General features: G+C 41.2%; 5 protein-coding genes across 6 annotated transcripts; 3 read left to right on the top strand and 2 right to left on the bottom strand.

Annotated features, from left to right (window-relative positions):
* The first annotated feature begins 1,944 nt into the window (after positions 1 to 1,944).
* Positions 1,945 to 12,793, top strand: LOC142369437 (low affinity immunoglobulin gamma Fc region receptor II-like). Its single transcript, XM_075451799.1, has 5 exons — positions 1,945 to 2,032; positions 3,248 to 3,511; positions 4,581 to 4,841; positions 6,241 to 6,357; positions 12,073 to 12,793. The coding sequence occupies exons 1-5, from the start codon at positions 2,002 to 2,004 to the stop codon at positions 12,123 to 12,125; spliced, it is 726 nt and encodes a 241-aa protein (XP_075307914.1). The 5' UTR covers positions 1,945 to 2,001; the 3' UTR covers positions 12,126 to 12,793.
* Positions 12,794 to 35,260: 22,467 nt separating this feature from the next.
* LOC142368569 (uncharacterized) lies at positions 35,261 to 42,709 on the bottom strand. Its single transcript, XM_075450774.1, has 7 exons — positions 42,548 to 42,709; positions 40,984 to 41,322; positions 40,865 to 40,888; positions 40,752 to 40,781; positions 40,135 to 40,200; positions 38,809 to 38,892; positions 35,261 to 36,927 (listed from the first exon to the last, which is right to left on the bottom strand). Exons 1-7 carry the CDS (start codon positions 42,609 to 42,611, stop codon positions 36,629 to 36,631), a joined length of 906 nt encoding a protein of 301 aa, XP_075306889.1. The 5' UTR covers positions 42,612 to 42,709; the 3' UTR covers positions 35,261 to 36,628.
* A 4,502-nt stretch (positions 42,710 to 47,211) lies between these two features.
* LOC142368599 (uncharacterized) lies at positions 47,212 to 53,413 on the top strand. Its single transcript, XM_075450807.1, has 5 exons — positions 47,212 to 47,399; positions 49,020 to 49,307; positions 50,024 to 50,287; positions 51,225 to 51,374; positions 53,144 to 53,413. The coding sequence occupies exons 1-5, from the start codon at positions 47,369 to 47,371 to the stop codon at positions 53,164 to 53,166; spliced, it is 756 nt and encodes a 251-aa protein (XP_075306922.1). The 5' UTR covers positions 47,212 to 47,368; the 3' UTR covers positions 53,167 to 53,413.
* Positions 53,414 to 54,544: 1,131 nt separating this feature from the next.
* On the bottom strand, positions 54,545 to 61,299 carry LOC142368997 (low affinity immunoglobulin gamma Fc region receptor II-like). Its single transcript, XM_075451216.1, has 5 exons — positions 61,248 to 61,299; positions 59,927 to 60,190; positions 57,131 to 57,391; positions 56,154 to 56,288; positions 54,545 to 55,515 (listed from the first exon to the last, which is right to left on the bottom strand). The coding sequence occupies exons 1-5, from the start codon at positions 61,276 to 61,278 to the stop codon at positions 55,463 to 55,465; spliced, it is 744 nt and encodes a 247-aa protein (XP_075307331.1). The 5' UTR covers positions 61,279 to 61,299; the 3' UTR covers positions 54,545 to 55,462.
* Positions 61,300 to 62,286: 987 nt separating this feature from the next.
* LOC142368871 (uncharacterized) lies at positions 62,287 to 69,602 on the top strand. Of its 2 annotated transcripts, none has more exons than XM_075451074.1 (7): positions 62,287 to 62,508; positions 63,270 to 63,320; positions 64,781 to 65,137; positions 66,965 to 66,994; positions 67,164 to 67,199; positions 67,458 to 67,565; positions 69,009 to 69,602. In XM_075451074.1, exons 1-7 carry the CDS (start codon positions 62,430 to 62,432, stop codon positions 69,119 to 69,121), a joined length of 774 nt encoding a protein of 257 aa, XP_075307189.1. In that variant the 5' UTR covers positions 62,287 to 62,429; the 3' UTR covers positions 69,122 to 69,602. The 2 variants fall into 2 exon arrangements, with proteins under 2 accessions (XP_075307189.1, XP_075307188.1); XM_075451073.1 differs by having other exon boundaries at positions 67,455 to 67,565.
* The last annotated feature ends 2,487 nt before the right edge of the window (positions 69,603 to 72,089 follow it).

The following is a 72,089-nucleotide window of genomic DNA, read 5'->3' as shown; positions in this document are numbered from 1 at the left end:
CTGACAGCTGGAACCTGGCAGCTGGAACCTGGAATCTGGCATCTGGCACCTGGAATCTGACAGCTGGCACCTGGAATCTGACAGCTGGAACCTGGTATCTGGCACCTGGCAGCTGGAACCTGGAATCTGGCATCTGGCACCTGGAATCTGACAGCTGGCACCTGGAATCTGACAGCTGGAACCTGGTATCTGGCACCTGGCAGCTGGAACCTGGCATCTGGCACCTGGCACCTGACATCTGGAACCTGACACCTGACACCTGGAATCTGACAGCTGGTATCTGGCATCTGGCACCTGGCATTTGACACCTGGCACCTGGCAGCTGATACCTGACACCTGGCACCTGGAATCTGACAGCTGGAATCTGGCAGCTGGCACCTGGAATCTGACAGCTGGAACCTGGTATCTGGCACCTGGCAGCTGGAACCTGGAACCTGGAACCTGGCATCTGACACCTGACACCTGGCATCTGAAATCTGGAACCTGACACCTGGCACCTGGAATCTGACAGCTGGAATCTGGCATCCGGCACCTGGAACCTGGCACCTGGCACCTGGCAGCTGGAACCTGGAATCTGGCACCTGGCAGCTGGAACCTAAAACCTGGCACCTGGAAACTGACAGCTGGAATCTGGCATCTGGCACCTGGAATCTGACAGCTGGCACCTGGAATGTGACAGCTGGAACCTGGAACCTGGCATCTGGCACCTGGCACCTGACATCTGGAACCTGACACCTGGCACCTGGAATCTCACAGCTGGAACCTGGCACCTGGCAGCTGGAACCTGGAATCTGGCACCTGGCAGCTGGAACCTGACACCTGGCACCTGGAATCTGACAGCTGTAATCTGGCATCTGGCACCTGGAACCTGGCACCTGGCAGCTGGAACCTGGCATCTGGCAGCTGGAACCTGGCAGCTGGAACCTGGAATCTGGCATCTGGCACCTGGAATCTGACAGCTGGCACCTGGAATCTGACAGCTGGAACCTGGTATCTGGCACCTGGCAGCTGGAACCTGGAATCTGGCATCTGGCACCTGGAATCTGACAGCTGGAACCTGGTATCTGGCACCTGGCAGCTGGAACCTGGCATCTGGCACCTGGCACCTGACATCTGGAACCTGACACCTGACACCTGGAATCTGACAGCTGGTATCTGGCATCTGGCACCTGGAATCTGGAACCTGGCACCTGGCATTTGGCACCTGGAACCTGGAATCTGACAGCTGGAATCTGGCATCTGGCACCTGGAATCTGACAGCTGGAATCTGACAGCTGACACCTGGAACCTGGTACCTGGCATCTGACACCTGACACTTACCCTGTACTTCCCTCTATACCTGACTCTATCTCTACCCTGTCACCTCTGACCAGTGGTTTCCTTCTATGTAGCTTATTGTTAGCTCTGATGCTAGCTGCATCGTTATTCCCTCGTTTGTAAGTTGCTTTGGATAAAAGCGTCTGCTAAATGCAGAAACATCAACCTGGTTCAAGCCGGTCAGAAAGATCTTTGTAAGACTAAACTATCTCACCAGGATTTATTGGATTATGCCGAGCGCTCTTTCCAGACACGTTCATACAAATGAACAACACACAGATGTTACAGGGAGAGAAGATAAGGCCAAACATATTCGGAAGCCAGGAAAAGAAAAAAGGTCTCCCTCAGTTCCTGGTATCATGCTTTTAGATGGCACCAAAAACCTGAGCCTCTCACCGCTGGCTACCAGGACATGTTGTGGTTTTTAGAACCCTTTGGTCAGAATGAACTCTACTATATGAATGGGATTCATAAATAAACGTTACTTCTCTTATTTACATTATTTTTATTGTTTATTTACATTAGTTTTATTTACATGCTTTCACTTTAAGTTTTGGACGTTTAGACCACCTGGCTGTGTGTGTTCTGTGTCTGTGGTATTGAGCTCTTACTTCCGGTGTCAGCCCAGGATGTGGGTAGACCTCTGGTTAAAACTCAGGTCGGTACAGAAAGCATCAACACAACATGGAGCCTGTGTCCGTCTGCCTATTCATTGGTAAGAAAAACACGTCTTTGTGCTTTTTCAGTTAATTCCCAAACAGATTGAATACTTTTCTCTTGTTTCTCTTGTATTTTTGCTCTGATAGAGTGGGTTATTTTGACCTTTTTAAGTACTGATTCTACCAATGTCTGCTTGCCAAATATCAACATATATGAGGTTTATTTTGTGGTATATTTGTGGTTTATGTGTTGTTTTGCGACTTGGCTGGTCATCCGTGTAAGACCGGATGAAAATCAAGCGATAATCAAGCGACAGAAACATGTTGTATGGCTATAGGAACTTATATCAGCGCGTCAGCATGCTGTGGTTGTGTGAAACATGCTGGTGTCAGGTTAGGATCAGCCGTTTTCTACATGTTGAAGCTAATTCACTTAAATCTAATTGAATTCTTGTTGGCATTTATCAGCTCGAGGAGACAAAGTTAGCTTCCCACCTTCACTAAAAGACAGAATCATCTGCTGAGTCTGTGACCAGAGACGTTACTGTGGCAAACATTCAGGGTTTCTTCCTGTTCGTTTGGCTACAGCGCTGAAGAAAACACTCGTATTCTGCACCAGACCACGTCTGCTGATGTCGGTCAGACTTGTGCCGGGTTATAAGTGATGATGTGAATGTTAGTCAGAATTTTAGCTTCGGTGCTCGTTCAGACATGACACCGACATTAGTTAGTGGAGAGCAGTGTGTTTCTGACTGGTACTTACTTCTCTTTGAGGCATGTCTTTGTGGTTTTACTCACGTTTACTTTAAAATTCTGTTGAATGGTCCACTTCCTGTTTAGCTCCACCTTAGCCGTACTCTTATCAACCCAAAGCCCTCTGATATGATGCAGAAGTCACAGCTGAATCAATGACAGCAAGCTGTCCAGCTCCTGAGGCAGCTGACCCATCCCATACCATGACATTCCCACCACCGTGCCTCACATATGTCTTTAAGGTCTCAGAAGCAGTTCAGCGATGTTCAGGTGTTTAAATTCTTCCCCCGCACTGCAGATGTTATGTTCTGTGCTTCTGACTGTTACAAATGCATTATGGGATGTATCTAAAAAGGAAGCAGACGTCACACAGAATGCATGTCAGCCTCACAGCAGCATCAGGTTTACACGAATCAGACCAGCCTAAAAGTTACTGAAGTAAAGGGCATGTTTCCGTCTTTGAGCGACCACAGATGCCCGCCTCATGGTTTCTCCTGGTCTCTCATTTCCTCTTTTAGGAGCAGCTTCGCTGACGATCCAGCCCGACAGATCTCAGTTCTTCCGCTATGAATCCTTCAATCTGACCTGCGCCCCGCCGGGCAGCTTCAGCGGCTGGACGGTGATAAGAAACACCTCTGAGCCGTTTGCTCCGTGTAAAGCCTGGGGGCGACAGAATGGGTCCTCCTGCATTAATCGCAGCGTCTATAAGTCAGATACCGGACTCTACTGGTGCCAGTCTGAGCAGGGACACTGCAGCAATGCCCTCCACATCACTGTGACCAGTACGTAAATGTTCTTTCAGGTTTTTCTTGCTTCTTGTCACACAATGAACTGCAGAGAAGAATATTATGAGGTGAGCTGATCACCGAACACCTTTAAAAGTAGAATATTTCTGTCAGAGAGCTGAGATGGAGCCCCGTAACCTTTCTTTGAATTGGTGTTTTTGCATTCAGTCACTGTTTCCTGGTGCCTTCACTTGCTGTTTAATGGCTGTTTCACTCATTAAAAAGTACAAGATTAAGGTTATAAAACATGGAGGCCGACATTAAAAGTAGGGCTGGGCGGGTTAACTCGTTATTATCGCGCTAACTTGTTAATTATTTAACGCCGATAAATATTTTATCGCGCATTAACGCAGGTTTTATTATTTATTTCATTATTGTAAAAGTCTGTTGCTCACAGGCTTTTATTTTGTAAAAGTCTGTTGCTCACAGGCTTTTGTTTTGTAAAAGTCTGTTGCTGTCTGCTGCGGAACCGGAAAAGAAAGTAATCGGCAGATCCACCAAACCTGGAGAAGGGTACGGAACTTTTACTCGGCCATTTTCATTTTAAAGTTCTTCCAGACGGCAGAGTCGACAGAACCAAAGTCATCTGTAAACACTGCCAAGTTGAATTGTCTTCTCAGCGTAGTAGTTCCAGTCTAAAATATCACTTAAAGGCAAAACACACAACTGATAGCAGCAAGTCATTCAAGGAAACAGACAGTGGAGCGAGGCTTCTACATAAAAACTACAGAAAGATGCTGATGTTAAAAGTGTGTTTGCACAACAAATGTTATGGCACTTTCATTCATATGGCAGCACATTTAAAATAAAACTAAATGCTAAAAGCTATACACTACTTTTGGATTCATTTTTGGATTTTGCATACAAATGCGATTAATCGTGATTAATCAGGGAAATCATGTGATTAATTAGATTAAACATTTTAATCGTTGCCCAGCCCTAATTAAAACACACCCTGCTCTAATGTGTCCTTTTCCTGGATCACCGGCTCCTGCCCAGAAGTCCAACTGAAGTCCTCCTGGATGGAAACATAACTTTGTTTTTTTTTTGTCTGTTTGAATTTCAGCCAACACTGTGATCCTGGAGAGTCCTTCACTTCCTGTGACGGAGGGAAAGAACGTGGAACTGACCTGCTCCTGCAGGGGAAGATACGAGCCCACGTCTTCATCAAACTTCACTGCTAAGTTCTTCAGAAACGACACATTCATCGGAGAGCAGCCCGGTGGAAAGATGCGTCTTTTAGAAGTGTCCCCGTCTCATGAAGGCTTCTATGAGTGTGAACACCCCACAAGAGGACGGTCCCCGCAGAGCTGGCTGGCTGTGAAAGGTGATCCTGTTCTGCTACGTGTAGCATCTGTGTGATTAGCACCATTATCGAGTGTAGAAGAAGAGATGATGAAGCAATGATGGAGGCAGCAATCACTGCTGGCTCACAAGTAAAAACAGCACAATTAGATGATAGTTTTAGGACACAAAGTCAGAATCTGTTCCCTAAAAAGAAGGATTTCAGAAACAGTCTGATGGCTGTGAAATACGCTTCAGCCTCATTACTGATGAGAATGTGAAGGAGCATCAGCTGGTGTTGCATGTAGGGACTGGAGAGCCGTCCCGCTGAGCTCCCTGCCACCATCACCTGAGCTGCCAGCCTGGTTATGATCAAAAGAGTCAAACTGATGCAGAGGTGAGAAGGGAGGGAGAGAAGGATCCTTAGTCCAGTGGTGAGGGCTTTAAAACAGGATCCTGGAGGTCAACATGCAGGGTCTGTGGATGCTAAACTACTGGTTTGGTATTGGTTTTTAATTTGGGTACAAGCAGCATCTCTAATCAGCTTTTTACTCAAACTCATTGTGTCCTGTTATCCTGCAGAGGTGGGCGAGTTACAGGGGTCTCAGGGTGCTTATGTTATGTAATGGCTATTCGTCCTTAGTGTCAATAATCAAAACTAAAAAATGTCAAAACCATAATAAACTAAATCAAATCACTGAGACACCTAGGGAGTGAATTTACGCAGGTAAAATGAGTCCATTGTCCAGGCAGAAAATTGCTCCAATGCTCCAAACCAAGCACACAAACAAAGAACAATGGCCTTTGCCGCCTCTCTTGCCCAGTAACAAACCATTAGCCCTCCCAGGTGCCTGCTCACCTGTGACTGCCTGCCCATCTAGAAACTCTCCCAGTGCCCCCAGCTAACCAGTGCTTTCAAAATAAAAGCATAATTAAATACCCAAATTAACTCAAACAACCAATAAAGATATATTCCTCAAACTAAACCCCCAAAAGATAACTAAATAATAAGTGAGGCAAATATTACAAAATAACAAATAGCTCCTACATGTTAGATCCACCCAAAGTGATTTAGAGTTAAAACAGGAATCAGACCTCCAATTTCTCTGTCTGTGAAAAAGACAAAAGCCAATGAAGACAACGTAGGAATCAATAGAGTTCCAGTCAACCATGGAGACCTGATCCACAGCAGCGAGTTACATCAGAAGCAGAGGTTTCTGTACCCATGCAGGGTTAAATCTGTCTTATCCAAGCGTCTCACACCAGGTACCGACAAGTCAACAGCACGGCCTGTAACCAAAACCCCGAAATACAACATGACATACTTTTCATTCTCTTCTGTTAACCACATGTGTGTCATTGCATGCCATGTAAGGACAAGCTCTGAGCTCTGAAAACCAGGTGGGTGGTGACACATTAACACTGGTGTTTCCTTTTTTCAGTGAAAGACGCGCCTCCCAACCCTCCTCAGACCAGACTGCTGCTCTCCATCCTGCTGTTAATCTTCTACAATGTTTTATTCCTTCTGGGTATCTGCGTATACAGACGTTGGGCTCGAGGTAAGGCCGTCCTTTTGTTTCTCTTTGGTCCTTCTGATAAAGACGTCAGAGATGATATTGTGGGTGATATTGTGAAAAAATGTGACTCTACTTTTGGTTTAATTTTAGAAATAAGTCCAAATTCAGCCATTAACTGGAGTTTTGGGCCGTTCAGTCATTCCAGTTTACTCTGTCTGATTATAGAGAAGAACTAAAACTGCACAAAACCACATCAGGGTATTTATACATCTTTAACAATGCCGTGTGACCACCGCACAGTGGTTTCCATGGAGACCAACCTCTGCTGCTCAACGTAAAACACGACTGGAGTCAGCAGACCACCTGTTGTCGCTCTGTGGTACGGCGCCTGGTTGTGGCTGCAGAGATGGAGGCAGTTATGTTTCCACTTCACCTTCGACCTGTGAAAACCGAGCAGCCGTTTCAGCCTGTGTCCAAGAGACCAAACTTATTCTCATGTTCAGGCAAAACAAGCGGGTCTGGGCATGAAAGTCAGGCGGCATCGACTGCGAGGGCCGAGCTCTTTTTAGGAGAAGTCAGCCGAAACACAGACTGCTGCCATGGCAACGGCAACACTGGTAGGCAAAACAGGAAGCGACCAAACGTGGGACAAAAAGTCAGGACAGAACAGAAAGAAGGTCCTTTTACTGAGATATCTGCAGATAAATGTTCCTTTTACTGAGATATCTGCAGATAAATGTTCCTTTTACTGAGATATCTGCAGATGAATGTTCCTTTTACTGAGATATCTGCAGATAAATGTTACTTTTACTGAGATATCTGCAGATAAATGTTACTTTTACTGAGATATCTGCAGATGAATGTTCCTTTTACTGAGATATCTGCAGATAAAAGTTCCTTTTACTGACATATCTGCAGATAAATGTTCCTTTTACTGAGATATCTGTAGATAAATGTTCCTTTTACTGAGATATCTGCAGATAAATGTACCTTTTACTGAGATATCTGCAGATAAAAGTTCCTTTTACTGAGATATCTGCAGATAAATGTTCCTTTTACTGACATTTCTGCAGATAAATGTTTCTTTTACTGAGATATCTGCGGATAAAAGTTCCTTTTACTGAGATATCTGCAGATAAATGTTCCTTTTACTGACATTTCTGCAGATAAATGTTCCTTTTACTGAGATATCTGCAGATAAAAGTTCCTTTTACTGACATATCTGCAGATAAATGTTCCTTTTACTGAGATATCTGTAGATAAATGTTCCTTTTACTGAGATATCTGCAGATAAATGTACCTTTTACTGAGATATCTGCAGATAAAAGTTCCTTTTACTGAGATATCTGCAGATAAATGTTCCTTTTACTGACATTTCTGCAGATAAATGTTTCTTTTACTGAGATATCTGCGGATAAAAGTTCCTTTTACTGAGATATCTGCAGATAAATGTACCTTTTACTGAGATATCTGCAGATAAAAGTTCCTTTTACTGAGATATCTGCAGATAAATGTTCCTTTTACTGACATTTCTGCAGATAAATGTTTCTTTTACTGAGATTTCTGCGGATAAAAGTTCCTTTTACTGACATATCTGCAGATAAATGTTCCTTTTACTGAGATATCTGTAGATAAATGTTCCTTTTACTGAGATATCTGCAGATAAATGTACCTTTTACTGAGATATCTGCAGATAAAAGTTCCTTTTACTGAGATATCTGCAGATAAATGTTCCTTTTACTGACATTTCTGCAGATAAATGTTTCTTTTACTGAGATTTCTGCGGATAAAAGTTCCTTTTACTGACATATCTGCAGATAAATGTTCCTTTTACTGAGATATCTGTAGATAAATGTTCCTTTTACTGAGATATCTGCAGATAAATGTTCCTTTTACTGAGATATCTGCAGATAAATGTTCCTTTTACTGAGATATCTGTAGATAAATGTTCCTTTTACTGAGATATCTGCAGATAAATGTACCTTTTACTGAGATATCTGCAGATAAGTGTGTCTTTTACTGAGATATCTGCAGATAAATGTTCCTTTTACTGAGATATCTGCAGATAAAAGTTCCTTTTACTGAGATATCTGCAGATAAATGTTCCTTTTACTGACATTTCTGCAGATAAATGTTTCTTTTACTGAGATATCTGCGGATAAAAGTTCCTTTTACTGACATATCTGCAGATAAATGTTCCTTTTACTGAGATATCTGTAGATAAATGTTCCTTTTACTGAGATATCTGCAGATAAATGTACCTTTTACTGAGATATCTGCAGATAAAAGTTCCTTTTACTGAGATATCTGTAGATAAATGTTCCTTTTACTGAGATATCTGCAGATAAATGTTCCTTTTACTGAGATATCTGTAGATAAATGTTCCTTTTACTGAGATATCTGCAGATAAATGTACCTTTTACTGAGATATCTGCAGATAAGTGTGTCTTTTACTGAGATATCTGCAGATAAATGTTCCTTTTACTGAGATATCTGCAGATAAATGTTCCTTTTACTGAGATATCTGCAGATAAAAGTTCCTTTTACTGAGATATCTGCAGATAAATGTTCCTTTTACTGACATTTCTGCAGATAAATGTTTCTTTTACTGAGATATCTGCGGATAAAAGTTCCTTTTACTGACATATCTGCAGATAAATGTTCCTTTTACTGAGATATCTGTAGATAAATGTTCCTTTTACTGAGATATCTGCAGATAAATGTACCTTTTACTGAGATATCTGCAGATAAAAGTTCCTTTTACTGAGATATCTGCAGATAAATGTTCCTTTTACTGAGATATCTGCGGATAAAAGTTCCTTTTACTGAGATATCTGCAGATAAATGTTCCTTTTACTGAGATATCTGCAGATAAATGTTTCTTTTACTGAGATATCTGCAGATAAATGTTCCTTTTACTGACATTTCTGCAGATAAATGTTCCTTTTACTGAGATATCTGCAGATAAAAGTTCCTTTTACTGAGATATCTGTAGATAAATGTTCCTTTTACTGAGATATCTGCAGATAAATGTTCCTTTTACTGAGATATCTGTAGATAAATGTTCCTTTTACTGAGATATCTGCAGATAAAAGTTCCTTTTACTGAGATATCTGCAGATAAATGTTCCTTTTACTGAGATATCTGCAGATAAATGTTCCTTTTACTGAGATATCTGTAGATAAATGTTCCTTTTACTGAGATATCTGCAGATAAAAGTTCCTTTTACTGAGATATCTGCAGATAAATGTTCCTTTTACTGAGATATCTGCAGATAAATGTTCCTTTTACTGACATATCTGTAGATGAATGTTCCTTTTACTGAGATATCTGCAGATAAAAGTTCCTTTTACTGAGATATCTGCGGATAAAAGTTCCTTTTACTGAGATATCTGCGGATAAAAGTTCCTTTTACTGAGATATCTGCGGATAAAAGTTCCTTTTACTGAGATATCTGCGGATAAAAGTTCCTTTTACTGAGATATCTGCAGATAAAAGTTCCTTTTACTGAGATATCTGCAGATAAAAGTTCCTTTTACAGACATATCTGCAGATAAATGTTCCTTTTACTGAGATATCTGCGGATAAAAGTTCCTTTTACTGAGATATCTGCGGATAAAAGTTCCTTTTACTGAGATATCTGCAGATAAATGTTCCTTTTACGGAGATATCTGCAGATAAAAGTTCCTTTTACTGAGATATCTGCAGATAAATGTTCCTTTTACTGAGATATCTGCAGATAAATGTTCCTTTTACTGACATTTCTGCAGATAAATGTTTCTTTTACTGAGATATCTGCAGATAAATGTTACTTTTACTGACATATCTGTAGATAAATGTTCCTTTTACTGAGATATCTGCGGATAAAAGTTCCTTTTACTGACATATCTGTAGATAAATGTTCCTTTTACTGAGATATCTGCAGATAAATGTACCTTTTACTGAGATATCTGCAGATAAAAGTTCCTTTTACTGAGATATCTGCAGATAAATGTTCCTTTTACTGAGATATCTGCGGATAAAAGTTCCTTTTACTGACATATCTGCAGATAAATGTTCCTTTTACTGAGATATCTGCAGATAAATGTACCTTTTACTGAGATATCTGCAGATAAAAGTTCCTTTTACTGAGATATCTGCAGATAAATGTTTCTTTTACTGAGATATCTGCGGATAAAAGTTCCTTTTACTGAGATATCTGCAGATAAATGTTCCTTTTACTGAGATATCTGCAGATAAATGTTTCTTTTACTGAGATATCTGCAGATAAATGTTCCTTTTACTGACATTTCTGCAGATAAATGTTTCTTTTACTGAGATATCTGCGGATAAAAGTTCCTTTTACTGAGATATCTGCAGATAAATGTTCCTTTTACTGACATATCTGTAGATAAATGTTCCTTTTACTGAGATATCTGCAGATAAATGTTCCTTTTACTGACATATCTGCAGATAAATGTTCCTTTTACTGACATATCTGCGGATGAATGTTCCTTTTACTGACATATCTGCAGATAAATGTACCTTTTACTGAGATATCTGCAGATAAAAGTTCCTTTTACTGAGATATCTGCAGATAAATGTTCCTTTTACTGAGATATCTGCGGATAAAAGTTCCTTTTACTGAGATATCTGCAGATAAATGTTCCTTTCACTGAGATATCTGCAGATAAATGTTCCTTTTACTGAGATATCTGCAGATAAAAGTTACTTTTACTGAGATATCTGCAGATAAATGTTTCTTTTACTGAGATATCTGCAGATAAATGTTCCTTTTACTGAGATATCTGCAGATAAATGTTTCTTTTACTGAGATATCTGCAGATAAATGTTCCTTTTACTGAGATATCTGCAGATAAATGTTCCTTTCACTGAGATATCTGCAGATAAAAGTTCCTTTTACTGAGATATCTGCAGATAAATGTTCCTTTTACTGACATTTCTGCAGATAAATGTTTCTTTTACTGAGATATCTGCAGATAAATGTTACTTTTACTGACATATCTGTAGATAAATGTTCCTTTTACTGAGATATCTGCGGATAAAAGTTCCTTTTACTGACATATCTGTAGATAAATGTTCCTTTTACTGAGATATCTGCAGATAAAAGTTCCTTTTACTGAGATATCTGCAGATAAATGTTCCTTTTACTGAGATATCTGCGGATAAATGTTCCTTTTACTGAGATATCTGCGGATAAAAGTTCCTTTTACTGAGATATCTGCAGATAAATGTTCCTTTTACTGAGATATCTGCAGATAAATGTTTCTTTTACTGAGATATCTGCAGATAAATGTTCCTTTTACTGACATTTCTGTAGATAAATGTTCCTTTTACTGAGATATCTGTAGATAAATGTTCCTTTTACTGAGATATCTGCAGATAAAAGTTCCTTTTACTGAGATATCTGCAGATAAATGTTCCTTTTACTGAGATATCTGCAGATAAATGTTTCTTTTACTGACATATCTGCAGATAAATGTTCCTTTTACTGAGATATCTGCAGATAAATGTTCCTTTTACTGAGATATCTGCAGATAAATGTTTCTTTTACTGACATATCTGCAGATAAATGTTCCTCTCTTTCCGTGTTCACACTTCAGTCTGCAGGGAGAACTGAACCAGGCTCAGATCAAACACTTATCAGCACTGCACTGAGTTCTGTGGTGAATCCTTGGTTAAGTTCTGACACACGTCTCGCTCTGACATCACCTTACAGCCATGTGTTCTGGCTTCTTTACTTCTCTTTCCCTGCAGCTCGAGCTGAAGACAGAAGGAGAGCTTCAAAGCGTCTGACCCCTCAGCGATGAGACGCTTCTCCAGCAGGTCGGCAGCAGAAGAGCAGCGGCACATCAGTGGGATTAAAGCTGCATCATTTCCCTCTCATTCAGCCTTTTCTTACCTTTAGAACGTCTCAGTGCTTTTTCCAGTTGTATCCTCCAGCTTTATGGGGTTCTTCCTGCTCTGGTTGTGAAGGCTCAGCGGCAGATGCAGGCAGGAAACACATTTCCACCCCTCAGGGGGAGAAAGCTGCCTCTGCCTTTTCTACAATTAAATGAAGACCAAACTGAGATCTTTCTGTTTGGTAGCAAAGAGAAGAGGGTCACCGTTGGTAAATATCTTGAGACTCGGACCCTTACAATCACTGACCGAGTTGGTAATCTCGGAGTGTTGATAGACTCAGATCTGACTTTCAGCAGCCACATCAAAGCTGTCACCAAGGCAGCTTTTTACCACCTCAGAAACATCAACAGAATTAAAGGTTTCCTCTCCCAAACAGACCAGGAGAAACTCATCCATGCATTCATCTCCAGCAGACTCCATTACTGTAACGCTCTTTGAACTGGACTTCCCAAAAAGAGCATTAAACATCTGCAGCTCATCCAGAACGCTGCTGCTGGAGTTTTAACCCGGACTAAGAGATCTGAACACATCACAGCAGCTATTTTTAATGCTTCTTGCACTCCCTGCTGCAATGCTTTTATTTTATGTAAAGCACTTTGAAATGTTGGTACATGAAATGTGCTATATAAATAAATTTGATTTGATTTGATTTGATACATATATACTGCATACTGCATACTAGATACTGCATACTACATACTGCATACTGCATACTAAATAATGCATACTACATAATGCATACTGCATACTACATACTGCATACTAGATACTGCGTACTGCATACTACATACTGCGTACTACATACTGCAAACTGCATACTACATACTGCATACTAGATACTGAATACTGCATACTGCATACTACATACTGCATACTGCATACTAGATACTGCATACTACATACTGCATACTGCATACTACATACTGCATACTACATAATGCATACTGCATACTACATACTGCATACTAGATACTGCGTACTGCATACTACATACTGCGTACTACATACTGCATACTAGATACTGCATACTGCATACTACATACTGCATACTAGATACTGCGTACTGCATACTACATACTGCGTACTACATACTGCAAACTGCATACTACATACTACATACTGCATACTGCATACTATATACTGCAAACTGCATACTACATAATGCATACTGCATACTACATACTACATACTACATACTGCGTAATACATACTACATACTGCATACTACATACTACGTACTGCATACTACATTCTGCATACTACATACTGCATACTGCAAACTGCATACTACATACTGCATACGACATATTGCATACTGCATACTATACTACATACTACATTCTGAATTCTGCATACTACATACTGCATACTACATAATGCATACTACGTACTACGTACAACATACTGCATACTGCATACTGCATACTGCATACTACATACTACATACTACATACTGCATACTACGTACAGCATACTGCATACTACATACTGCATACGACATACTGCATACTACATACTACATACTGCATACTACGTACAGCATACTGCATACTACATACTGCATACGACATACTGCATACTATATACTGCATACTACATACTACATACTGCATACTGCATACTGCATACTGCATACTACACACTGCATACTACATACTGCATACCACATACCACATACTACATACTGCATACTGCATACTGCATACTACATACTGCAAACTGCATACTACATACTGCATACTACATACTACATAATGCATACTACGTACTACGTACAACATACTGCACACTACATACTGCATACTACGTACAAAATACTGCATACTGCATACTACATACTGCATACGACATGCTACATACTGCATACTGCATACTACATACTACATACTGCATACTACATACTACATACTACATACTACATACTACATACTGCATGCTGCATACTGCATAAAACATAATGCATACTAGATACTGCATACTGCATACTACATACTACATAATGCATACTGCATACTATATACTGCATACTAGATACTGCGTACTGCATACTACATACTGCGTACTACATACTGCAAACTGCATACTACATACTGCATACTAGATACTGAATACTGCATACTAGATACTGCATACTGCATACTAAATAATGCATACTGCATACTACATACTGCATACTGCATACTATATACGGCATACTACATACTACATACTGCATACTGCATACTACATACTGCAAACTGCGTACTACATACTACATAATGCATACTACATACTGCATACTACATACTACGTACTGCATACTACATTCTGCATACTACATACTGCATACTGCAAACTGCATACTACATACTGCATACTACATACTGCATACTACATACTGCATACTACATACTACATTCTGAATACTGCATACTACATACTGCATACTACATAATGCATACTACGTACTACGTACAAAATACTGCATACTGCATACTACATACTGCATACTACGTACAGCATACTGCATACTACATACTGCATACGACATACTGCATACTACATACTGCATACTACATACTGCATTCTGCATACTACATACTACATACTGCATACTGAATACTACATACTACATACTGCATACTGCATACTACATACTGCATACTACATACTACATACTGCATGCTGCATACTGCATAAAACAGAATGCATAATAGATACTGCATACGACATACTGCATACTGCAAACTGCATACTACATACTGCATACTACATACTGCATACTACATACTACATTCTGAATACTGCATACTACATACTGCATACTACATAATGCATACTACGTACTACGTACAACATACTGCATACTGCATACTACATACTGCATACTACGTACAGCATACTGCATACTACATACTGCATACGACATACTGCATACTACATACTGCATACTACATACTGCATTCTGCATACTACATACTGCATACTGCATACTGCATACTACATACTACATACTGCATACTGCATACTACATACTGCATACTACATACTGCATACCACATACCACATACTACATACTGCATGCTACATACTGCATACTGAATACTGCATACTACATGCTGCAAACTGCATACTACATACTGCATACTACATACTGCATACTGCATACTACATACTGCATACTGCACACTACATACTACATTCTGAATACTGCATACTACATACTGCATACTGCATACTACATAATGCATACTACGTACTACGTACAACATACTGCATACTACATACTGCATACTACGTACAACATACTGCTTACTGCATACTACATACTGCATACGACATGCTACATACTGCATACTGCATACTGCATACTACATACTACATACTGCATACTACATACTACATACTACATACTGCATACTACATACTGCATACTACATACTGCATACTACATACTACATACTGCATACTACATACTACGTACTGCATACTACATACTACATACTGCATTCTGCATACTACATACTACATACTGCATACTACATACTGCATACTGCATACTGCATACTACCTACTGCATACTACATACTACATACTGCATACTGCATACTACATACTGCATACTACCTACTGCATACTACATACTACATACTGCATACCACATACCACATACTACATACTGCATACTGCATACTACATACTACATACTGCATACTACATACTGCATTCTGCATACTACATACTACATACTGCATACTACATACTGCATACTACATACTGCATACTGCATGCTACATGCTACATACTGCATACTACATACTACATACTGCATACTGCATACTACATACTGCAAACTGCGTACTACATACTACATACTGCATACTACATACTGCATACTACATATTACGTACTGCATACTACATTCTGCATACTACATACTGCATACTGCAAACTGCATACTACATACTGCATACTACATACTGCATACTACATACTGCATACTACATACTACATTATGAATACTGCATACTACATACTGCATACTACATAATGCATACTACGTACTACGTACAACATACTGCATACTGCATACTACATACTGCATACTACGTACAGCATACTGCATACTACATACTGCATACGACATACTGCATACTACATACTGCATACTACATACTGCATTCTGCATACTACATACTACATACTGCATACTGCATACTACATACTACATACTGCATACTAAATACTGCATACTACATACTGCATACTACATACTACATACTGCATGCTGCATACTGCATAAAACAGAATGCATACTAGATACTGCATACGACATACTGCATACTACATTCTGCATACTACATACTGCATACTGCATACTGCAAACTGCATACTACATACTGCATACTACATACTGCATACTACATACTACATTCTGAATACTGCACACTACATACTGCATACTACATAATGCATACTACGTACTACGTACAACATACTGCATACTGCATACTACATACTGCATACTACGTACAGCATACTGCATACTACATACTGCATACGACATACTGCATACTACATACTGCATACTACATACTGCATTCTGCATACTACATACTACATAATGCATACTACGTACTACGTACAAAATACTGCATACTGCATACTACATACTGCATACTACGTACAGCATACTGCATACTACATACTGCATACGACATACTGCATACTACATACTGCATACTATATACTGCATTCTGCATACTACATACTACATACTGCATACTGCATACTACATACTACATACTGCATACTGCATACTACATACTGTATACTACATACTACATACTGCATGCTGCATACTGCATAAAACAGAATGCATAATAGATACTGCATACGACATACTGCATACTACATTCTGCATACTACATACTGCATACTGCAAACTGCATACTACATACTGCATACTACATACTGCATACTACATACTACATTCTGAATACTGCATACTACATACTGCATACTACATAATGCATACTACGTACTACGTACAACATACTGCATACTGCATACTACATACTGCATACTACGTACAGCATACTGCATACTACATACTGCATACGACATACTGCATACTACATACTGCATACTACATACTGCATTCTGCATACTACATACTGCATACTGCATACTGCATACTACATACTACATACTGCATACTGCATACTACATACTGCATACTACATACTGCATACCACATACCACATACTACATACTGCATGCTACATACTGCATACTGCATACTGCATACTACATACTGCAAACTGCATACTACATACTGCATACTACATACTGCATACTGCATACTACATACTGCATACTGCACACTACATACTACATTCTGAATACTGCATACTACATACTGCATACTGCATACTACATAATGCATACTACGTACTACGTACAACATACTGCATACTACATACTGTATACTACGTACAACATACTGCTTACTGCATACTACATACTGCATACGACATGCTACATACTGCATACTGCATACTGCATACTACATACTACATACTGCATACTACATACTACATACTACATACTGCATACTACATACTGCATACTACATACTGCATACTACATACTACATACTACGTACTGCATACTACATACTACATACTGCATTCTGCATACTACATACTACATACTGCATACTACATACTGCATACTGCATACTGCATACTACCTACTGCATACTACATACTACATACTGCATACTGCATACTACATACTGCATACTACCTACTGCATACTACATACTACATACTGCATACCACATACCGCATACTACATACTGCATACTGCATACTACATACTACATACTGCATACTACATACTGCATTCTGCATACTACATACTACATACTGCATACTACATACTGCATACTACATACTGCATACTACATACTGCATACTGCATGCTACATGCTACATACTGCATACTACATACTACATACTGCATGCTGCATACTACATACTGCAAACTGCGTACTACATACTACATACTGCATACTACATACTGCATACTACATATTACGTACTGCATACTACATTCTGCATACTACATACTGCATACTGCAAACTGCATACTACATACTGCATACTACATACTGCATACTACATACTGCATACTACATACTACATTCTGAATACTGCATACTACATACTGCATACTACATAATGCATACTACGTACTACGTACAACATACTGCATACTGCATACTACATACTGCATACTACGTACAGCATACTGCATACTACATACTGCATACGACATACTGCATACTACATACTGCATACTACATACTGCATTCTGCATACTACATACTACATACTGCATACTGCATACTACATACTACATACTGCATACTGCATACTGCATACTACATACTGCATACTACATACTACATACTGCATGCTGCATACTGCATAAAACAGAATGCATACTAGATACTGCATACGACATACTGCATACTACATTCTGCATACTACATACTGCATACTGCAAACTGCATACTACATACTGCATACTACATACTGCATACTACATACTACATTCTGAATACTGCATACTACATACTGCATACTGCATACTGCATACTACGTACTACGTACAACATACTGCATACTGCATACTACATACTGCATACTGCATACTACATACTGCATACTACCTACTGCATACTACATACTACATACTGCATACCACATACCACATACTACATACTGCATACTGCATACTACATACTACATACTGCATACTACATACTGCATTCTGCATACTACATACTACATACTGCATACTACATACTGCATACTACATACTGCATACTACATACTGCATACTGCATGCTACCTGCTACATACTGCATACTACATACTACATACTGCATGCTGCATACTACATACTGCAAACTGCGTACTACATACTACATACTGCATACTACATACTGCATACTACATATTACGTACTGCATACTACATTCTGCATACTACATACTGCATACTGCAAACTGCATACTACATACTGCATACTACATACTGCATACTACATACTGCATACTACATACTACATTCTGAATACTGCATACTACATACTGCATACTACATAATGCATACTACGTACTACGTACAACATACTGCATACTGCATACTACATACTGCATACTACGTACAGCATACTGCATACTACATACTGCATACGACATACTGCATACTACATACTGCATACTACATACTGCATTCTGCATACTACATACTACATACTGCATACTGCATACTACATACTACATACTGCATACTGCATACTGCATACTGCATACTACATACTGCATACTACATACTACATACTGCATGCTGCATACTGCATAAAACAGAATGCATACTAGATACTGCATACGACATACTGCATACTACATTCTGCATACTACATACTGCATACTGCAAACTGCATACTACATACTGCATATGTTGTGGAGAAATTAGAGTCGAATCCCGCGTTGGTCAGCCGTCCATTGGGGAGTTTATTGAACAAACCGTCACAGCAAATGTGCATACAGAATGTACAAAATGTCCGACGAGCTCATCTAGTGACACCCTTTTATACCGTTTTATCATAACAAGTGTACGTGGCCCTCTCCGGAGGCGCCTAGCTTTCGCAGTTTATCATAAACACGCTCCTTCTAACTATCAACAATATTCTGAACCAGTCAACAAGGCCCAGGATGTAACTAGGCCAGAAGTCATGAACATGTCATGACATCCTTCTCCCACATAGTCCCCCCTGAAATCACTTATCAGTGATTTAATAAAGAAATAATCTAAAATAAAAGAAAATCATCCCACATAGTTAATTAAGAATTAATTACCATAATAAACACTAAATTATTCTAACAATTCTACAATATCAATCAACGGGACCATTTTGAATACATGAAAAGGACTATATATATGTGTCTACTCGAATCATATTAAATGATTAACTTAAATTACACGATATTGATTTCAACAACACTACAAGTTTTACATTGCCATCACACTTGTCCACTGTTCGCAGTGCATAGGTGCGAAAAACCCACCGGCTGCTACTTTCGTAACTCATGTTCTTATCTTGGGAAAATTCACCTACGGCCCCCCCCACTGGCGACCGACCACTTTACCAAGGTCGCACTCGAACAGTTGACTGACACAATTGGCAATGGACATATCAGTGATCAGTTTTGATTGATAATACACATAGACTGAATACACCACCTTCAAATCAGTTAATCACCGTTTTGTATCAAGTACAATACATAAAATTATGGATTATCACACAACAATAGTAATAAAATGCAATGTAATGCAGCCCCTCCAGTCCCGTCCCATCTCCTGTGCTCTGGTGTCGTCCGCTTCTGGCCGAACATCCGTCCGGCTGGGTCTGGAACTGCTAAGCTAACTCTGGGAGGAGAGGTCGCCAGTACGTCACTCCCAATCAAAGAGATCTTCAGCATCTCTTCTCCCTGTCAGACTAAACTTGGTTCCACCCTCGAGGAAAGAAACTTGTGAACCGCCCGTTGATAACCTTCATTCGTTGACCCGCTCTTCCCATGCGTTGGTCCTCAGGCCTGGTCTCGCATGGTCATCTGCCTCCTGATTCCTTCCACTGTTTGTTTGAACATCACTTGCAGCAAACACCTTCTCAGAATGGGTATAATGCAACACACCAATAGGGAAACCATCCTCACTATCAACAATATTGCTATTCCCGCCTTAACTGTCATCGCTCCCCCTTCTCCCAAAATCCCAAACAGACCAGTCCACCACCGTTCACCTCCACCAGCATCACACGTCAGCTCCTCTCTCCGTTCTCTGAACTTCTTCACGGCTGTTGTAACCGTTCCAAACCGTTCTAAAACTTGTCTGTTCTACCAAGCCATCATACTCGTCTCATGTAGTTGTTCTCCAAAGCCTGCAAGCCCTTCACTCGTGTAGCTAAGAATTCCCTGTTGGTTGTATTATATGTAATTAGTCCACTCCCCATTTTGTTAAATATGATTCCCTGCAAACCAGCCTCAAATCCAGCTGCAATCTCCCTGCGTGCTTTGAGCTCAAAGGAATCCCTCTCGGCTGTCGTATTGCATCCAAGTAAACGTGCTTATCCCTGATGTAGCCATCACTAGATAACTCTCCCTTCTTCCACATCCAATCCTAGCATCTCGTTTACCTTGTCATACACTAACACAACCGATGTATTCATCCTCACCAGTGCCCAAAAACCTATCTCCCTGTTGGGTAGCACATTTAACAACACATGATCTCCACACATCCAGTAACTCTCAGCTACTGGGTGTGTCTGATCCCCAAAAAGATATAGAGTTAAAATGATCATTTCTATATTTTCACATTTTTGATCCAAATAAATAAATCCCAATAAATCTTGTTTTCATTTAACATTAGTACTACCTACGCGAGTTCCAAAAGCATCCAAACTCACCATCGTAATCTACTCTATAATCAGTGGGAGGCCCCTCCTGTGATGTACTCAGATTCAATTCCGCACAAGAAGACTCAAATTTGTGGCCCTCCCTTATTTTGAAAATAACTATGTAATTTATTTGGCCCGAACATCAATCTGCACTTAATACCACACATAGGAAACAATAACCGTTTATCCCCCTCCGATGTGAACCTACCTTCTCTGCATTCCCGTTGCTGGACCACCGCACAGTCCCTGAAGGTGTGTGGCTCTGGAACAACAACAGGCAATGCTCCTGGAGCGTCTGCGCATATGAGACACTCCGTCGCTGTCAGTTCTCTCGTAGTGTACCATGCCCATCTATACCACATATCCTGTGCTGCCTTAACCCATCTTCCACAGTTACACTGTTTTCCCGACTCCACCTGTGCATGTACACTCCGTCTGTTCTTGGATTAACATGATTATTCTGTCCTGTAGTGCTAATGGTATCAAATCCCCCTAGATTTTCCCGTGAAATCTTTCTATTCTTACAACCATTGTGAACAACTACTTCTGACCCAATCTGACATGATCTTACCAGATTGCCCCTTTGTCGTGGCGTCCAGAGGCGGTGATTTGGTCGTCTCCTCCAACGGACCCATGATCCACACTTCCTCAAATCGTTTCTTCCATGAACTTAAATTCAAGCTTAGCAGATACCTCTTCACGACTAGCTCTAGTGTGTATTGCTGGCAAAGTTTGTGGCGTGGCATGGTCTGAGTGGGTGTGTATTGTTGCATCATACTCATCTGACCCAGGCTGGCTACTTCCCTGCGGGGTGGCTTCATCACTGGACCCTTCCAGCCTCTCCTGTCCGCGGTATCCCGTCCAACATCTCCAGGCTTTGTTCTCCTGAGCCCATGCTGTCGGCCACCCACACCTGGATGCTCACAGTCTCACAGTGTCAGAAATCTTAACCTCTTCCTTTCGTTCATCCTTTCCCTCGGACTCCGTCTGTGTCTTTAGTCCGAACCTTAGTGCAGTGATTCAAATGGTACCATGTGTTGCTACCTTCCACTTGAACTGCTGTTGACGTTGCTCGCACCATTGTGTACGGTCCTTTCCGTCTTGGCTCAAGCCACTTCCTCCGGAACACTTCGATGTGCATCTGGTCGCCTGGCACCACTGGCCTCTCAACCAGCTGTTTGAGACTCAAGTCTCTGAACTCCTCCTGTAGATAGATTGTTCTGTGGACTGCAGTTAGTTGCTTCATGTAAGCTGTCCACTCTGTTTGCACCTGCTCAAGTGGGAACTGAGGTGCTGGCATGGGTCGACCCGTTAGCATTTTATGCGGTGTTAGTGCGTGACTCTATGAGTCTGCATAGGACATCTCATTAGTGCAAGCGGCAAAGCATCTAGTTAGTTTGGTTGAAGCACAGATTCAATTCAATTTCACTTTCCAGGTTCCATTGATCCTCTCATGCATCCCTTAACTCTGTGGATGATAAACGGCCCCACAGCGCTGCTTGATTCGCAGCTGCTGCAGAATGCCTCTTGCACTTTTATAACCAAACACTTAACCATTATTTGAGCTAATCTCTGATGGAATGACAAACAGATGAATCAATTCTCTTACCAAAAAAATTTTACGACTATTTATCCAATATGTATGACCAATATCCTTGTGATGGCGCGACCTCTGGCTCCAGTGACACCATTGGTGCCAAAACAGAAAGCTGGCACTTTGATGCTACTTTCGCTGCTTCATCAGCCGCGATATTACCTTTACCAACCATTTTGTTACCTCTATGATTATTTGACATTGTATCACTGCCAATTTACAATTTTCATGACCGCAATCCGCTCCTTCATTTGGACCTCCTGTCGCGCTGGACTTCCGTCTGACCTCCTGAACCCTCTCTGCTTCACAACTGCTCCAAACAAATAGCAAATATCATGAGCATATGCAGAATCTGTGTACACATTCGTAACCTTACCTTTCACCAGTCAACATGCTTCCGTTAGTGCCTTCAGTTCAGCCAACTGTGCCGAACATGGCACTTCTCAGCTTTCACCGTCACAAAGTTTCCACCTTCCTGTTTCACAACTGCAAAACCTGCATGATCACCCAAATGATCTCACAACATGAACCATGCACAACATAAGTGACATCAGCCTGCACAAGTGGAGTTGCTCCTATGTCAGGTCTCAGTTTAATGTATCTCACAGCTTCTGCCCCACGCTCATGTGGTTCTCCTTCAAACTCACGTGGAATGACATCTGCAGGACCCGATGTAGTACACTTCTGTTTTCTCACATCTGGACGTGTCAAAAGATGCACAACCTGCAAACATCCTGTCCGAGTCACAACATACCTACTCTGATTTATTAGTTCTGAAATCTTATGGTTTTTATTGGAGACATATAAGAAAAATGGCTTCTCATAGACTAGTGTTGCCGGTTTTGGATAACTTTTGCTAATTCTGTTTCAAATTTCCAAAGGCTAACTTAGCCTCGGTTGTCCTCTCCAGTTGTGCTTTCAACCTTTGATCTTTGGATCTTTCATGATTCCTTCCAGAGGAAGCGCATTTTATTGCATAATCTTCCCAAAAGAAGATCATACTTGTTGTATTTTAATTTTACTTATTTATTCATTAGATATTTATTCATTTATGTTGGACATGGCGCTTTTCTTACTCCCTCCAAGTGGGATGGAGAGATATCAGTAATTCCCTATGGGCTAACTAGATACTCTAATTCAGACTATCAATGCTAAAATTTAAATTAGAAACTTTGTTCCGTTCAAATTTTAGAACTTCGTAATAGTGGCACATTTAAATTTTAAATTCAGAAACTTTGTTTTGTTGTGTCCTAGTAACAGTGACCTATTTAAATTCAAGTTTTAGAAACTTAGTAGTCGTGATACATTTAACTTAAAAACTTTATTTTGTTTTGTAATGATGACACACATGAGGGCGGTTTTTAAACCCTTTTGAGTACGTCTGATGTAAGTGTACTTCTTACCTCTATATGTCAATGTAAACCAATACTGGGATTCCTCTGCCAGAGGAACGCCTTGGACCTGCCGGGCCACTTGCTCCGCCCCCCAGGGACTGGCCACGGTCCTGCCGAACACTCGGGTTTCTCGGTGCTCTCGGACAGCTGTAAACAAAGTGTCCCCTCTCGCCACAGGCCCAACATGCCCCCGAGGACCTTCGTCCTCCTGGTGCGCCTCTTCTTGACCTTTGACAGGGTCGACGATGGACTTGCCCCTGTGATGGCTGTTCAGTGGCCCCCGCTGTCATGGCCTCATTTCGTACCTCTTGCTTCGCTTGCAGTTCTTCTAACTGCAACCGTGCAAGTTCCCTTTGCATATCCTTCTCCTGCTCCTTCCGTTTCAGTTCTTTTCTGTATTTGTTTACTGCATGCACCACGTGGTCTCGGAATTGTCCATGTGACATTGAATTCAGCCCCACCACATCCTCCAGCCTCCCCTGAACTGGGGCAGGCAGAGCCTCTTTGATGGAAACTCTGAACAATGTCACCCAAGCTGGGCTCTTCTCGATTTCTCCCTCAGACTCTTGTCTCCATTTCTTCAATTGTTGTGCAATGTACACAGCTGGACTCTCTGTTCCTGACAGTGGCTCCCCCTTTAATGCTTTGAGGTCCACTCCTACAGGAAACTCAGCTCGTAACGCTCTCCAGAGTGCAGCTCGATATGCATTAAAGTCAGTTCCATCAGCTCGGTGGCTTAACATCCAGTCATTCTCACTGTGTCTCAAAATGCCCTCCATGGTAGAAGTTCCAAAACACAGTGCCCACACTGCCTTAATGTGTCCCACAGACAACAGTTTATGCACAGTCTCTTGTTCAAACGCTCTTATCCATCTACTTGCACCTCTGTGAATGTCCGGCAATCGAGCAACCAGCCCCCCTAGGTCGAGCGTCTGCCACGGCACATACTGTCCCTGCGTCATTTCTATCAAACTCGGTGCTGACGCTGTTGGACTCTTCTGTTCTTCAGAAGATGCCTTTTGAACTGGAGGTGCCAGTTCGGGTGATTTTTGGTATTGTGGGAGCTGTCCCCTTGCCTGATCTGAATTACAGATGGCGTCTGGCTCAGGAGCTCCATGACTGCTTGATGTAGCTATTTGTAGTTCTGAGCGTTCATGAGATATTTTATGATCTTTTATTTCGGAATCTCCTTTTATGTGTGCTGCTCCTGGCAGTGTTGGAAATAGCTCTGCATTTTCAAAGAAATGTAAAACTTTTAATTCAAGCTCTCTCTTTTCCTGTCTCTTTTTGCTTTTGTCCTTTGGTTTGTAAGCTTTAATCCTTTGTTCCATAATCTTACAGGTAGTTACATTGAAAGTGCCACCTTTTGGCCAGGGTGAGACGTTATTTTTTGTTCGTTTTTCCCATTTTAGAGATATCTTTTTAATATCTTTGGAATGTTCAGGATGTTTGGCGCTGATGATTATTGTTGGTGTTATATCCATTGTTTCACCTAGTTAGTTCCCTTCTATTGTCTTTTGACTTTTTCTTTTTATTTACTTATCTATTTTCTAAATTTCCCTTATTTATTATTCGAATTCCCCCTTTTTTTTTTTTTTTTTTTTTTTGAAAGTCAATTTAAATGCACTAATTATTTAACTCTAATCAATGCTAATTTAATGCTCGGCTAAATTTAGCTTAGATGCAGCTAATTATTGGATTGGATGTTGTCAATGCTAATCTTAAGGTTAGCCTACGTTAGCTTTAAAAGCTTATGCTCTAGGTTGTTTTTTTTTTTTTTTTTTAATTAAATTAAACCAATGTTAATTCAATGTTAGGCTAATTTAGCTTTTTGACTTCTGGTTTGGAGTTCGGTTACTATTATTGCCAATGTTAATGTTTGCCAACCAATGCCAATTGATGTTAGCTTCCTAGCTGTTGCTAATAAATGCTAACCTATTGCTAATTAAGATTTAAACCAATATTTGCCTTATTGCTATTGCTAATCAATGCTAATTGTCTTTCTGATCAATGCTAATTATGGCTAATGAAATGCTAACAAATGCTACTAATGCTAACCAATGCTAACTATTGCTAATCAATGCTACTTATTGCTAATCAATACTAGCTTCCTTGTTGACCAATGCTAATTGAATGCTAATTATGCTATTCAACGCTAGTGATTGCTAATCAATACTAATTATTGCTAATCAATACTTGCTGTATTGCTAATACTACCCAATGTTAATTTATTACTAATCAAAAGCTCAGTTAATGCTTACTCTGTATGAAGTGACTCAGGCTAAAGGCGTTGCCCCAACTTTTGCTCACCTCCGGATGCTTCCGATCCAATCCACACACAATGTCCTCCACCAATCCAGATGATCCAATGTACGTCACAGCTACGTCAATTCTGACCAATGAAATAAAACTATTTTTTGACCAATGAAATCTGAACACACCTCTAAATCTAACTCCAGTGAAACACGTCTGAGACACGTAACTTCTAACCAATAAAATATGAACACACCTCTAAGCCTGCCTCCAATGAACCACATGAATTTCTAACAAATCAAATATGAACACACCATCACATCTGCTTCCTAGACTGTTATTAACTCCTCCCAAGCATAACAATTGAACCAGACATAACAATTGAACCACACCCCAACTCAAAATGGCGTTTGTCACACTTTGTAACAAGTTAAGAAAAAGGAGGAAATACAAACTTTCAGCTGGACAGAGAAGAAATACAATTTAACACAGAAATAACAGTTGCACTATTCTTCACCTCGAAATGGCATTTGTTAAGAAAGAGAAAGAAATACAATTTAACACGCTGTGGACAGGGAAACTACAAATCAAAAGATACAGAAACAATGCATAAGCGAGAAACTTTCTTTATCAGGAATGTCACATTCACGTCGAACGACGTCATGACTCAATGGCCTACGGACAGAACCTCTTCCTTAGGAATTGCGGAACCCTCATTACTCGACTGATAACAACTCTGCAATTAGCACATTACCTAAAGAAAACTAATAATTATTACAGTACAACCATAAATTGCCCCTGGAAGACACAAGGAAAGAAAGTGTGATCACACACGAACATTTGCAGCAGCAGGAAACTCTCAAGGCCAGAGCACGCACCCACACACTAGCCGCGGGAGCGCGCAGCACCCTCTGTCCCCCTGAGAGCCAGAACACAATTCACTCGCCTGTTAAGAATAGAACTTTAGAAACTTAACACCAATCACAGCAGTATTCAATAATAACAAGATGCACTCAACGAAAATATAGAGTCTTAAAGAAAGAAACCCACAGCGTTTAAAAATAACAGCACATTTCGGCACAACACCTTATTTCCCCAAGTTATTAATGCGGCAACTATCACAATTAAGCAGATTATACCAGTGAAGCAAATTATGACCATAAAGCCAGTTATAATAATGAAGCAAATCTGAGTGTGAATTAAAATACTACGAATACTCAAAAGTCAAGGGATGATATGAGTCAGAACCTTTTCTCTTTTCTTCTCTTTCTTGATTCACACAAACATCAGATTTCACACACACATTGACAGACAACAGAGACCGGTCCCACACACTCAAGTCAGTCGGTCAAAAGTTTTGTGTCAGTCACCGTTCAAATCTTCACATTTTTAAATTATCAATTTCTTTCATTTAGACTTTTAATTTTTCAGGAGATGTTGGTGTCGGCAATATATGGAATACAAAATGTATTTTCCCTACAAGCCTTGTGATATGGTTTCTGACCAAAGCAACAGATGCTGACGTGTACTTTACCAGCTTCGCTGTGACCTCCTAATCAAAATCTCCTGTGGCCAATTTCATAAACGAATTTGACTTTTCTTCTCCAAATGTCTTTATACTGAGGTCTCGGATAACTCCAAAGAGTTCTAAGCAGATATATAAAATGATATAAACATATATACTTAAAATGTGCCCGTATAGAACTGGAATTGACTTTTTCAGAGTTTTCTTGAACTGCTGTTTTGATTCCACCTCCAAACTTTTATGTTCGCAAGTCAATCAATTACCAGCATTCGTCTACTCCTTGACTAGTGAAAATAACTTTCACATATATTAATGACTAATGCGAACCATAATCCCACGGTAGCCCGAACCCCCAATGCATTAAAGGTCGGCCGTCGGCTTTATGACATCACTATGAGCGGGTGATTTCCACCCTGCCTGCTCTAAAAGCGTATCTATTATTCCAGTTTAAACTCATCGATTTATTCCCTGCCCGAGCATGAGCGACTAGTCCTTCTTAATTATCACAACAATACATCAACACGACCAACTGCTCACAGCTGTCTGCTTTACAACTCACATAAGCTGCTGTTCACCCAATTTTATCCAAATTCACACATACGGCACCTCTTGGCCCACAGTTTCCCAAACAATTTCAGCAGCCCCTCTGCGCAGAAGTAAACAATGGAAGGGCTTACCGTGTGCAGGATCCGTCTCTCTCCTGTGTTCTTTTAAATTTGGGGAAGCCGGAAGAAGCCGTCAGCTGTGCTCCACTAACCGAGATCAACTGCGTAATGGTAGGAACAAAATCCCACCTGCCGGCTTGTTACAGCTGATGTCGGTTGTCGGGGCACAGAGGACACGCTCCGCCGGGATCCAGATGCAAACTCTCACGAATTCGGGGTCACCATTATGTTGTGGAGAAATTAGAGTCGAATCCCGCGTTGGTCAGCCGTCCATTGGGGAGTTTATTGAACAAACCGTCACAGCAAATGTGCATACAGAATGTACAAAATGTCCGACGAGCTCATCTAGTGACACCCTTTTATACCGTTTTATCATAACAAGTGTACGTGGCCCTCTCCGGAGGCGCCTAGCTTTCGCAGTTTATCATAAACACGCTCCTTCTAACTATCAACAATATTCTGAACCAGTCAACAAGGCCCAGGATGTAACTAGGCCAGAAGTCATGAACATGTCATGACATCCTTCTCCCACACATACTACATACTGCATACTACATACTACATTCTGAATACTGCATACTACATACTGCATACTACATAATGCATACTACGTACTACGTACAACATACTGCATACTGCATACTACATACTGCATACTACGTACAGCATACTGCATACTACATACTGCATACGACATACTGCATACTACATACTGCATACTACATACTGCATTCTTCATACTACATACTACATACTGCATACTGCATACTGCATACTACATACTACATACTGCATACTGCATACTACATACTGCATACTACATACTGCATACCACATACCACATACTACATACTGCATGCTACATACTGCATACTGCATACTGCATACTACATACTGCAAACTGCATACTACATACTGCATACTACATACTGCATACTCTATACTACATACTGCATACTGCATACTACATACTACATTCTGAATACTGCATACTACATACTGCATACTGCATACTACATAATGCATACTACGTACTACGTACAACATACTGCATACTACATACTGCATACTACGTACAACATACTGCTTACTGCATACTACATACTGCATACGACATGCTACATACTGCATACTGCATACTGCATACTACATACTGCATACTACATACTACATACTACATACTGCATACTACATACTGCATACTACATACTGCATACTACATACTACATACTGCATACTACATACTACATACTGCATACTACATACTACATACTGCATTCTGCATACTACATACTACATACTGCATACTACATACTGCATACTGCATACTGCCTACTGCATACTACATACTACATACTGCATACTGCATACTACATACTGCATACTACCTACTGCATACTACATACTACATACTGCATACCACATACCACATACTACATACTGCATACTGCATACTACATACTACATACTGCATACTACATACTGCATTCTGCATACTACATACTACATACTGCATACTACATACTGCATACTACATACTGCATACTACATACTGCATACTGCATGCTACATGCTACATACTGCATACTACATACTGCATACTGCATACTGCATACTACATACTGCATACTACATACTGCATACCGCATGCTACATACTACATACTGCATACTACATACTGCATACTGCATACTATATACTACATACTAAATACTGCATACTACATTCTACATACTGCATACTGCATACTACATACTGCATATTGCATACTGCATACTACATACTGCATACCGCATACTACATATTGCATACTCATCATTCAGACAGTATGCAGAGCGTTTACCCACAATGCATTTCGCTCCTGCCCGAGCCGAAATCAGCCGGCCTGAAGCTGATTTCTCTTAAGCTCTAAACTCTGTAAACTTTAGCAACATTTGAAACATTTTCAGGCGAGAAAGTAGTCATTTAGATCCCCAACGTGTTGAAAACCTGACAAAATACTGGCTATACCGGCTAACAAAACTGAGGTAACTGTCTTTGGAGCCAAAGAGAAACGATTACAGGTCACCACAGAACTTCAATCCATACACCTAGAAACTACCAACTAGGCCAGAAATCTGGGTGTAGTGATGGACTCAGACCTAAATTTGGAAAAACACATTAAGGCAGTAACAAAGTCAGCCCACTATCACCTTAAGAATATATCATGGTTAAAGGATCTGATGTGTCAGCAGGACCTGGAAAAACTAGTCCATGCATTCATCTTCAGTCGGCTTGACTACTGTAACAGCATCTTTACAGGTCTACCTAAAAATTCAGTTAGACAACTGCAGCTTATTCAGAACTCTGCTGCTCGAGTCCTCACTAAGACCAAAGAAGTGGAGCACATCAGTCCAGCTCTGAGGTCTTTACACCGGCTGCCTGTCCATCAGAGGATAGACTTTAAAGTTCTGATGCTGCTCTATAAAGCTCTGAATGGTCCAGGACCAGAATGCATCAGTGACCTCCTGACCCAGTATGAACCTTCCACACCCCTCAGGTCATCTGGATCCGGTCTTCTATCAGTTCCCAGAGTTAGAACCAGACATGGAGGAGCTGCATTCAGCTTCTATGCTCCACATGTCTGGAACAAACTCCCAGAAAGCCTCAGATCAGCTGGAACACTCAGTGTGTTTAAGTCCAGGCTGAAGACACACCTATTTTCAGCTGAATAAAGCTCCAAATCTGAAGCTTGAGTTTCAAAACTTAATCACATTTTAACTCCTGATTTTATCTATTGTTCTTATTTCTTTCTTTTTTGTTTAAAATTTAAATCGTGCTTTTTATTTCTACTGTTTTAATGTCTCTGTAAAGAACTTTAAATCGCCTTGTTGTTGAATTGTGCTGTACAGATAAACCTGCCTTGTCTAACCTTGGTGTAAACATTAGTTACACTTCTACTGCACGTTCACCGCTGAGCCGTCCGCTGAGAAATAAACTGATCTGCTTTGATCTTTGACTTTTTAAATCAACAGGAGATGAAGACGAGGGAACATTTTGAAACTCGATCACTCACAGCTCAAACTGCTATTTACTTCCTGTTGATCCTGACAAGGTGTTGAGTCATCTCAGCTTTTATGTAAGAGTCCCAACGCACACCAGTGAGTGATAGCACATCATTTAAATGGCAACAAAGTGCTCTGCAGCAGAGGTCAGCGACCTGTTCAAAGGGCTCTGATGGTAGAACTCCACTAAGGAGGAGCTGCTGCTTCCATCTGAGCTGCTTTCACGCAGAGGGTGAGTCATTCTGCTGCTTTATAAACAGCAAACTTTCTCCTGTTTGGGAGCTGAAGCAGACTGATGCAACAGCTCAGTCTGAGGTCTGCAGTCGTTCTTTTGGTCGACTCAAACAGGAAATGTTGAACAAACTCTTCTTTCTGAAGCACGTCTGAATGTGCAGAAGAAGTTAAATGAGTCTGACAGGATGCATCGTTCCGTCTGAGGCATTTAGAAGATTGACAGAAGATGTGAGGTTTGGTGCACGAGTACTTTGTAACATTTAAACCCCTGAGCTGGATGAACAGAGCGAGTTTAAACGTCAGCGAACCATCAAATGCAGCAGAAAATGAGCAAAGAGCAGAAAAACATCTGCAACAAAAATTAAGACAAACTAGCTTAAATTAATGAATAGTCACCCAAATGTTTGACTGTATGCCTTTAATGCTCAGAGTGTGTGTGTAAAGTTAGTTAGAGTTGCTAAATGTTCTCCAGCCATCAGTGCAGTGTAGAATAAGCCCCTCCTCCTCACAGAGCTCAATCAGTGCACATTTAGCGTGTCCGGCCTATAATCGGTCCTCTCTGATAACCTGAACTCGCAGATAACACTCGTTTGTTCTTTCCGCCTCGCTGTCTGCGGCCTGCAGATTTCACAGCTGCATGCAAACTACCTGCGGGTGCAAAAGGCCGTAACGATCTGAGACCGAGTGTGTCGATGCAACTAAACTTGACTGCGTCACCTCGTCATTTCAGAGGAAACGTGCAGCTGATAAAAGAACTTTACGGTTGTAGCTGCTATCATTCACCTCAGGGAGTTTTATCCTGGCTGCTTGTGACTGAATCAGAAAATGGCTGTTGTGTTTGTTTCTCCAACAGCCACCTGTGCGCCATGGTAATGCCACAGCCCTTTTACAGACAGCCGTTCCACTTCCTATTCGCCCCATTATAAAAAATTTGGCTGCAGTTCAGTTGATTTTCTCTGGGGGCGCTGGCGAGCGAGTGCAGAATGACCATTTTCCATAGGGCTGGCGCTAATAACTCAAAAAATGTCCCCGCTAACGGCTGAAACCTGAAAATATTACTGTGATTTCTGACAGAGGGATGTAGATTTATATCAAAAGTACAATAACCTGGGAGTTATATCTTTCTGTTTTCTTACAGGTCTGGCATTTGCGAGTCAGTCTCCGCTAGCATTTTGCTAACGGAATCTGAAGAACGCACGGCAGATTACGACCGGCTGCTTTACAGCACACTTCCACTGTGCCAGAGTGCTAACCTGGTGCTGCTAACAACAACCAAAGCTAAACCAGAGGCTTGTCAGAGAGTATGTAAAAGGGCTGTGCTGAAATCTGTAACTATTTGAGCTAACACCTCTCTGCTAGCTCAGCGCTAGGACTGACCATGCCGTAAAGTGATGCTACATGTGTGACGTCACTCGGAATGCAATACTGACAATAAATGTGTATTTTAAACAAATCTAGTGAGTCTAAAAAAATCAAACCAAGTGCCGTTTGAAAGGATAATTTATCCTGCCTTCAGGAAAATTAAAATGGAAAAATATAAAAAATTCTATCAAAAGCAATGGCTGGATCTAAGGTGGATTTCATAGTACCACCATAGAGTTTGGCGTGCTCTGCACTGCTTCGTTGGCGCCCCTAGAGTGCAGTACCACCCGGAAATAGCCGCCAGTTTTCCCTCTCTTCATAATAGAGACTCTCTGGTAACGCCCTGTTGAATTCTCCTGCAGAGCCACGCCTCCCTCAGCTGCCTGTTTACTGTGTCAGTAGTCCAACCAGTTCCAGTAAAGCTGAGGTGAGGCCTGAAGGGTTTTATGTCCTCACTGAAAACAACAGAAACAATGACAATGAAAACAAATCTGGGATTGTTTGGACAGAGAGAAATCTTTCAGTAAACTGTAACAATTGTGGTTCAGATGTGCATTCTTCAGGGTTTATTCAACTCTCATCTCTTCTGTTCCCACATTTCAATGAAAGCTTTTCACTAGTTCAACTACGCGGTGCTGTTTTCATCTTCCAAACACGACTCGTGTTTATGCAAACAGCCATTAAAGTGATCAAGGAGAGGACAGATTCCAAAGCATGAATACAACGACTCTCGGTCCCCCTCCCGCTGACATGTTGATGCATATCTGATATGAGTTTTTTCTCTCCAATAAGCACTAAGGTATGTAGAGAGGGCATGACTGATTGACAGGGTAGGGATCCAATCATGACGCCATTCTCAGCCTCAAGTCAAGTGCCGAGTCTCTAACTTCCAAGTCCGAGTCGAGTCTGAAGTCTTTTATTTTTTGTCAAGTCAAGTCACAAGTCATCAAAACAGCGACTCGAGTCGACTCGAGTCCAAGTCACAGTAACTCGAGTCCCCATCTCTGTCTCCTTGTTTCAGTGGAATTCACTGCTGGGCAAACAGGCCGTCGTGCTGCAGGGGAAACTTTGTGAAGAGCAACAACAAAAACGCATCGAACACTGTGTAAAACTCAGTAAAAAAGAAGCAATTCTCACACCAGAACACCGGCTTATTGGTGAACAGAGTTTCCAGAAGGACTGTGGCTCCCGTACTCTGCCTGTCTGCAAATGGTTCAATAATAATGTGACTTCATTCAAAACCAGACGGATGAAAAGAGGCTCCTGCAACTCTGAGTTGGGTTCAGCAGGTACAGAATAATGATGATATGAAAACAGAAAAAGCAGAAGCAAAGTTTAAAGTTTATCTTCAGAGAAGTGAGCTCCACGGCTGTGTGGTGCAGTTCAGATGCATGACAGCACCGGTGGGGGGGCACCTGCTGGACCCAGTGATGCGGATAAAAAGAGAAACGTTAAGAAAAGACTCTTTAATGAGAAGATTTTAAAAAAAAAATCACAGTTTAAACAGATGATTTACAGTGTAGAATAGTGGCAGGTGGTACAAACTGCTGATAATATAATATATGAAATGAAATACAAACAGTTAGAAAAACATTCTTAATAATCATGTTTTATTCTATAGTGTATTATATATATATATATATATATATATATATATAGTCCATAAGACCCCTCTGACTCCTTCCAGCAGGGATCTTTGTTGTATTTATCACATCTGTCGCAGACTTTTCCTTTTTGTTCTCCCTCAAACTTTATTTATAACCAATAAGTTAATTTTTTTTCTCTTTTTCTTACTTTATCAAAGCAGAATGTGCCGTTATCTGGCTGTTGTCTCAGGGCTGCAAAGCAAAGTTAGGAGCTGCGGTACCTCGGCCCCCAACTTAAGCTAGCAGATAGCTTAGCATAGCTGAGCACATAAACATCTGATTAACTTGTGTTTTTAGTGCAAAAGCAAACAAGAGGTCCAGTTTAAAGTTAAAAAACAAAGCCAGAAGGCTTTTTAACAGTGTTTTTTCTCAAATGTAATCATTTATTATTATTATTAGTATTTTTATTGTTGTTGTTAATATACAATCATTGTAAATATTTATAATTTTCTTTGAGCTACTTGACTAATAAAGTATTTTTCTATCTTATTTCTACTGTGTACCTCAGTAAGCCGTCACAGTGTTTGCTCTTGCTGCCTGATGCTGCTGTGACCCATAAAACAGCTGCATTTGATGCCCTGAGAATACTTTACATGGATGAACAGCTCTATGTGGACATGCTTTCACCAAATGGAGGCTCGATGTAGCACCACAGCGAATCCCGGAGGATCGACGGCCCCGACCTTTGTCGGGGAAACTTCAGCACTACTGTCGGTGCGTCCGGTTGGATCTGTTCACATTTTTCTACTCCTACAGCACACACAAGTCACAGTGTCACTTGTTCCTGGGTCGTAACTTTTGTTTCCACGACCAGAAAGATAAAAAAATAATCTGACAGCACACCAAGCTTCAATAGTTTTCCTGCCTGGAGGCACTTAAAGTTTAAAAGGGTTCGAGCACAATACGATGCTGGCAAGACTGTTAAGTTGAGGCATTTACGCCATGTTTGTGGGCACAGAACGTGGTGGCCTGATAACACTGAAATCTTACAGGCTGTGGAATTCAGTTCAGTCTATCAGATCCAAATTCAGCTTTCAAAAAGGACTAAATTTCTGTCACGATGAATGATTTTTTTAAATTTTTTTTATCAGAACCGAGATCTGCCTAATTAAAACTAAACCAATCCTAAAAGTTTGCTTTTCTCTGTTTGGTAGCTGCATTATAAACGAAGAGATAAGCTCAGTCGTCATTGAGCTGTCGGTTTGGCTCGTTCAAAGGTTCTCTTTCACCGCGGTCGTTCTCGTCTTCCTGCTCGTTCTCGTCTTCCTGCTCGTTCTCGTCTTCCTGCTCGTTCTCGTCTTCCTGCTCGTTCTCGTCTTCCTGCTCGTTCTCGTCTTCCTGGTCGTTCTCGTCTTCCTGCTCGTTCTCGTCTTCCTGGTCGTTCTCGTCTTCCTGGTCGTTCTCGTCTTCCTGGTCGTTGGCGTCTTCCTGGTCGTTGGCGTCTTCCTGGTCGTTGGCGTCTTCCTGGTCGTCTGCATCTACACAACACAGAAATGGTTATTTGTCGTGGTCCTTCCTGCTCTTTCTCTGGTTATAAAAAGGTTAAAGGGATAGTTCGCCTCTTTTGACATGAAGCTGTATGACTTCCCATATCAGCAACATCACTTCTGAACATCTTCTTACCCCCTGCTGCGTCCTGTGAGCAGAATTCCAGCCTCGTTTTGGTGTTGATGAAGGTACTCCGGCTAGTTGGCCGAGGTTTAAAAAATAAAACGTTTTGCTTCTCAAAACAATATGCGTTCAAAAGAGAAATACATTTGCATCACACAATCGTTCTCCAGGAAAAAGTCAGACCTCACAATCGCTTGGCACTATTTTCTCTCCCTTCATATCACTGCCTGCTGTGCAGACCGAGCAGCAAACACCGTAACAGGCGCGGCTATCGGCCGGCAGCCGCAGGCAGTGATACGAAGGGAAAGAAAATAGCGCCAAGCGATTGTGAGGTCTGACTTTTTCCTGGACAACGATTTTGTGATATAAATATATTACTCTGTTGAACGCATTTTGTTTTGAGAAGCAAAACGCTTTATTTTTTAAACCCCAGCCAACTAGCCGGACTACCTTCATCAGCACCAAAACGAGGCTGGAACTCTGCTCACAGGACGCAGCAGGGGGTAAGAAGATGTTCAGAAATGATATTGCTAATATGGGAAGTCATACAGCTTCATGTCAAAAGAGGCGAACTATCCCTTTAACGTGGGTAAAACTCTGTGCCAGGTTTACTTCATTGACATTTTCACTTGTTGAAAACCAGGAACTGTCAGACTGTTGGATCTAACATCTGCATGTAGCACCGACACAGTAAAGATTATAAATTCTTTAAAATGAAGAAGACTGGATGTAACTGAAGTATTTACAACAATGCACTGTAAAAGTCTGTGTTCAACACAAAGAGCGTTCTCTGGACCCGCTTCAAGCTGACTATGTTGCATTCAAGGACACGGTCAGCTGCTGGAAGTCGGACATTTCTCAGTATTTTATGAACTGGATGCTGCATTTTGCACGATGTAACAAGTAAGAGGCTGAGAATGCAAATGCAGGTCTGAGAAGGCGAGGAGAGACGATAAAGAGAGAGAAAGGCTTTTACGAGAACTAAACTACAGCAACAGAACCAACATGGGGATAAATACCACATAATGAAAAGTGGAAACCATCAAAAGACAAACACAAGAACCCAGACCCTGACAATTAAAGGCCATCCTGAACTGGTTGGCACTGATTTCGTCTCGTTGTTTGCAACAACTTCAATCTGCTTGGAGTCGTGTGCAATCTGTGACACTCGTGCTCCGCTTGTGTTTTATCCCGAGCATCATACTTAAACCTGCGCTCACCATCACAAGCTCACCAACGTGAAAATGATGTTCTAGTGACTGAGGATGAGTAAAAATGAGTCAACGAGATCTTCAAAATCTGTGGAACTGACTGAAAACTGTTCATGGTTTGGGCTCGATTTAAGAAAAAGAAGGAGCAACACCAATAAATACTTGGAAAGCAGATTTCTACGCCCCTCCTGACGGCTGCAGGGAGAGCCTGACCGCCAAACGACTCCACCCCATCGATCTGACTGGTTGCACTTCACTGGTTATAGACGATATTAGGAGGTGGTCACATGTGGTAAACTGCTCTTTATCCAACATGCTCCAACAATAGCTTCTTAGTGGGTTCTGTACTCCAAACCATCTGGTTTTCCTCTATGAGAGACTTTTCTGACCAGAGATTTTGGTCATTACGGGAATTCATCTTCTAATATGATTATTTTTTATCAGAAACCACAGAATAAAAGGAAACTTAATGATGAAAGTTGACCTTTTCCATTTATTAGCTAAGTCATAAAACAAAGAGATTTGCTCAGTTATTACTTTGGTTTGTCCTGAGGAGTTCCAGATGATTTCCATCATTGGGGGGATTGTTTTCCTGTTGCCTGTTTTGTCCTAAACAGCCAACTATGAAACACAAAAGATGTTATTTGTCAGTGGATCATCAGCCTGAATTAAATGACACTTATGTTCGAGTAGAATCACATCTTCCTCTCATGTAAATATATTTTCTGCAACTTATAGTGAAAACAAATCAAGTCTTTCATGTTACTCTTAAAACTTGAGTTCAGCTGTTTAAAATGTCAGTTTTTTATCGCATAAATTATTATTTCATGATTTTTAGTCACACAATCGCTGAAATGATTTTTATTATTAAATAACGTGTAAAACAAATATTTCTGACTGTGAACAATGTGAGTAACGATGGCGTTTGTCCTGGTGTTAAAGATAAAAGTCAGAATCCAACAAACTCACAGAAAACCGCTTAAAACTCACAGAAAACTGCTTAAAACTGGTTAAAATTCACAGGAAACTGGTTACAACTCACAGAAAACCGGTTAAAACTCAGAAAACTGGTTAAAACTCACAGAAAACTGCTTAAAACTGGTTAAAATTCACAGGAAACTGGTTACAACTCACAGAAAACCGGTTAAAACTGGTTAAAACTCACAGAAAACTGGTTAAAACCGGTTAAAACTGGTTTAAACTGGTTCAAACTCACAGAAAACTGGTTATTAAACTTATGAAGCGATTCATGTAAAATATAAACTTGGCCTTTTGCTTGAGAGGAGTTTTAACTGTTAATATTTATCTAAACATATAAACATCTGTAAGAAATAAAAATGTAAAAGTTTCCTTATTTTTTAGGATTTTTTGTGAAATTTGATATAAGATCAGATTGAAATTTGACTCAGTTTGAAGGAATAAAAGGATTGATTTCGTGACCGTTTCCCGTTTTGCATCTGAATGAAAAGGGTCGGATTTTTCCAGTTAAAATGTTACACGATGAATTGTGTGTTTCTTTCTATTTTTTTCATGAATGATTCACAATTATAAACTCAACGGATCCATAAATGTTCAGAATTTTGTAATAACAGCATGAATTCATAAGAAAACAGGATTCAGGATCTGAACTCGCTTCATTTAGTCCTGTATTCAGAATCTGATCATTTGTTTATGAAATCAGAAAAATCTTCATTCATTCGAAGTTTGAATTGTTCCGTACAGAAAGTGATTTCCCTCTTATTAAAGATTTCTGGATCTGTTTAAACTTCAGAGACACACCTGAACACAGCTTCTATGGGAAAGATAAGAAGTGGATTTTTCTGAGAAGAAAGGAATGAAAAAGAGGAGGAATTTGTCACTTACGTCGTTTCAACACAATGAGACCGATAATGAGACAAATGACTCCGACAGCGACACCAATGAAAACTCCTGCAGAACAGGAAGAAATCAGAACAATAAGAACCAAGTTAATATATTTGCTTTATATTCAGTTAAAGTAAAAAAGTATCAACCTAAATTAACTGAAAATTTCAACTCAAAGTGACTTTTATCATTTTAAAGGGATAGTTCGCCTCTTCTGACATGAAGCTGTGTGACATCCCATATTAGCGAATTAGAAAAAATAGCGCCAAGTGATTGTGAGGTCTGACTTTTTCCTGGAGAACGATTTTATGATGCAAATGTATTACTCTTTTGAACGCATATTGTTTTGAGAAGCAAAACGCTTTATTTTTTTAAACCCCAGCCAACTAGCCGGACTACCTTCATCAACACCAAAACGAGGCTGGAACTCTGCTCACAGGACGCAGCAGGGGGTAAGAAGATGTTCAGAAATGATGTTGCTGATATGGGATGTTACACAGCTTCATGTCAAAAGAGGCGAACTGTCCCTTTAATCCTTTGTCATGAACCCTGTTTAACCTGTGATGAGCCCCACCCAAACATGCTCGTACATTAAAGACAACACTTTATGGACTTACCCTTATTATTGCCGGTCTCTGGATCGTCTCCTGAGAAAAATCAATTAAAATACTTAAACATGGTAAAATGCTGTCAACGAGGAAGCTGAACTCAAACTGAGATGTTTACTTACCTTCTTCTCTTCTCTGGCTGTTTTCTGGAAAAGTGAAGAATTGAGTTCAGTTGTATTTAAGTGTGAGCTTGTTCTAAACTAAATGTTTTCTCTGGTTCAATCTGCTCAGCAGAACTCACCAACAGTCAATGTGACGCTTCCATTCTTGAACTGAGTTTTGGGAAACCAGCAGGTGTAATTTCCCGCATCGTCATGGCTGACATTGCTCAGTCTGAGGGAAATGTTTCCATGGACCATTTCATCATGGAAGAGAGACGTTCTGTTCTTGAACCTTTTTTTTACAGGATCTTGATCATCTCCCCCACTTCGATATGAATTCACTATATCTGTTCCATTGAACTTCCATTCAACTATTAGAGCTGTAACATCGACCGGTGGTTCCAGGTGGCACGGCAGAACTACGTCGTGACCCAGCTGTGCTGTGACTGGAACATACGAGCCGATCACCTCAAACTCCCCTGGAGAAACAAACACATTTAGAGTCGCTGCTACATGACCAGCATGGTGGTCCATGGTGGTCTTTAAAACCGTTGAAATGAACGGCAGAAGCTGCTAAATGAAAGAGACGTGATGGAAACAGGTTCCTCGTCAAACCCGTCAGAACTCAAGCAGGTTCACTAAAGGCACCACAGCAGCAAAAAACTGGACAGAGTCGGACAAAAGCCAGCCATAAGATCACCAAGAACCGAGTAAGTTAGAAGAGTTTAAAGGGATAGTTCGCCTCTTTTGACATGATGACATCCCATATCAGCAACATCATTTATGAACATCTTCTTACCCCCTGCTGCGTCCTGTGAGCAGAGTTCCAGCCTCGTTTTGGTGTTGATGAAGGTAGTCCGGCTAGTTGGCTAGTTGTGTAGACCGTTCAGACCGAAGTGCAGACTGAGCAGCAAACACAGTAACAGGCGCAGCTGTCAGCAGGCAGTGATACGAAGGGAGAGAAAATAGGGCCAAGCCATTGTGAAGTCTGACTTTTTCCTGGAGAACGATTTTGTGATGCAAATGTATTACTCTTTTGAACGCATATTGTTTTGAGAAGCAAAACGCTTTATTTTTTAAACCCCAGCCAACTAGCCGGACGACCTTCATCAACAACCAAACGAGGCTGGAACTCTGCTCACAGGACGCAGCAGGGGGTAAGAAGATGTTCAGAAATGATATAGCTAGTATGGGATGTCATACAGCTTCATGTCACCCTTTAGGGGTCAACCTCAAGATTAGAAGTATCTGGCTGATGATAGGACGCGCGCTCCCGGGCGACATGTTCAAAGCATTATGTCCCTATCAGTACCAATAAAGTTTTACACAGAGTATGTGTAAAGATGTAAATCTTTATTTATGTCACAGACACAGGTCACCTTTTAGACGTTCAAAGATTTCCTCTCACACCGTTCTATGCACTTTAAAACTTCCTTTATTACTATTCGACACTTTGGACATTCTGGATTAAAAGTTATTTTACAATCTGCACTTTTTCCATTGTTTCTAAAATCCACAGAGTAATTCTCATGCTGTGTCGAAGCATGTTGTGCGTTGAACCGAAGATAATTAATTATGAGTAAAGAAACATCTTTCTGTGTGACATGCTGGGGATAAAAAAAAAAAAGGCCGCAGAAAGTCGTTCACGGAATCACGGCCGTCTTTTTTTAAGTGCGCAAACTATTCAGAAACGGTGTCACCTACCTGCTCCTGAGACTTTCCACACAGCGCCGACAATCAGCAAGATAATAACCCACGCAAACCTCATATTTCTGCTCAACAAAATAATGGAGATCGTCTCTTGTTTTCCAGAGAAAACGAACAAACACTCGACAGACGCCCTCCTGAAAGCCAGTTTAGTTTCTCTTTCAACGGGTGACTTAAATAAATAAATAAATAAATATGAGGGGTGTGTTCAGGTAAACAAGGAAATGAGTTGATCCGTCCTCCCACACCAGCCTATCTGAGCAATAAATCTGAGTAAACGAGTTCTGATCAACAGTTTATTATCTATTAATTAATTAAATAAACGGCAGAAGTTGCAGAATTGCAGCTCAAAGAAAGAATAAAGAGATTCTTATACCTCAAACACTAATAAACCTTTCCCCTCTTTGTGCTTCCACTGTGCTGATCTGTTGTTTTAATCATAGGAAGGTTGCAGCTTTGATGGGGACATATCTCCATTTTCTATCTGAATGTGAGGTTACTCTAACATGTGAAGGCAATTGGCAAAGGTGCTGAACACATATGCATTACCCTTCACTTTTCTATTTTCATGACTTTTTTTTTTCATTCTTTTGATTCTAAATTGGACTGTTTTCAATATGCACATTAAATCCATAACCATAAACCACATGGAATACAGGGATTCAGCAAAAACTCTGAAAAACAAAAGGAGGCCGGTGATGTCACAGCAGGGTGGTGGGTTGGTAGGACACGGATGCGGACTCAGAGGTGTAAGCAAAAAGAATGGGTTTCATTCACAAAAACAAAGTTCAACAAAAGGCGCGGCTGAGCCGGATAACAAGACTAAACTGTGGAATAAAAACATGAATTTTATTGAAACAAAACAAAAGACTTTAAACATGAAAGACACTTAACTTTAAGGTCGTGGCTCGACTAGGCAAGGGAGTGGTGATATCGGGGAAAAGGATTACACAAAATGACAGGAGCCTGGAAACTAAATATGGGTGATTGTGAATGAGTGCAGCTGGGGACAATGAACAGGTGAGGTAAGTGAACTAATGATCAAACAGAAACTGTGGGGAAGACAATGGCTGTGTTCGAAACCGCATACTACATACTGCAAACTACATACTACATACTGCATACTACATACTACATACTACATACTGCATACTGCATACTACATACTGCATACTACATACTACATACTACATACTGCATACTGCATACTACATACTACATACTACATACTACATACTGCATACTGCATACTACATACTGCATACTGCATACTGCATACTGCATACTGCATACTACATACTGCATACTACATACTGCATACTGCATACTGCATACTACATACTACATATTGCATACTGCATACTACATACCACATACAGCATACTGCATACTGCATACTGTATACTGCATACTACATACTACATACTACATACTGCATACTGCATACTACACACTGCATACTACATACTACATACTGCATACTGCATACTACATACTACATACTGCACACTACATTCTACATACTGCATACTACATACTGCATACTACATACTACTTACTACATACTGCATACTGCATACTACATACTGCATACTGCATACTACATACTACATACTACATACCGCATACCGCATACCGCATACTACATACTACATACTGCATACTACATATTACATACTACATACTACATACTACAAACTGCATACTGCATACTGCATACTGCATAGTACAAACTGCATACTGCATATTACATACTGCATACTCCATACTGCATACTGCAAACTACATACTACATACTACATACTGCATACTGCATACTACATACTGCATACTACATACTGCATACTGCATACTGCATACTGCATACTACATACTACATATTGCATACTGCATACTACATACCACATACAGCATACTACATACTGCATACTGCATACTGTATACTGCATACTACATACTACATACTACATACTGCATACTGCATACTACACACTGCATACTACATACTACATACTACATACTACATACTACACACTACATACTGCACACTACATACTACATACTGCATACTACATACTGCATACTACATACTACTTACTACATACTGCATACTGCATACTACATACTGCATACTGCATACTACATACTACATACTGCATACGGCATACTACATACTACATACTGCATACTTCCTTACTGCATACTCATCGATCAGACAGTATGCAGAACGTTTACCCACAATGCATTTCCCTCCTGCCCGAGCCGAAATCAGCCGGCCTGAAGCTGATTTCTCTTAAGCTCTTAATTTTCAGGCGAGAAAGTAGTCGTTTAGATCCCCAACGTGTTGAAAACCTGACAAAATACCAGCTGTTTACAATTTTGTTCCCACGAATTCGGTGCTACTAAAGCTAGCCACAGTGACCAACGCACTTCAGGTTATTTTCCCAAAATAAAATACCCGTTGCCTTTTATCATAGGGAAAGCCATTACGATACAATTGGTGCTTTTGTTTTGAAAACAGGAAGTGAACCTACCCTCGTTGTAGCTAGCTTGAAACTGCCGTTTTGAGAGGAAATGACGATCTGCGACGTCACGTTACGTTGCATCTTGGGTAGTTTGAGTACGAGTAGTAACCTCATGATGCATACCCAACATTTTGGCCAATCTAGTATGCATCCGGGAACTTCTCGCTTACTCAAACTCGCATACTAACTCAAAAAGTTAGTAGGAGTAGTAGGAGAAGTTTGCGGTTTCGAACACAGCCAATGGCAAACTAAATACATGAACATGTAAGACAAGAACTCAAAAACCAAGACATGACAACCTAAAACATAAAACATAAAACTGAAATCATGGGGAAAATCCCATGGGCGTGAAAGGTGAGTCATTTTCAAGGCTTTGTTTCTCCTTCAAGAATTCAATGGTTCAATGGATCGTGTCACAATGCAGATGTGCTGAACATATAAAGCTCTGAATGACCGAGCTCCATCACATCTTAAAGATCTCATAGTTGGATATTTCCCCAAAAGAGCCTTCAGTTATCAGGCCCCTCTCTGTGGAACCAGCTGCCAGTTTGGGAGGCAGAGCCTTCAGTTATCAGGCGCCTCTCTGTGGGACCAGCTGCCAGTTTGGGAGGCAGAGCCTTCAGTTATCAGGCCCCTCTCTGTGGAACCAGCTGCCAGTTTGGGAGGCAGAGCCTTCAGTTATCAGGCCCCTCTCTGTGGAACCAGCTGCCAGTTTGGGAGGCGGAGCCTTCAGTTATCAGGCCCCTCTCTGTGGAACCAGCTGCCAGTTTGGGAGGCAGAGCCTTCAGTTATCAGGCCCCTCTCTGTGGAACCAGCTGCCAGTTTGGGAGGCAGAGCCTTCAGTTATCAGGCCCCTCTCTGGGGAACCAGCTGCCAGTTTGGGAGGCAGAGCCTTCAGTTATCAGGCCCCTCTCTGTGGAACCAGCTGCCAGTTTGGGAGGCAGAGCCTTCAGTTATCAGGCCCCTCTCTGTGGAACCAGCTGCCAGTTTGGGAGGCAGAGTCTTCAGTTATCAGGCCCCTTTCTGTGGAACCAGCTGCCAGTTTGGGAGGCAGAGCCTTCAGTTATCAGGCCCCTCTCTGTGGAACCAGCTGCCAGTTTGGGAGACAGAGCCTTCATGTTCTCCCCGTGTCTGCCTGAGTTCTACGGCTTCCTCGCTGTCCACAAACATGCAGGTTATGTTGATAGTTGACTATGAATTGACCCCAGCAGTGAGGGTGGGTGTTTGTCTCTGTGTGGCTCTGTGACAGCTGTGATAGGCTCCACCCTCAGTTAGATTAAACAGGTAGAAAAGATTAATTGACTTAAATAAGATTCACCATCAGTTTGATCAGCTTGTATATGGGTCCTCGTTTTTTCACATTAACTTATGCATCAAATGTTTTTAATTCAAGTCATTTGCTGAGTCAGAGTGTCCCTGTTGTTGTTCCTGAGTCTGACTTTTAGTCGGTGCTGCGCAGCCGCAGGAAAAATATCGTTGTTGCCTTGTCTTCCGGTTGTCCAGCAGATGGCGACATTTCCTCTCACTTGAATTGCAGGAAGACTCAGAGCTTTACTTTTTGAACAAAAACTGATTGCTTGAAGATAAATTTCCAACTCCTTTCTCCCGGAGTAAATGAATAAATATCAGCAGAACCAGAAATAATCCTCATCTATACTGTGAAACTCACATTTATTACCAAAAAAATTTGTGTTAAACATAGAACTTTTAAGCACTTTCAGCTTTTTTTCAGTTTCAAAACTAAATGAAAAAAGTGTGTGAACACAAATGTATGAAGAGAAAATGGGTAAGCAGCCTGGTGGAGGACGGACTCAGACTTTCAGTGAGAAGGTGACACACTGTGGAGTTTAGGCCTGCCGTCGAGTTATTACCTCCGATTGTGTTGCCGTGGTGACAAGCTCCACAGGTTTTTCACTGAGCAGAAAGTCCCTTTTTGACAAAATGTCGGCCCTGTGAAAACACTTTAAAAAGCACAAAGGTGTTTTTTCTTTTTTAAGTGGCTGCTTTGTTTCCTGTTTCTCTGAAATGAGACCAGAGGAAAGGCGCAGCTTCATGTTGTGGTTTTCAGTGCAGAGCGTCACGTGTTGTCAGCAGGTGTGACACATGAAAAGCATTTCAGCAGCACAGATGTGTTCAGACAAACAGCGACAGGCAGAAAAAGTGTTGTTATCATCAAAACTGCACAGGATTCATTTGCTCTGCACCGAACCGTCGGCTCTGCTGACTTCCTGTCATACGTCAGTAGGTGCTGCTTTATAAAGCCAGACTTTCAGGAAGACCGCATCACAACAGGATGACATTCACATGTCTTTGCCTCGTACTCTGTGAGTAAAGCCACCTTTTAACAATGTTTTGCCTTCTGCTCTTTGTTTCATGACATCTACATGTCTCACTGACACCTTTCTTTAAAGGAGAAGTTCGGTTTTACTTAAATAAGGTCCAAGAACTTCTCCTTGGAAGCACTGTTTTCACATAAATCGGATGTGTGGACAGTAAAACAAAGTCATTATAATTCATCTTTATCTTTTAAAATCGCAGAATTATTTGTGAGTGTATCTCATCAGTGAATATCCCCAAGTTTTCTCATGTTTTTGGGGCAGTAAACTTTAAATGTTGGTAACTCTGACTGTTTCACCGAAAACACAGGATAATTTAATATAAATACTTTGGATGTAAAACTAACATGTAACAAATCCCTGACGTTTTACAGCTTAATCAGTCTAAAGAGTTCATTAAACTGGAACATGTTTCATGAACACTAGTGGTTTGTGGTGGGCAGGTGGGTGTTGTTGTGCTGATTTCCTGCCGTTTCCATAGCGACAGCGGTGCGCCAGAGATAGAGACATTTATATCGTAATTGTTTTTCAGCGTGAGAAATGCTATGTGTGGCGTGTGTCTCACACTCATTGCGGGAGATTTGAGAGCCCTGCAAGGCCCTGACCTCATCTGGTCTTACCTTATTTCTTTATATATGTTTCCTTGAAAACTGAAAATAATTGCAGGGATTTCTTTGAACATTAATATAAACACAGAGTCAGTTCTCCTCCAACGCAGCCTGAACCCTCTCAGACGAGCTTTCTGTCCTTTCTTTAAGGAGTCTTCAGGAATAGTTCTCCAGGCTTCTTGAAGGACATCCCAAAGCTCTTCTTTGGATGTGGGCTGCCTTTTGTTCCGTTCTCTGCCAACATGATCCCACACTGCTTCAGTAATGTTGAGCTCCGGGCTCTGGGGAGGATTCATCCCTCCATCAGACCTGCTGCCACTGATTTTCAGCCCACTTCTTGTGTCCTTTGGCCCAGCTCAACCATTTCTCCCTGTTTCCCTTCCTTAAGAACGGCTTCCTGACAGCCACCCTTCCATGGAGCCCATTTCTGATGAGGCTTGGGCCAACAGCAGATGGATCAGCTGAAGGTCCAGATGCATCTCTCAGCTCCTGTGTCAGGTCTTTGCTGGATTGGTTCCTCTTTCTTAAGGACATCACTTTCAGATCCTGTTCATCTGCTGTAGATAGTTCTTTAGGCCTGACACTTCTTCTTTTGTCCTCCACTCGTCCAGTTTCCTCAAATGTTTTAAGGACGCACTGCACAACATGCAAAAAAATGCAAAGAATGGATTTTTCTTCAATAGCTAGCTCATGTGACCCATTGACACAAAATCAGTGTGTAATTGTTCTACTAGGTTCTACTAGGTTAATCCAGACTTAAAATGGAATAAAAATGGGTGTGGCTCATCTGTCTGGTCTAGTAGAACAATTTCCCTAACTGAACCTCCGGAGCTTGAATATCCAACATCCAACTTCGAACTAACTTCACCGCGGTTTCCTTCAGGAGCTTTCAGAGACCGAAACACTGAATCTTTCATCTGCTGCTTGTTTCAAATTAATTATATATAGAACATGTCATCATATCAACACATGCTCCCTGATAAATGCTCGTTTTGCTCAGCCATCCTCAGAGAAATTAACCCCTCTGCGGCCACGCTGCGCGTCACTCCGGACCAGAGCCAGTTCTACCAGTATGAGAGCATCTCCCTGCGCTGTGCGGCTGACTCCACCGGCTGGGTGGTGAGGAGGAACACGCTCCAGCAGACTGCTCAGAAGTGCCAGCGCGGCTGGGCGATCCAAAGGGGCTCCTCCTGCATCGTTGAGAGCGCTTACCCAACAGACACCGGGGTGTACTGGTGTGAATCTCCGCAGGGGGGGAGCAGCAGCACCGTCAACATCACAGTGATCGGTAATGTCCCGCATGTCTGTGTTCATTGGGTTTATCTCAGCAGGACGTAAACATGTTTTTACTAGGGCTGGGCGAGTTAAGTCGTTATTATCGCGTTAACTCGTTAATTATTTAACGGCAATACATTTTTTTTTGCGCACGCAGGTTTAAAAAAAAAACTTTTTTAATTAATTTTATTTTTTGGGCTTTTTTAAAATTTTTATTTTTATTTTATTTTTTGGGCTTTTTAAACTTTTTTTTATTTTATTTTATTTTTTGGGCTTTTTAAAAAAATTATTATTTTTTTGGGCATTTGGGCCTTTAATGGATAGGAAAGTTCAGAGAGACAGGAAGCAGGGGGCAGAGAGAGGGGGAACGACACACAGCACCCCTGTTTTATTATTTATTTTATTATTGTAAAAGTCTGTAGCTCACCGGCTTTTATTTTGTAAAAGTCTGTCCCTCACAGGCTTGTATTTTGTAAAAGTCTGCTGCTCACAGACTTTTATTTTGTAAACGTCTGTTGCTGTGTTTGCACAACAAATGTTATGGCACTTTCATTTATATGGCAGCACATTTAAAATAAAACTAAATGCTAAAGGCTATACACTACTTTTGAATTCATTTTTGGATTTTGCGTACAAATGCGATTAATCGTGATTAATCAGGGAAATCATGTGATTAATTAGATTGAACATTTGAATCGTTGCCCAGCCCTAGTTTTCACTCTTTTTCAGGCCACGGTGTGATGCTCCACAGCCCTCTGCACCCTGTGATGGAGGGGGGGAATGTGACACTTCGCTGTTCCTACAGGAGAGAAGAAGCTGGTGCAACGATGTCAGACTTCCCTGCGAACTTCTTCAGAAATGGCTCTTTCATCGGGAAGGAAGAATCAGGGAAGCTTACCCTGAATCTGGTTACAAAGTCTAAGCATGAAGCTTTCTACAAGTGTCAGCATCCCACCGAAGGATCTTCAACCGAGAGCCTGCTGACAGTGGAAGGTGAGGCTTTGCTTCTAGTTTACAGGTTACAGGTGTCCATACTCACGGTATGTTACCGTTAAAGCAGGACTCTAACCTTTGGAGACGGTGCAGTTTAATTAAAAAGTCAGTTGAAAACTAAAATGAACCGGCAGGCCCCTCCCTCTCTGCTGGGCTTCAGCTGTTATCTGTGCGCTGCTTAGTAACCAAGGCAACCGTACTCGTCCTGGCTCAGATTGGCTGTTTTCATTTGGGTGCGGAGGATTCTTGTGAATTGCATTACATGCAGTAGGGGGCGCCAGAGAAGCGGGGTGTATTATTCTCAGGATACACTGATAGTTCGAGCAAATAAGACATTTCATTGACAAAAGTTACTTTTATTTAAGTGACCTGAAGTAAACTGACTCATATTTCTGTGGAAATGTGGGGTCTGTAAACTGTAAACGCTCACATTTTCATAAAGTTACGAGTGCCAACCCGATATTTTAACTAGTTTTATCCCCCGCAGATAAGATGGTGTGTGCTATTGGACACAGCTTGTTTTCTCTACTGTGCTTGTGAGGTTTTAAATCTGCATTTAGAGCCAAATGTTGGCCAACAAACAACACAGTTAACTGGACGAACATCTAAATATATGCTGGGGTAACTTGGTAAACTGTGACCGTGGTCCTTTTTGAAACCTATACTTTTTGTAATAATTTTGTACTCTGGCAATGTTAAACCACCTTTTTTTAAATCTATGAACACAGGAACAAAGCAGGAACAATGAAGAAACCTCCTGCATCTGTGCAGCTTAACAGCTGATCAAACTTGTTCATTCATAACTGTAAATGTTACTTTATGGAGTTATTAACAGTTCTTGTAACATAAAGGATTTTATAAGTTTTGGGGGATTTTATAAGACTTTCATTTAAAATGAAATTCTACATTATGCATGTTTTTTTTTCTCCTCTCACAGCCAGAGCTCAGCCCAACGTTCTGTCTCCCACTCCTGCTCCTCCTCCTCATGCCTTCCCTTGGACCAGGGTGATTTGTGGTGTCCTGCTCTTCATCCTCTATAATATCATACTCATCTTGTGTGTGTACACGTACCGGAAGTGGGCTCGAGGTAAGAATCCAGACGAGAACAAAGCCTGTGAGCCTTTTAGAATCACCAGGATTTCATTGTTGACTGCACATGAACTGAAGTTTGACCTTCATCTAAGTATTTTGAGGCTCCAAACCATGATACTCCCTCCACTTTTTTATGCTGTAATACCAGTTGTTCTTTATTCCGTCCACATTACTGTACAAGTGGTGTTGGTGGTCTTTCATGAATGAGAGAACGGGGGTTTCCTTCCCTTCACTCTTCAGTTAATTTGTTTGTAATCAGAGCAGACGGAGGCAGTTTCCTGATCATAGCTCTTCATGCTGCTGTTATTCTGCCTCATCTTCCTCTTCCAGGACTCTTGGTTTGGTCTGTACCCCAAGAAAGATCAGCAACAGTCCCGTAATTCTTCATTTTGCACATCGTTTATCCTGTTGTGGATTGATGATTCAAAGTTTAAAGTTCCAGTTTGTAACGTTTAGGATGATCTGTTGGCTTAAACACATGATGATCACCACAACTAGACTAGAGCCATTACAGGGCTCCATCTACAGGGTCGTCCATGGTTACAACGAGATGAACATGTGTACAGTGAGACAGATGCTCATTGTGTGAAGGCAACAACAGAAGAGATCCAAGCGGTTGGATCATAATGCATCAAAAATATACTTAAAGATTAGGGCTGGGCGAGTTAACTCAATTATTTAACGCCGATAAATATTTTATTGCGCATTAACGCTGATTTGATTTATTAAAAAAAATATATTTGGTGGGGATTTTGTGCCTTTCATGGATAGGAATGTTCAGAGAGACAGGAAGCAGGGGGCAGAGAGAGGGGGAACAACACGCAGCACAGGGCCGTCCGATGCGGGACTTGAACCGGGGCCAGCTGCAGCGAGGACTATAGCCTCTGTACATGGGGCACCTGCTCAACCCACTAACCACCCGTTTTATTACTTATTTTATTTTGTAAAAGTCTGTTGCTCACAGGCTTTTATTTTGTAAAAGTCTGTTGCTTACAGGCTTTTATTTTGTAAAAGTCTGCTGCTGTCTGCTGTGGAACAGGAAAAGAAAGTAATCGGCGGATCCACCAAACATGGAGAAGGGTACGGAACTTTTACTCGGCCATTTTCTTTTTAAAGTTCTTCCAGACGGCGGAGTCGACAGAACCAAAGTCATCTGTAAACACTGCCAAGTTGAATTGTCTTCTCAGCGTAGTAGTTCCAGTCTAAAATATCACTTAAAGGCAAAACACACAACTGATAGCAGCAAGTCATTCAAGGAAACAGACAGTGGAGCGAGGCTTCTACATAAAAACTACAGAAAGATGCTGATGTTAAAAGTGTGTTTGCACAACAAATGTTATGGCACTTTCATTCATATGGCAGCACATTTAAAATAAAGCTAAATGCTAAAAGCTATACGCTACTTTTGGATTCATTTTCGGATTTTGCGTACAAATGCGATTAATCAGGGAAATCATGTGATTAATTAGATTAAAGATTTTAATCGTTGCCCAGCCCTATTAAAGATAGACATTATCCTCATTTCCTCTCATAAGATCAAGAGCTCTGATCATGTAACTACTCGAGCATAAATGAAAATGTTAGCAACAGAAGGCTAAATGTTAGCTACAGAAGGCTGTATCTCTCACACATGGACTCTGCAGCTCACCGCTCAGACTGAGATGGTGACAATGCTGAGAGGAAGGAGGGAGTGTGATGGGGGGGTGGGGCTGAAAACTTTTGTCAAAGCTTTGCCTTGTGACGGTTCTTCTGCTTCTCTTGCAGCCCGAGCTGATGCTAAATGGTGATATTCTAATAATGGTGGACAGCACTGATGAGAAGAAGAAGAAGAGCAACAATTAAACAGCCTGTAAATATGAAGAGAAAATCCTTTTTACTGTTGAAGCATCACGAATGTGTTTCTTCCATAAACGTGATGTTTATGGTCCTTTATGTTTTAAACTTGTATATAAATATATGAAGCTTTACCCTGTCATTTTGAATAATAAACACATATTTTAACTTTCTTTTAATAAAGACTTATATTGTACAGAAGTGAGCACTCGAGTGAATATTTTCATACTTTGAAAAAAGGTTTTATTTCTCAGTGACTTTATGCTGATCTGGTGAATCAACATATTTCCCCCTATCGGCACACAGTTTGCAACATGACTCAAGAAACCAATCAAATCAGTCTGAACCCACATGTGTGACGTCAGGATAACTGGATTTATTAGGCGCCATCCTCTGAGGAACCTGAAAGATTTCAATCCAACAGAGATCCAAAACCGGCGCTTCAGGGGTCAGAAGATGGACGAGCAGCAGGAGAAGGAAACGGTTGTTATGGTGACACCGAGAGGACAAACATGATGAGATTCCAGAAAATGCAGCAAAATTAAAACGTCAACAAAGCAGAAAACACAAATATTAAAGCACAGCAAGGAGACGTGATGCAAACTGATGAAAAAAAACAGGAGACACAAAAACTGTCTGAAAATGCTGTGATGTTGTTGTGTCTTTCACCTCCGGTACTCTCAGTTATTCAACGACATCCTCTTCTTGTTATAAATGAGGAGGTTTTTTTAAAATTTATCCAACACTCACATATCAGCTTTGAAGCAGTCATACCTGCTGTGTGCATCACTTCAGCAGCTCACAGTGCCACCTGTCTGCTGACAGGGGGCGCTGTTGTGCAACTGAAACTCCACAGAGGCACCACAGACCGAGATGATGTGCATTTAGAATAAGAAATAATCGAGTAAAAGCAGCATGATAGATATTTTAAAAGATATAAATGTGTGTTTGTGACTTGTATTGAAGTGCATGAACCTTTCGTATGAATGCTCCAGGCCTGAAAGTGTCCTGGGGGGCTGAGGTACTGCAGTTCATAACTTTATGATATCACATCACACATCAACAGCTGGATAACAACACATTCTGCTTTAATAAAGTAAGAAAAAGACCAAAAATAAAGGAACTTATTGGTGATAAATGAAGTTTGTGGGAGAAAAAAAAGGAATATTCTGGGACAGATGTGACTAATATAACTAAGATAGCTGCTGGAAGGAGTCAGAGGTGTGTTACAGGGGCAGAAATAAAACCAACTGAGGGAAACAGAGGAGCATCCTTCCATTTGGGCTTATCCAGGCTGAGGCAGCTCACACACAGACAAACAACCCTCCAGGTTCACACTCACACTTTATTATGATCATCTACAACAGTGATACTCACTATTTTTTTCACAAGAGCCACATTGACAGCAAAATCAAGGGAAGAGCCACTTTTACTACAACATACTAAAGTCATATTTTTGCAAATATGTATTTCTACATATAAAACATCCCACAAAAAAACACAGCCAACACATTTTCAATTCAGACCACATTTGCCTTAAAACTGGGATGAGCAGAAGCTGGCGTGCATGTCCTCGACTTTCTTCATGTGGTATTTGTAGTTTGTTGTTGTAATCACAGTGAGACATTCAGGATGAGCATGGTTTTTGTGCTGGTTTTTGCCCTTTTTTAATTAAAAAACGATCCATTGTGCCTGCATCTCAGCTGGCTAAAGGAGCTAGCGTGCTCTGCGGTCAAGTGTGAGGTGGTTTAAGCGGGCTGCGTTGCCAGGTTTAACAGTTCCCCCCTTTAGGAAACACCATTAAGCCTTAATTAATACTTAATAAAAATACTTAATACTGATTAAGTATTTTAATACAATAAAAAAATTATTGTTATTGTTACCATATTGTTATAAGCTACTATGAGAGTGTGTGCCGCCAATTAAAGCTTGAGGAGCCGCGCAATGAGTATCTCCGGTTTAGAGCCACTAACTAACCTGACCTGCATGTTTTTGGGCTGTGGGAGAACATGCAGCCTCCACAAAGAAAGGCCCCGGCTGGGATTCGGACCGGGAACCCTCTTACAACGATGCTAACAACAAAGGAACAGACACTGTGAGATAAAAAAGTTAATAAGAATGTTTTTTCCTACTACTTCATATCTGAGACGTTCTAAAGGTAAGAAAAGGCTGAATGAGAGGGAAATGATGCAGCTTTAATCCCACTGATGTGCGGCTGCTCTTCTGCTGCCGACCTGCTGGAGAAGCGTCTCATCGCTGAGGGGTCAGACGCTTTGAAGCTCTCCCTCTGTCTTCAGCTCGAGCTGCAGGGAAAGAGAAGTAAAGAAGCCAGAACACATGGCTGTAAGGTGATGTCAGAGCGAGACGTGTGTCAGAACTTAATGAAGGATTCACCACAGAACTCAGTGCAGTGCTGATAAGTGTTTGATCTGAGCCTGGTTCAGTTCTCCCTGCAGACTGAAGTGTGAACACGGACAGAGAGGAACATTTATCTACAGATATCTCAGCAAAAGGAACATTTATCTACAGATATGTCAGTAAAAGGAACATTTATCTGCAGATATCTCAGTAAAAGGAACATTTATCTGCAGATATGTCAGCAAAAGGAACATTTATCTGCAGATATCTCAGTAAAAGGAACATTTATCTGCAGATATCTCAGTAAAGGGAACATTTATCTGCAGATATCTCATTAAAAGGAACATTTATCTGCAGATATCTCATTAAAAGGAACATTTATCTGCAGATATCTCAGTTAAAGGAACATTTATCCGCAGATATCTCAAAAAGAAGTAAAGAAGCCAGAACACATGGCTGTAAGGTGATGTCAGAGCGAGACGTGTGTCAGAACTTAATGAAGGATTCACCACAGAACTTGAGCAGTGGTCACACGGCATTGTTAAAGATGAATAAGATAAAAAGAATAAAAGGACGGCCTTACCTCGAGCCCGCCTTCGGTTTACGTAGATTCCCATCAGGACTATAACGATGGAGAGGAGTAGCAGCAGGATGGAGAGCAGCAGTCTGGTCTGAGACTTGGGAGGAGGGTTGGTAGGGTTGGGAGGCGTGTCTTTCACTGAAAGAAGGAAACACCAGTGTTAATGTGTCACCACCCACCTGGTTTTCAGAGCTCAGAGCTTGTCCTTACATGGCATGCAATGACACACATGTGGTTAACAGAAGAGAATGAAAAGTATGTCATGTTGTATTTCGGGGTTTTGGTTACAGGCCGTGCTGTTGACTTGTCGGTACCTGGTGTGAGACGCTTGGATAAGACAGATTTAACCCTGCATGGGTACAGAAACCTCTGCTTCTGATGTAACTCGCTGCTGTGGATCAGGTCTCCATGGTTGACTGGAATTCTATTAATTCCTACGTTATCTTCATTGGCTTTTGTCTTTTTCACAGACAGAGCAATTGGAGGTCTGATTCCTGTTTTAACACTAAATCACTTTGGGTGGATCTAACAGTTTAGCATCCAGAGACCCTGCATGTTGACCTCCAGGATCCTGTTTTAAAGCCCTCACCACTGGACTAAGGATTCTTCTCTCCCTCCCTTCTCACCTCTGCATCAGTTTGACTCTTTTGATCATAACCAGGCTGGCAGCTCAGGTGATGGTGGCAGGGAGCTCAGCGGGACGGCTCTCCAGTCCCTACATGCAACACCAGCTGATGCTCCTTCACATTCTCATCAGTAATGAGGCTGAAGCGTATTTCACAGCCATCAGACTGTTTCTAAAATCCTCCTTTTTAGGGAACAGATTCTGACTTTGTGTCCTAAAACTATCATCTAATTGTGCTGTTTTTACTTGTGAGCCAGCAGTGACTGCTGCCTCCATCATTGCTTCATCATCTCTTCTTCTACACTCGATAATGGTGCTAATCACACAGATGCTACACATGGCAGAACAGGATCACCTTTCACAGCCAGCCAGCTCTGCGGGGACCGTCCTCTTGTGGGGTGTTCACACTCATAGAAGCCTTCATGAGACGGGGACACTCCTAAAAGACGCATCTTTCCACCGGGCTGCTCTCCGATGAATGTGTCGTTTCTGAAGAACTTAGCAGTGAAGTTTGATGAAGACGTGGGCTCGTATCTTCCCCTGCAGGAGCAGGTCAGTTCCACGTTCTTTCCCTCCGTCACAGGAAGTGAAGGACTCTCCAGGATCACAGTGTCAGCTGGAATTCAAACAGACAAAAGAAAAACAAAGTTATGTTTCCATCCAGGAGGACTTCAGTTGGACTTCTGGGCAGGAGCCGGTGATCCAGGAAAAGGACACATTAGAGCAGGGTGTGTTTTAATTAGGGCTGGGCAACGATTAAAACGTTTAATCTAATTAATCACATGATTTCCCTGATTAATCGCAATTAATCGCATTTGTATTTGAATTTTTTCAAAAGTCGTGAATAGCTTTTAGCATTTAGTTTTATTAGGGACCGAGCAGTGAAACTGCAAGGACCCTATTGTATCTGTAAGGTTTATTATTATTCTTTCTTATTCTTTGCAAAAGGTATGCGAAAACTCAGGAAATTTTGCGAGCGCCACCTGCTGGTCGACGACATGAAAGAATCTAAACTTTATATTTTTGGGAGTCGCTCATTGACTCTGTAGCGCCCCCTATGATGCTTAAAAATGGTCCCCTTAATAGGATTAGTTTCGCGTGGGACGACGAAATTCGGTACACTCATTCATCATGCCCAGATGCAAAAAAAAGTCTCATGTCGCCATGGTCCCACGTCCACAGGAAGTCGGCCATTTTGGATGGAAAGTGCGTTTTCGTGCCATTTTTGACCGATTCCACGCCTTGCTTAAGATCGAACTTGTCCTACAGATTTAATGCTACAGACTTCAAACTTGGCCAGGTTACTCTTAAGACATGGAGGGAAAAATTCATTGGCCAACTTTTTCAAAACTTAAAGGGCGTGGCCGTGGCGACGCCTCAAAGTTTGATGACTCGCTATCACTCGCCACGAAAATTGAAGTCGCTTATAACTCCCACATACATTATCCAATCTGTCCCAAACTTCATACGGTGAATGCTGGACCCAGACTGAAAGCTCACATATAAAATAGTGACATCCACCTATAGCGCCACCTGCTGGTGGTTGGAAATGTCTTTTTTTTTCCACACCTCGCATTTGATCGAACTCCTCCTACATATTTAATACAAAAACCTTCAAACTTGGCCAGGTTGCTCTTAAGACATGGGCCGAAAAAATCATTGGCCAACTTTTTCAAAACTTAAAGGGCGTGGCCGTGGCGACACCTCAAATTTATGACGCGCCATAAAAAATTAAATCGCTTATAACTCCCACATACATTATCCAATCTGTCCCAAACTTATTACGGTGAATGCTGGACCCAGCCTGAACGTGCACATACAAAAAAGTGATATCCACCTACAGCGCCACCTAATGGTGGTTGGAAACTTCATTTTTTTCCAGGCCTCTTATTTGATCAAACTCCTCCTACATATTTCATGCTAAAATCTTCAAACTTGGCCAGGTTACTCTTAAGACATGAGGGCAAAACTTCATGGAGAAACTTTTCCAAACTCTGAACGGTGTGGGCGTGGCCACAGGTGAAAATCGTGTGATGGCGTTTGTAATATGAAAGCCTTATCATCATCGTAAAGTCATGAAACTTGGCACACACGTCCACCCTGACGACCTCGTACGTATGTAAAGGGTATTGTGTGTGGGCTGAGCAAAGTGGCTCAGTGGCGCCCCCTAGAAATTTTCAAAAACCCCTCCGCATTGGGGTTATTATGTGCTCGTACGTACGCAGAGGGTATCGTGCGTGTGGGCAGAGCTGCGCGTCTACGGCATCCAGCGCATGCCCCAACGTGCGCACATCCAACGTACGCACACCTCGGTCCCGCTCACAGCTGCTTGCAGCTTTCTAGTTTTAAATGTGCTGCCATATGAATGAAAGTGCCATAACATTTGTTGTGCAAACACACTTTTAACATCAGCATCTTTCTGTAGTTTTTATGTAGAAGCCTCGCTCCACTGTCTGTTTCCTTGAATGACTTGCTGCTATCAGTTGTGTGTTTTGCCTTTAAGTGATATTTTAGACTGGAACTACTACGCTGAGAAGACAATTCAACTTGGCAGTGTTTACAGATGACTTTGGTTCTGTCGACTCCGCCGCCTGGAAGAACTTTAAAATGAAAATGGCCGAGTAAAAGTTCCGTACCCTTCTCCATGTTTGGTGGATACGCCGATTACTTTCTTTTCCGGTTCCGCAGCAGACAGCAGCAGACTTTTACAAAATAAAAGCCTGTGAGCAACAGACTTTTACAAAAATAAAAGCCTGTGAGCAACAGACTTTTACAATAATAATAAATAATAAAACCTGCGTTAATGTGCGATAAAATATTTATCGGCGTTAAATAATTAACAAGTTAATGCAATAATAACGAGTTAACTCGCCCAGCCCTACTTTTAATGTCGGCCTCGATGTTTTATAACCTTAATCTTTTGCTTTTTAATGAGTGAAACAGCCATTAAACAGCAAGTGAAGGCACCAGGAAACAGTGACTGAATGCAAAAATAACAATTCAAAGAAAGGTTACGGGGCTCCATCTCAGCTCTCTGACAGAAATATTCTACTTTTAAAGGTGTTCGGTGATCAGCTCACCTCATAATATTCTTCTCTGCAGTTCACTGTGTGACTAGAAGCAGGAAAAACCTGAAAGAACATTTACGTACTGGTCACAGTGATGTGGAGGGCATTGCTGCAGTGTCCCTGCTCAGACTGGCACCAGTAGAGTCCGGTATCTGACTTATAGACGCTGCGATTAATGCAGGAGGACCCATTCTGTCGCCCCCAGGCTTTACACGGAGCAAACGGCTCAGAGGTGTTTCTTATCACCGTCCAGCCGCTGAAGTTGCCCGGCGGGGCACAGGTCAGATTGAAGGATTCATAGCGGAAGAACTGAGATCTGTCGGGCTGGATCGTCAGCAAAGCTGCTCCTAAAAGAGGAAATGAGAGACCAGGAGAAACCATGAGGCGGACATCTGTAAAAAGGCCCTTTGTGGTCGCTCAAAGATGGAAACATGCCCTTTACTTCAGTAACTCTTAGGCTGGTCCGATTCCGTGTAAACCTGATGCTGCTGTGAGGCTGACATGCGTTCTGTGTGACGTCTGCTTCCTTTTTAGATACATCCCATAATGCATTTGTAACAGTCCGAAGCACAGAACATAACATCTGCAGCGCGGGGGAAGAATTTAAACACCTGAACATCGCTGAGCTGCTTCTAAAGAGCTTATAGACATATGTGAGGCACGGTGGTGGGATTGTCATGGTATGGGATGGGTCAGCTGCCTCAGGAGCTGGACAGCTTGCAAGTATTTGATTCAGCTGTGACTTCTGCATCATATCAGAGGGTTTTGGGTTGATAAGAGTACAGCTAAGGTGGAGCTAAACAGGAAGTTTAGCTTTTCAACAGAATTTAAAAGTAAGCGTGTGAGTAAAACCACAAAGACGCCTCAAAGAGAAGTAAGTACCATTCAGAAACACACTGCTCTCCATTAATCTGACTCAAACTAATGTCGGTGTCATGTCTGAACGAGCACCGAGGCTAAAATAAACATTCACATCATCACTTATAACCCGGCACAAGTCTGACCGACATCAGCAGATGTGACCTGGTGCAGAATCTGAATGTTTTCTTCAGCGCTGTAGCCAAACGAACAGGAAGAAACCCTGAATGTTTGCCACAGGAACGTCTGTGGTCGCCGACTCAGCAGATGATTATGGTCGAGACAGCAGTTCAAGATGGGAGGAAGCTAGATTTGTCCTCATTAAGCAGTTTTTTTTGTATAAATTAGCTTAAACATTGAACATATTTTAGGCTTAAAACTCAACTCCAGACTTTTCCTCTTTTAAACGTTACAGACTGCTGAGGTCAGCAGGAGATTTGACTTCAGAGAGTTGACAGCAGACGTTGGTAGATTTAGTGCTTTAAAAAGACAAAAATAACCCAATCAGAGCAAAAACATAAGAGGCTACAACTGAAAAAATCTCACCAATGAAAAGGCAGGTCGACACGAGCTCCATGTTGTGTTGATGCTCTCTATGCTCTCTGTGATCTTCTGAGCTATAGCCAGACGTCTACCCACATCCTGAACTGGCACCGGAAGTTTGAGCTGCAAAGACCATCTGAACGTCACAAAGACAGCACTTACCAAAGCTTCCTCAGAAAATGTTGCTACTGTTGGTGCTGGAGTCGAGTTTTTACTGTGAAAACAAACTAAATTCAACAAGGGAACACCCCTAAAATAAAGGTTGAGCCACAAACCGTTTTTTTTACTGCTCAGCTAACTGTGAGAATGATGAAACACAACTTTATTCTGTAAAACTTTCCAGAAGTCACTGCAAAAACAAATGTTTTCTGTTTTAACGGTTAAAAAGAACTTCCGTGTAAACATTACAGGGAAACATTAAAACGGTGTTTAACTGTAAAGTACTGCTGACTTTCTACATTCTACGTTTAGAAACTCTGGGAACCTCAAGTGCAATTTCACACAGAAGTTCTGACTGGATTTTTTTTTATTGTTATGAGCTATATGCTAAATTAAATAACTTAAATAACTTATAATATACATTAACATGGAATTTTGTAAGCTACATGTATTATCTTTTTGTATTTAATTGGTGGCGGGGTAAGTCTTTCTTTTTTTGGAGGGGGGGGGGCTGCAAGGGATGGTTTGCCCAGAGCGTAAATCTAGCCAGGACCGCCTCTGCAGGGAGCCAAAGAAGAGAAGCTAAAACTGGAGAAATATGATCTCTGCTGTTGGATCTCAGCAGAACTCTGGCTGCAGGGTTTTGGATCAGCTGGAGGCTTCTCAGACAGTCTGTGGGACAACATCAGGACACAATCTGTCAGATCAGCGCAAAAGCTGCTTTAAATCAAATACGTGTTCATTAAAACATCGTAACAGAGAGTCTTACTCAGCATCTGATTGGTTCAAATAGTGTTTTGTTAAAATCCTGATAGGCCCAGACACACAGTGAGACCTGCTGTAAAGAGCAGAGGCGTGTTTAAAACTCACCTGCTGCGCTTCCTGGTCTCACAGGTGAGGGACGCGTCGCGTGCGGGGAGCCATTACTCCTGCTGTATTTACAGACCGAGGGCCGGATCCAGGGGCCACACGGACTGTATAAGTACTGCCCGGTGGTCTTATATGTGTTAGTGTGGGGCGTCAAACATGTTCCGAGTTTTTAGTTTTTGTTTTGGCCGCCAGAAAAAATGGAAGGCGCTCAGTCTCCTGATGTCTTTGATGTTCGGTGAGTCTGTTCCTTAAAGCAGTTCTTTTTCGGAAGAAGAGGATTTAGAGCTTCTTTTTGGATACCTGAGGGAATAAGTCGCGTATTTAAATCAGAATGTCATTGTCTTATGAGTTACTGGGCCTAAATTACGGGTTCGTTACTAACCTGTTCAATAAGAATCCCTGAATAAGCGCTGATATATTACGCAATATATATATATATATATGTATATATATATATAGATATATATTTATATTTATGCAACTAGAGGTTGATACACTTGAACTCAGGAACATTTTGACCTTTGAGGCTGAATTTCTCCAAAATGATACAGTGAATGAGCTTGATACTGAGTGAGTGAACAGTCAGGATGTTCCTGAGTTCAAGTGTATCAACCTTTGTCAGAAATTATGGATGAAAGGAATTTTACAGTAGCGTAAATATTGCAAATAATGCCTTTTTCACTTCAAATCAATGACCATTGATGCTGAATTTCTCCAAAATGATACAGTGAATGAGCTTGATACTGAGTGAGTGAAGAGTCAGGATGTGATTTTACAGTTGAGTAAAATATTTGCACGCTCCGTGTCATGGATGGCCTGCATTTGCCATAAATTCTGTAATACGGACGCACTTTAAATCAGAGAAAGACGAACGTCTGCTCACTTGACCGTAGTCATTTTATGAGGTATTTTGGTGGTATAGATGCTATGATAAGTCATGAAGATACAAATATCCTCGAAATATAGCCTAACTTAAAAGTTTATTTTTGTCTACAGTCTGGTGTAAAATGTCCGGTTCAGGATGCAAAGTGGCTGCAAAACCGCTCAGTGAGTATCTTCTGACAGCCTCTTTAATGAACTTTAATGTACTGTATTACAGCATGAACTTCAACAGCTGGAGTTTTGGATATGCAGCTGAAGAGAGATTATGTTTCTCCACTTTCATGGTCCGGCTATTAAGTATAACTCAAAGCCGTGTGTTTGAAAAGAGAGAATTCACAGCAAATGAAATTAAAAACAAATGGACAGAAACAGGAGGATATGTTACTGAAGGAACTGTAAGAAACCGGCTGGAGGAAATGGGATTTCTAGCCAGAAAAAACAAAGTTAAACCATCAGTAACACTTAAAGACGAGAAAAGCAGGTCACAGCGGGCTGAAGAGAAGCAAATTAGAACATCTAAGCCTGAAACTGAAATCTCTGTTTAAAAGTTGTGGTGTCAGTTGTTGTGCTTTAAATGTTGCAACCACAGTTCATCTTTAAGTTCAAAGAGCTTTTCATTTCTATCTGAACAACTTACAGGAAGTTATTTATGTATTTGTCATTTAAGATTTTTTTATGATCTGCTATAGAAATATTAGAAATGACAGACGCGGGCTGTAGTTTTTCAGCCTTGATCAGCTTCTCCTCGTCCATTATTCCCCGAGTCATGCTAACCTGTTGCTAACCTGTTTTTGCTAACCTGCTCTTGCTAACCTGTTGTTGCTAACCTGTTGTTGCTAACCTGCTGCTGCTAACCTGTTGTTGCTAACCTGTTACTAACCTGTTGCTTACCTGCTGCTAACCTGTTGTTGCTAACCTGCTGTTGCTAACCTGTTGTTGCTAACCTGTTGTTGCTAACCTGCTGCTGCTAACCTGTTGTAGCTAACCTGCTGTTGCTAACCTGTTGTTGCTAACCTGTTGTTGCTAACCTGCTGCTGCTAACCTGTTGTTGCTAACCTGTTACTAACCTGTTGCTAACCTGTTGCTAACCAGTTGTTGCTAACCTGCTGCTAACCTGTTGCTGACCTGTTGCTGACCTGTGGCTGACCTGTTACTGACCTGTTGCTAACCTGTTGCTGACCTGTTGCTGACCTGTTGCTAACCTGCTGCTAACCTGCTGCTAATCTGTTGCTGACCTGTTACTAACCTGCTGCTAACCTGCTGCTAACCTGTTACTAACCTGTTGCTAACCTGTTGCTGACCTGTTGCTAACCTGTTACTAACCTGTTGCTAACCTGTTGCTAACATGTTACTAACCTGTTGCTAATCTGTTGCTGACCTGTTACTAACCTGCTGCTAACCTGTTACTAACCTGTTGCTAACCTGTTGCTAACATGTTAATGACCTGTTGCTAAGCTGTTGCTAACCTGTTGCTAACCTTTTTTCATGATCTGCTATAGAAATCTTAGAAATGACAGATGCGGGCTGTAGTTTTTCAGCCTTGTGTCTGTGTTGTTGCTTTCAGCTTTGTGCCATGTTCACATCTGTGGAGTGTATGCTGATGGAGGCTGTTTTCTACATTACAGGTGGAAGCGATGCAGACGATGCCTGTCCACCAAACGCTTTAAAATACAAGAGGAATCCACCAGTAAAAGCTGTGAATGGCAGTACTGTAACTCTCCCATGTATCCCAAAACTCCCTCTAAATAATGATCATATATTGGAATGGAAGAAAGATGGTTCAGATATTTTAATTGTGAAAGAAAATACGATCCAAAACGAAAAAAACAAAAACAGGATGCGTCTCGCTGCCTCGATCGAGGGACTGAAAAAACAAAACGCCTCACTCCAGATTGATCATGTGGTGATGTCCGATATAGGAACCTACTGTTGCTGCATAAGACTTCCAGGAGTATATCTATACTGCGTCAATCAGACTCTTGGTAAGAACCCTAACCCCACATCAACACAAATCTTTGTTTTTACTAATATCAGTGCAGTAGGGGGTCAGCTGAATGTGGGTGCTCATGTGCGGGTTTTCCCTCGTAGGTCAGTTTAGCTCCAATTAGAAATGTTTTATCAGTATTAGCGAACGGGCACAGCAGCGCAGCTCCGTTTAAGGTGTGCCGGACTCGCTGCGCACAACTACACTGCAGGGATGAAGCTGAACAGGAAGCCCAGTGAGGCGCGGGGGTGTGGCGTCCAGAGAGGCGACACTCAATGGGGTCACATGGCACTGAAATGATCGGATTATTGGCTAAATTACAATCAGACTGAGTTATTAAGTGCATGTAGACACCTTAATCTGACTATAAATTGGATCGGATTAAAGGGACAGTTTGCCTCTTTTGACATGAAGCTGTATGACATCCCATATCAGCAACATCATTTATGAACATTTTCTTACCCCCTGCTGCGTCCTGTGAGTTCCAGCCTCGTTTTGGTGTTGATGAAAGTAGTCCGGCTAGTTGGCTGGGGTTTAAAAAATAAAGCGTTTTGCTTCTCAAAACAATATGCATTCAACAGAGTAATACATTTGCATCACAAAATCGTTCTCCAGGAAGAAGTCAGACCTCACAATCGCTTGGCCCTATTTTCTCTCCCTTTGTATCACTGCCGCCTGCCGACAGCCGCGCCTGTTACGGTGTTTGCTGCTCGGTCTGCACAGCAGACACTCTTTGTGCCTCTGATCCAATTCATTCACCGCCATATATCCAAGGAGAATTACCCTTGCTCAACTCATTCTTATTGTAATTTAGCCAATAATCTGATCCTTTCAGTGCCATGTGACCCCACTGAGTGTTATTGTTTTTGCAGAGTTCGCTGGGGTGAGGAGAAGAATAAATGGAGTGTGTTGCTCAGCTCCAAAGAGTATTGTTTGTGAGTTTTTGTCAGCAGGAAAGAGTGACTTTAGGAGCCCTGTACACTTCGGAACGCTACATCAGTATCTCTACACAAACTACATATTTTCAACATGTAGATTGATAAAAGTGACTCCTTAAAGGGGAAGTTCGTTTTTTTTTTTTTTTTTTTGTTTTAAACCTGAACCTTATTTCTGGCGTAAAATACCTTCATCTACTCACCGATAACAGTTTGGTGAAAGTCGGCGTCCTTTCAATTGGCTTTGTTCTTAGAATTGATATTCTGTATTTTACTAAATAATCCATGTTCCTAGTTTGTACTTTTCCACTCTGCTCATATGGTCACACAATAAATGACCTTAGATGGTCCAAGACTCTAAGATAGCATAGAGAGCCTAAACAATTAGCCTGGGAAAGCATAAAGCTTAAAGCAACATTCACACACATATTGTTTGTCTTATCCAGAGAACATGATGAAGGCGGTGTTGAACCTGCTCATGTCCAATTATTATCGAGTCTAAGTCCAACCTCTGTGAGATAAAGGGTCATATAAATATGAAATGTTTCCGGAAGCCGGGGCTCTGTCCCTCCGAGCCCAGCGCTGCTATACTTCACCTGTGACCACCAATAAATACTTTGTTTAACTTGTTCTCGGGCTTCCAATGAAAGAATCGGGCTAACACTATGTAGATCACTGGATATCGGCGTATATCCATATAACGGGAGAGAACAGGGCATATGTTGACCTTGTGAGTTTCTACCTTTTGCAGACATGCAACAGTGAGTGATTCAAGGAATGAGAAAAAAAGTGGTTAAGAATATCAAAAATAAAGAAAGCTTATCTCTTTTTATATAGAGCAGGTTGCATATGTGCCTTTAATTCTCAGTCTTTGTCATTTTCTCTTCCAGAACTGACCAATGGAGACCCAAACCCTGAAGGTCAGCTCAGCAGTTACTGTCTGAACATTAGAACATGTATTTCTTTTTTTCTGGAGGACTTCTGTGAAACTTTAGCACAGTGTATTTCTTCTTTAAAACATGTTTTTTTAATGTGTTTATTGGTTCTTTCCCTTTAAATCCGATGCCGATTTGTGTTGTTGCTGCTTAGGCATTCAGCAGACCACCGTCAATCCAACACCAACGCGTGAGTAACCTCTAAGAGCTTCTAAAGAGAGAAAAATTATTAATTACAGGTTTTTTCATAGTTAAGAACAAAACAGAGTAAATAGCAAATGAATGTATTTTTTATAACATTCCACCTTAAGCAGGTTAAGACAGATTTCACTCATTTAAACAGGTGAAATGCCAGAAAAATCCCACCAAAATGTACTTTTAACAGCAGCCTGCACTTCAGTTTTTATTCTGTGGATCTAACTCAGTGTCTCTTACATTCTTCCAGCAGCCGTGAACCTGACAGATAAAACTGACATCGTTCTTGCTGTGGTGGTTGTGGTTGTGGTTGTGGTTGTGGTTGCAGTTGCAGTTGCATGTTACTGCATTAAGAAGAGAGGTAAGGCATCTATTTAAATTAAAATGTTCATTTGACATGTCCGGGGCATTTGAAGCGCTATCCTATTGCTAGAGGTTGTCAAATACTGACAGTAGGACACAGACAGGTGCAAATCGGCGCTCCCTGTGCGGCGATTGCGCTGTTTGCGCAGCCTGTCATGCTAGCCAAATACGTGGTGGCCAAGGGGCAAATAATAACCCTTCCACGTAAAACAACAACTTGCACACTGCAGAAACGTCACACCACTTTATAAACCATCCGACAATAAAGTCACAAGCCTTACCATCAAAACCATATGCATGGTTCTCACATTACTGGCATGGGGACGTTACAAAACAACTTTATAAACAGCATGTCACTTACCGGTTGTTGGTATACGCGCGCATGTGAAAGCCCAAAAGAGTCGATGGACGATAATCCCATATACAAAACAATTATCTTCTCTAGAAAAACTGCGTTCAAGTATTTAAAACATTACAACAATACATGCCCAGTAATATTGTTGAGGCTCATAAATGAATGATAATAATAATAATAATAATAATAACTAGAAAGCTGCAAGCAGCTGTATGCGGGACCGAGATGTGCGCACGTTGGATGTGCGCACGTTGGGGCATGCGCTGGACGCCGTAGTCGCGCAGCTCTGCCCACACGCAGGATACCCTCTGCGTACGTACGAGCACATAATAACCGCAATGCGGAGGGTTTTTGAAAACTTCTAGGGGGCGCCACTGAGCCATTTTGCTCCGCCCACACACGATACCCTTTACATACGTACGAGGTCGTCAGGGTGGACGTGTGTGCCAAGTTTCATGACCTTGTGATGATGATAAGGCTTTCAAATCACAAACGCCATCACACGATTTTCACCGCCTGGCCACGCCCACACCGTTCAGAGATTGGAAAAGTTTCTCCATGATTTTTCCCCCCATGTCTTAAGAGTAACCTGGCCAAGTTTGAAGTCTGTAGCATTAAATCTGTAGGAGGAGTTTGATCAAATGTGAGGTGTGGAATCGGTCAAAAATGGCACGAAAACGCACTTTCCATCCAAAATGGCCGCCTTCCTGTGGACGTGGGACCATGGCGGCAAGAGGCTTTTTTGTGCGTCTGGGCATGATGAATGAGTGTACCGAATTTCGTCGTCCTACGCGAAACTAACCCCAATGCGGGGACCATTTTTAAGCATCGTAGGGGGTGCTACAGAGTCAATGAGCGACTCCCAAAAATATAAAGTTTAGATTCTTTCATGTCGTCGACTGGCAGGTGGCGCTCGCAAAATTTCCTGAGTTTTGGAGTACCTTTTGCAAAGAATAAGACGGCGGAATAATAATAAACCTTACAGATACAATAGGATCCTTGCAGTTTCACTGCTCAGTCCCTAATGATAATAATAATGATAATAATGATAATAATACCTGACAATGCGCTGTTTGTGTTGCACAGGAGCACGTCCAAAAAGACGAGGCAGCCAACAGGAAGGAGACGCTGTTCAGGAGACAATTCCAATGACCTTAGAGGAAAATGAAAATCCAGTCAGGCAAAGTCATGTGGTGTAAAAGAAAGGCAGCAGGTCCCAGGAGTCGTGCGGCATCATCTGATGACTCACAGGGTCTCTGAAACACTGCCACACTCTCCTCCTGTAAAGAAGATCAGACTCATGAGATTAAGTTAAAACAATGTGTGTACATGTGATCTATCCCAAAGGGAAAAGCTTCCTTCTGCACATCTCAGTAAAATCTGTGGGAATTCTGGACCTTTTTCTTCTTCATTTCCTTCTATAAGAGCTGTGTTGTGCATGGAGGGAAAGTCACCAAAGCATCACAGCTAATGGCGTGTTTTAGCACAGAATTAAAGTGTGGAACTGTCTTCTTTTGGATTTAAGAAGTTTGAGTGATGAGGACTTAAAACTATTTAAACAGGCATTTGTTTTACTGTGTTGTATGCTGCATGCTTTGTCTTTCTGTGACAACCTGTTGTCCTTTTTATGAACTTTTTATTGTTTTATCTAATAATAAAATAATAATAATAAAACTTTTATCTATTGTTTTATTATTCTATTCAGATTTCTTGTAGCTTTAGCCTCAGATACTCTTTTTATAGAACTTTAATGATGCCATTTAACGCTTTGAATCACTTTACTAATCCCATTAAAAGAGGTTTCACATCAGAACTCAGTTTCACTGAAATGAAAAGAGAAAATAGTCACATTTCCTCCTCAGCGGTTGCTTATCAGAGGAAGACTGAGGGATGTTAAATTAAATGATGTTTAACACCCAGATGAATGAGGAACTTCCTCATTCAAACACAGAAGTCTCAGCATGATGCATGAGAACAGCAACAGATGCAGAGCAGAGAGCGACACACAAACTTTGAGATCTTTGCTTTCCCTTCTGCTTAAGGTTGGATCTTTATTATTATAAGATAAGATTATTATAACTTTTCTGAGTTGTTTAGTTGGTTAGAAAAGGCTTTTAGCTAAAACATGAGATTAAGATTAGCAGCTTGGTTTGACTAAATGTGAACTAAATAATATTTCTCTTACCTGCTCAAGTTGTTATTTTGAGTTAATACGACTGTGTGGTGGGTAGCACCTTCACAGCAGAAGGTTCCTGGTTCGATTCCCGGCTGGTTCTTTCTGTGTGGAGTTAGCATGTTCTCCCTGTGGATGTGTGGGTTCTCTCCAGGTGCTCCGGCTTCCTCCCACCACCCAAAGGCATGCATGTTTTGGGGTTTTTTGAGTCTCCAGTAGACTCCATTACTGTAACGCTCTTTTAACTGGACTTCCCAAAAAGAGCATCAAACATCTGCAGCTCATCCAGAACGCTGCTGCTGGAGTTTTAACCCGGACTAAGAGATCTGAACACATCACACCAGTTTTAAAATCTTTACTCTGGCTTCCAGTCAGTCTCAGAATAGATTTTAAAAGTCTGCTGATGGTTTACAATCTGTGACATGTTCAGAGAATATAAACCCAGCAGAGCTCTTAGATCCAAGGACTCAGGTCAGCTGGTCCAGTCCAGAGTCCAGACTAAACATGGAGAAGCAGCATTTAGCTGTTATGCTGCTAACAAGTGGAACAAACTGCCAGTGGAGATTAAACTCTCACCAAATGGAGACATTTTTAAATCCAGGTTAAAAACATTTCTTTTCTCATGTGTCTATGCATGAAATCTGCACGATATCTTTGAACTTATCTGGACTGTTGCTTGGTTTTTAATCATTTAAATTATTTTATTTGTTTCTCTTTATATTTTTTTATGTATTTTTAATGCTTCTTCCACTCCCTGCTGCAATGCTTTTAATTAGTTTGAATTGTTTTGTACATGAAATGTGCTACAAATAAACTTAATTTGATTTGATGTTAGGTTCACCCTAAACTGTCCTCAGGTGTGAGTTTGGATGGTTTTGTGTCTCTGTGATGGACTGGCCACCTCTCCAGGGTTAACCCCGCCTCTCGCCCAATGGCAGCGGGGATAGGCTCCACCCCCCTGCGACCCTGAGTCGGATTAGAAAATGGATGGATGGATATTCAGACTTTAATTAGAAATATTTAGTCACTTTTTCCCCTCATAGACTAATAAAGGATTAAAGCTGTTTGAGTCCATGGCTGAAACTCCAAACTGGACCAACACAAAAATGTACAGTTGTTTCAAAATTAAACATTTGGAAGATTGTGTGATGCATAATTTGATGTTTCCCCTTCACCTAAACTGGACAGGAAATAGTTTCATGGCTGTAATGTTTTGTGTAAGTAAGACAGAAAAGAATCGATATCATGGAGCTGGTTCAGTGTCTTCTTCTGTTTCATGTCACTGATTCCTGAAAATGTTCTCTAATCCTTTTTTAAGCAGATGTTTAAGTGAGATGTTTAAATGTCTTAATCGTGTTGTATTTATTTCCTCTCGGCTTCTACACGTCCAGAAGTGCTTCAGAAAAGACATTCTGTCAGAGTTTTCCCTTTTTAATCGGCCAAAAGAATGTCAAACACATCTGAGAGACAGTTTTTAATGTCCTAAAACATCAACAGGAACAAGTTTCACCGTGCAAAGCCGGTTCAGGTGCAGCATCACCCCCCCCTGAGGGTGAATACCACAGGTGGCTGTGTGACAGCTCTGACTTATCACAGCTACATTATGGAGTGTGTCACTTTAATGAACTCTGAAACGTCTTAGTAACACATCTCCTGAGCAGAGATAACTGTTAGCATAGCATTAGCTGCAGAATGCTCAAACAAAACATTGTAAATAAAAATCTGTTTATTTCTTGGTTGATCATTTGATAACAGCGAAAGTGCAGAAATACATTAGATTTAAAAAAGAGAAAAGCATCTAAGATGAGGCTAATGTCAGACTGTGTGTCAGCTGAGAGTTCATACTGCTCACACACTGTTACTGCTCCATCTCCTCCATCTCCTCCATCTCCTCCGGGCGGAGAAGAGTCATCACTCTGGCCTGAGACGAGGACGATGTCTCCCTTTGGCCTCAGCTCGAGCTGCAGGAGAAGCACAGGTTTATTTAGTGGTAA

The sequence above is a fragment of the Odontesthes bonariensis genome, chromosome 19 (genome assembly GCF_027942865.1).
Source record: "Odontesthes bonariensis isolate fOdoBon6 chromosome 19, fOdoBon6.hap1, whole genome shotgun sequence".
NCBI classification, from domain to species: Eukaryota; Metazoa; Chordata; class Actinopteri; order Atheriniformes; family Atherinopsidae; genus Odontesthes; species Odontesthes bonariensis.
Note: the sequence above shows the minus strand (reverse complement) of the source record. Positions and strands in the feature narration are given on the sequence as shown.

What these genes read in the sequence shown, in the direction of transcription:
- LOC142368599 (XM_075450807.1), top strand. Translation starts at nt 47,369, where the DNA reads ATGACATTCACATGTCTTTGCCTCGTACTCT. An exon ending in CGTCAACATCACAGTGATCG is followed by an intron (nt 49,308 to 50,023) that starts GTAATGTCCCGC and finishes ACTCTTTTTCAG; the next exon opens with GCCACGGTGTGATGCTCCAC. An exon ending in GTACCGGAAGTGGGCTCGAG is followed by an intron (nt 51,375 to 53,143) that starts GTAAGAATCCAG and finishes CTTCTCTTGCAG; the next exon opens with CCCGAGCTGATGCTAAATGG.
- LOC142368997 (XM_075451216.1), bottom strand. Translation starts at nt 61,278, where the DNA reads ATGGAGCTCGTGTCGACCTGCCTTTTCATTG. An exon ending in GTCGACCTGCCTTTTCATTG is followed by an intron (nt 60,191 to 61,247) that starts GTGAGATTTTTT and finishes TTCCTCTTTTAG; the next exon opens with GAGCAGCTTTGCTGACGATC. An exon ending in CCTCCACATCACTGTGACCA is followed by an intron (nt 57,392 to 59,926) that starts GTACGTAAATGT and finishes TTTGAATTCCAG; the next exon opens with CTGACACTGTGATCCTGGAG.
- LOC142368871 (XM_075451073.1), top strand. Translation starts at nt 62,430, where the DNA reads ATGTTCCGAGTTTTTAGTTTTTGTTTTGGCCGCCAGAAAAAATGGAAG. An exon ending in CCTGATGTCTTTGATGTTCG is followed by an intron (nt 62,509 to 63,269) that starts GTGAGTCTGTTC and finishes TTTTGTCTACAG; the next exon opens with TCTGGTGTAAAATGTCCGGT. An exon ending in AGTGGCTGCAAAACCGCTCA is followed by an intron (nt 63,321 to 64,780) that starts GTGAGTATCTTC and finishes TCTACATTACAG; the next exon opens with GTGGAAGCGATGCAGACGAT.
- LOC142368569 (XM_075450774.1), bottom strand. Translation starts at nt 42,611, where the DNA reads ATGAGGTTTGCGTGGGTTATTATCTTGCTGATTGTCGGCGCTGTGTGG. An exon ending in AGAGACCGGCAATAATAAGG is followed by an intron (nt 40,201 to 40,751) that starts GTAAGTCCATAA and finishes CCTGTTCTGCAG; the next exon opens with GAGTTTTCATTGGTGTCGCT. An exon ending in TCTCATTGTGTTGAAACGAC is followed by an intron (nt 38,893 to 40,134) that starts GTAAGTGACAAA and finishes TGTGTTTCATAG; the next exon opens with TTGGCTGTTTAGGACAAAAC.
- LOC142369437 (XM_075451799.1), top strand. Translation starts at nt 2,002, where the DNA reads ATGGAGCCTGTGTCCGTCTGCCTATTCATTG. An exon ending in CCTCCACATCACTGTGACCA is followed by an intron (nt 3,512 to 4,580) that starts GTACGTAAATGT and finishes TTTGAATTTCAG; the next exon opens with CCAACACTGTGATCCTGGAG. An exon ending in ATACAGACGTTGGGCTCGAG is followed by an intron (nt 6,358 to 12,072) that starts GTAAGGCCGTCC and finishes CTTTCCCTGCAG; the next exon opens with CTCGAGCTGAAGACAGAAGG.